Source organism: Aythya marila (assembly GCF_965140915.1).
Source record: "Aythya marila genome assembly, chromosome: 16".
Lineage (NCBI taxonomy): Eukaryota > Metazoa > Chordata > Aves > Anseriformes > Anatidae > Aythya > Aythya marila.
In genome coordinates this window covers 1,796,747-1,865,022 of record NC_139057.1, presented here as the reverse complement: position 1 = coordinate 1,865,022, position 68,276 = coordinate 1,796,747, and the positions used below count along the sequence as shown (strand labels likewise).

General features: G+C 57.3%; 3 protein-coding genes across 6 annotated transcripts in view; 2 read left to right on the top strand and 1 right to left on the bottom strand.

Annotated features, from left to right (window-relative positions):
- Positions 1-18,036: 18,036 nt before the first annotated feature.
- RGS19 (regulator of G protein signaling 19) lies at positions 18,037-33,530 on the top strand. 3 transcript variants are annotated; one of them, XM_082773052.1, is made up of 6 exons: positions 18,037-18,216; positions 28,762-28,907; positions 29,116-29,252; positions 31,050-31,124; positions 31,837-32,071; positions 32,734-33,530. In XM_082773052.1, exons 3-6 carry the CDS (start codon positions 29,152-29,154, stop codon positions 32,920-32,922), a joined length of 600 nt encoding a protein of 199 aa, XP_082629178.1. In that variant the 5' UTR covers positions 18,037-18,216; positions 28,762-28,907; positions 29,116-29,151; the 3' UTR covers positions 32,923-33,530. The 3 variants fall into 3 exon arrangements, with proteins under 3 accessions (XP_082629178.1, XP_082629177.1, XP_082629179.1); XM_082773051.1 differs by lacking the exon at positions 18,037-18,216 and adding an exon at positions 26,237-26,393; XM_082773053.1 differs by lacking the exon at positions 18,037-18,216 and adding an exon at positions 26,477-26,604.
- A 1,586-nt stretch (positions 33,531-35,116) lies between these two features.
- Positions 35,117-52,236, bottom strand: TCEA2 (transcription elongation factor A2). 2 transcript variants are annotated; one of them, XM_082773153.1, is made up of 10 exons: positions 52,063-52,236; positions 50,700-50,762; positions 49,934-50,039; positions 48,575-48,665; positions 42,301-42,434; positions 40,703-40,759; positions 39,791-39,945; positions 39,382-39,528; positions 36,948-37,019; positions 35,117-36,298 (listed from the first exon to the last, which is right to left on the bottom strand). In XM_082773153.1, exons 1-10 carry the CDS (start codon positions 52,129-52,131, stop codon positions 36,290-36,292), a joined length of 903 nt encoding a protein of 300 aa, XP_082629279.1. In that variant the 5' UTR covers positions 52,132-52,236; the 3' UTR covers positions 35,117-36,289. The 2 variants fall into 2 exon arrangements, with proteins under 2 accessions (XP_082629279.1, XP_082629278.1); XM_082773152.1 differs by lacking the exon at positions 35,117-36,298 and having other exon boundaries at positions 36,640-37,019.
- A 14,311-nt stretch (positions 52,237-66,547) lies between these two features.
- The window catches only part of SOX18 (SRY-box transcription factor 18), a 4,490-nt gene continuing 2,761 nt past the window's right edge, over positions 66,548-68,276 (top strand). The window contains exon 1 of the mRNA XM_082773467.1: positions 66,548-67,199. Within this exon, the coding sequence (XP_082629593.1) occupies positions 66,791-67,199 (409 nt within the window). The 5' untranslated portion in view covers positions 66,548-66,790. The remainder of the gene's footprint in view (positions 67,200-68,276) is intronic.

Here is a 68,276-nt window from a genome sequence, read left to right as displayed (position 1 = left end):
TGCAGCTCGAAGCTGTGCACATGGGGAGTGTTAGAAAACAGAGGATTAAAGGATATCTGGGGGACGGCACAGGACCCGGGGGTCAAAACCTGCCCGGGGGCTCATTCAGCCTTAGGCTCACAGCATTACGCTACCCTACAAATGACCCCGCAGCATCCTGTTTCCCTGTGGGGTCCTGTTTTCTTGGATAACTTGAGTGAAGCCCGGCGCAAGAAAATCCCTTCCGCTTCAGAGGCCGTTTCTCACACATGGAACAGCTATAAAGCCCTCGGTGCCGCCTCCTCTTTCTGGAAATGCCATGAATGGGATTAAGCCCAGGGTCTTGCAGCATTTACAGTGCTACTTTCATCATCAGAGCAGCAGAGAAAGTCTTTTGATGGACACGAGTATAAGCCAGCAGCCAAGTCATTAACCTAAAAGTAGGGGAGTTTTTCATCAACCCTATTCAGGAGAAAAGTTAGGAAATGGTAAGAACGCTCTTAAAATCAGCCAAATAAAAGGCAAGACATCCCCCCATATAGACACTTTCTTGCTAAAACTATTAATAAACATTGCACTTTACGTCAATCCCTGAAGGTCAAAGCAATCTTTTTCCCTAGTGGAGGCTCTTATAGAGATTTTTAGAGCTGCATTTTCTGCCTAAATGTACTTCCTTAATGAGTGCAATTTTACATCTGCTCAAGTGAAACAGGTTGTTGTGCATTTGCTTTCTTGCAAGGTTTTATTACACCTACTTGGCTGATGATGGCCAGCCAAAAGAAGTGAAAGATGCTGGGAAATAAAAATGGAGTTACTGAAAGTATTTGTCTTTAAAAAAAAAAAAAAAAAAAAAAAAAAAAGCATATGAAGCAGTGTCCAGTACCTGTTTACAGAGATGTTACTGTACAGCTTTACTATTGAAAAAAATAATAATAATAGATGTTAACTACCATATAAAGCTTAATTCTTCTAGACGAGCCTTTTGCTTGCAACCCTAATATTCGAAGGAAAAAAAAAAAAAAAAAACACAAGATGGCTGTGAACTGCCAAAAAGGGCATAAAAGGGCACAAAGGCTGCTTGCCACAAACCCCTTGCTCTGGAGCTTGCTCATGCGGAGACCCAAGCGCTGGGCCAGGACCATGAAATAAGCTCAGCCATACGTGCAGGAGTCACTCATGGAAAACTCTCTAAAAAACTCCAGCACGCAGTAAATTAAATCACACGGAGCAGCTCCTATCTCTGCTGGCGCTGAGAGGAAAAGATGAGAAAAATTCAAACGCCTGCGAGAACACTGAGGGTTATGAATTATTACTGTGAAGTGCCAAGAGGCCCGTGGGGAGCAGGGCCGCCACGCCGGGGCCAGTGTAGTGCTGAGGGGCAGGCAGGTGATGATTTTGTGATTTTGTGATTCTGTGATTTTGTGATTCTGCTTGTTACTGTTATTGGGCTGTTCGTTGCTGTTATTGGGGTGACGGCAGGGCTCTGGGGGAGCTCAGGGGTAGAACTGGGGTGCTGGGGACAGAGCAGGTTGGGGACAGGGACCGGGATGGGGACAGGGACATCCAAGGCCAGGGCCTACTGCCCACCACCCCTGGCGGCCGCCATTTTCCCCCCGTGCCCCTAGCAACCGCCCCTTAGCAACGCAGAGCCACGCCCCTTTTTTCTCAAGCCACGCCCGCTCTCCGTTTAGCCTCGCCCCCGCAGCGCTCGGCGCCGCGCCCTCTTCCCGGGCTCGGGCCGCTGTCACGTGACCGCGTTGCCTGGCAGCGCCGTTGCCATGGTGACGGCCGTACGCGGGTGGCGGGAACGGGCCTGAGGGAAGGGGAAGGGGGACGGGGAATGGCGACCGCGGGGAGGGCCAAACCCAGAGCTGAGAGGGCGACAGAGCGGCCAGGAGGGGATCCCGGCAGGGGATGGGCTGTGGGTGCTGCTACGGGTCCTGTGCCTCAGCCTCAGCACCCCACGAGTTTCATTTTTGTCTCTCAGGATCCTCACGAGGGCAGGGAAGGGCCTTGAGGCCACGTTGAGGTGCCTCAGCCCAGCTCTGGTGGCAGGGAGAGGTCCCTGAGGTGGCATCCGCAGGACACCGAGCTCGGGGGTGTCAGGGTTTTTTCAAAAAAATTGAAAAAATTTGCAAAAGGAAATTCCCTGCGGATGTATGTGGTGCCAGGCTCCGTTCCTCCGTCTGTGCTGTCTCCTGAGGAAATTGTAATAAAAATACTAATAATATTAATAATAAAACATCTCCTGTGTCCAATAAAAATCAGACTCCTGGTGTTTGAACCCGAATGTGTGGTATTGGGGCACCTCTGACCCAGAGCTGGCACCATCCGAGCCCATAGACAGGCCAGCTCCAGCAATGTGCTGGTTACTGAGGGCTTTGCTGTGATGTGGTGGGTTTTTGTGTTTTTATTTTTTCTTTTGAGAATTGATGAGTTATATCACGTTTTATTTAGACACTTACTCCAAAAGTTTCGTGAGCTGGAAGGGGCTTTTTGCTGTCAAGGGCAACATCACAAAAACTCTGTCTCTGCAGCTCTCTCCTCATGCCCCATTCCCTTTGTTTTATTGGGAATTACGTAACGCCTGAAGAACCTGAAGCAGAAGATGTAGGAAGACACAATCTCTGCCCCCAAAACCTGCCGTTCTGAGTTACAGAAACAACCGTGGCAAATGACAGGCTGGGGAGAAGGATAAAGAGATCTCTAATTCTATCAATTTAATGAGGTCTTTCCTTATCAGCCTTAGCCCTCGTCCATATCTGCTAAGTGGCTTTCCTTAGAGATTGAATGACTACGATTTAGCGTGTGGGAGCTTCTTTTGTTACACAGCTGACCAGATTTTCGCCGGCTCAATCTCCGAAGAGCTGAGCTGTTTCCAAAGCTGAAGCCAGCGTGCAGATGGCAGCTGAGCTCCTCTGAAAATCAAGGTCCGGGCAGGGCTGCCACCCACCCAGGCCTTGCAGGGTGATACCGTGCTGGGGGAAATCAGCCTTTCCTTCAATTAACGAAGCAGTCGTCATCTGGGAGCACAGTGCACTGAAATGATCCCTGCTCTGGACCCTTCTGCCCAGCCCAGGCAGTAGCAGGGGATGGATTTTGCTCAGGAGAGGCACCAGTGGGAATAGCCTTAGCCCGGGGTCTTCCTGCTCCAGGGATGGTGACATTCTCATCCCTGTAATTCCCTAGAAATTGTCTCATTTCTACCATCATGGAAACCGATGCTGTTTTACCCTGGACCACACTACCACCAGGGCTGAGCTCCTCCTGAGAAACTGGCTAAGCTCTAAACCTCAATGCGCGACCGTTTGTAGAGCTTTAACCCACACCAAGGCCACTTCCATCAGCAGAGAGGAACCTTGAAATGAAAAGGCCAGACTGCAGGTGGTCCTTGCTTCTTGGGCAAGGAGGCTTTTTTCTTTTCAGCAGAGCTGAAATTGTTATACAAATTGCAAATTTAAAAGGTGACTACACTTAATCCTGTACGTCTTTTCCATCGTATTTTCTTAATGCACATTTCCCGTGCATGAGGGCAGGTAGGGCAGGGGCTTTTTGAGCCACACACCAGTGGGGTTTCCCCCTCTTCGACTCAGATAACATCCCTCTGGCAATCTGGGGACACTTAGCAAGAAAATACAGCCTTAAAGCAGGAGCTGACAGCACTGGTGCTGCTTTGGGAGAGTTAAGAGACACGAACAGACAGCCACATCTGCACTGCCTCTGATTAGATTAAGGGCTGTGGAGGCAGTCTCCTGAATTGCTGTTTGCTGGGAACAAATAGCACGGAGGTAAAAGCCTGTGCCTTGTTACAAGCTCACAGTGCTATAACCAATGTTGTATTTTAATGAACCATTTCAGAGCGAGCCCTACGAATGGCTATTTTACTCTGAGTTTGGATGTATTTAAGGGCACTGAATTAAGATTTTTTAAGCTATTGACCTGAACATTACCTGCTTAAAAGCTATACAGACTAGCTGAAAATAATCAGAACTCCATTTTCTGTGTAGTAAAAAATCCATGTACACTGAATCCGTGCAGAAATAGGCAGCTTCACTGAAAATATGCTAAGCATATTTATGTATACACAAACACACACAAAACCCGTAGGCGCAACCGCTTGCATTACTGGTGCGTGCAGTTATTTTCGAGCGCCTTCAAAACCGTAGCAAGCGAACAGCTAGAACTGAAACTCTTTTCCTCTGCAGCTAGAGGGGCTGCAGGAGCTATCGCAGCCATCACACGAGGCTGTGCACAGGCAGGCAGCCTTCTCCAAAACTGCCTCGCATAGCACGGAGGTGCCACGCTGACAGGCAGCTCTGGGTGGCTTCACGACTTTCGGTTCCTGGGCAGGTTTTGTAAGAACGACACCCTGAAGCCAGAAAGTACGGTTTGGCTGCATTGAGACACAAGCCCGAGAGGCTTCGAGCAGAGCTAGCCCAGTTTATCGTGACATGCCCGGCTCCTCTGGCAGCAGGAGAGGAGAAAGCAGAAGCAGTCGAGGTGCAGCAGCTGGTGGAAGGACGTGTGCTGCGATATGCCTGACATCCCGCTCGCAGAGTCCAATGTCATCCTTACAACCACTTCCTCCTTCTCGTCAGCAGCATCCTGTGTGATTTCCTGCCTCGTTTTGTAAGAGCAGTACAAATGAAAGGATTCCTCGCTTACAGAAAGCCATTTTCTGTCTTTAGCAGCTCTTTTTTTCAATTCTACTTACAAAATCCCCTTTTAAATCAATTTCCTATCAGGTTTTCCTTTGTTTGTTTTTTTTAATTCACATTATCTCTCTACAGCCCAAATCCTTTTCCCGACTTTCTGTTTTAATACAGTTAAGATTAACACAGAGACCTCCAAACTTGCTATTTCTGTTACAAAATGTGTTTTCTGAGCTACAGCACAGCAAAGTTTTTACTGCATGCACAAGAGCTAATTTTTCACTTAAATCACTTAGCGATCTTAATAGCTACAAATGTCTTGGGCTTTGTTTCGTAAAGAAATTAATTTCCCTTCCATCCCCATCCAAAATCCACTGTGAAGAGCAAATGTATTCAGAGTAATTTGCATGCACCGTGCACCATTCCTACTATTGTTAGGATATCACTCCCTCCCACAGACACTAAAGCTGCTTACTCAGTGCTTAAGGCCAAACTCTAATACTACTTTGATGGATTCTAAATTGAGGTAAGTTGGCATCTTCTGGCAGCTCCCGAAACTGAGCTTTCGCAGAAATTTAACCTCCTTTATACTCAATTAGATGCTTCTAGTCTCACTTAAACTGCCACCCACCTTCCATTGTGTGTTACAAGCCCTCCAAACACCCTAAACTTTCTTCTTTTGTATTAACATGTAAATTAAATCAATTTACCTTCCTGCTAGTCATCTTCATCTGGGTACAAATTAATCTAGGGAGAACCCAGTTGAGGCAAAGGCAGGCTGAAAATACCATTCCCCTCTGCTCTGAGCGTGTTTTTTCCATGCCTTGTTGGCTTGTCTGCTTAAACTCGAGCCAATTTACTTGATCTCTGTTGTTTTTAAGAGCACTCAATGAACTAAACGGATGAAGTCTAAGACTTGTTAGCGTTGTGGGGACCAAACGCCTTCGTCGCTCCTGACCAACAGCGTTTCCTGTGATAAGAATAGTTTCTGGTTACCACAGGCTGTCACATACTTAATGCACAAATTCCAGTTTCTGAGAACTAAACCAGCATGCCTTGGGCTGCCCTTCGTGTGAAACTTGACAGGTTTGGTTCACACAGCTTGGTGAAAGCGATCTCGACTCCCGTAGCTCATCCATGGGCTTGTCCTCGTTCTCCCCAGGCCTTCCAGCTCTGGCCAGCAGCTTGCAGCATTTCACCCATACTATCTCAATCTACCTTTAATATAATTTTCACCTGCAGCCACTAACCACCTTGCGTTGATTGTGCAGTCAGCTATGTTTTACACCGAGGGCTGAAACCAGGAGCTAGACTTCAGGTTTCATTACAGAACACCGGTATGACTCCGAGGAACCTGTTTCGGTAGCAACAAGCTAAATTCAACAGTAGTTTCTGTTTTACGCAGGCTGTTTTCAGACGTTTTTGACCTAACCCTGCCTGCCTGGGCTTCTCTGTCGTGACGACATCCCAGCCGTGAGAGCCCCTTGTTGGTGTGGCCGTCAAAATTGGGATTGAGATGTCCCAGTCACCCAGCTATTTGATATCCAGAGGCTTGCACCTCGTTGCTTTCAGCCAAAAGGAACCAGCAGGGCAGATAAAAGGCAGCATCGAGCATCTTTGCACTTTTTACACTTGGCAAGGCCGCAGGAGCCTTTCACAGCCTTGCCTCATGCCCTCAGCTCCTGCTGCAGCTGCCATGGCCGCTGAGGGCCTCAGTGCTTGGACCGAGCCCCAAAAGCGGTTCCAGGAAGGCCACCAGGCCTCATTCCCCTGCTGATGGGGGCTGGGGGTGCTCCAGCTCCTCGTTGAATCCAATTTTGGTTTGTTCACAGGCTGCCTTAGAGGGCTGAGAGTTTCTCGAAACACACTTGACAGGCTGCCACGGCCTGAGCTACGAACAAAACCACCAGCCATGACAGACTTTTCCCTGCGATCCCCAGATATTTACAACCTTCCTCGTTTACTGTGCAGGTGAAACGATTCCCTGTTGTGTTTCTTCGGCAGCTGTTCTGCTTCCATCCAGAGACATCTTCTCTAAGGGCTTGAAAATATCGTTCTTTAATCAGCTGAATTGGACGTTGGGCCTCGCGAAGTGGCAGGGCTAAGCACGGTGTCTGCAATGCCCCATCTGTCTTCTAAGAAGCCGTACAGAGCGCAGCCAGAAGACCTTTGGGCTCATCTGAAAACACTACAACTCGAATGAAAACAGAACTAAAAATAGGAATTACTGGAAAACAAAGGGGACAACCTGACCCCACAGTTGGCAGACTTCGTGCAGCAGCAGTGATATGCAGTTGTCTGCATATTTCTAAACTATGCTTGAGAACAGCTTCCAGGAGCTTCCAAGCAGAGATGCATACACAGCTCTGACAGATGGTTTATCTTTACAGGAGAGAGAGCTCCTCGGACTAGCCAGGCCCCATCCCAAATACAGACCTGGCTGTTTGGCCTACTGCAGCTCACAGACCTGCAAAAGCTCTCAAATGGCCCAGACCTGAATCTTTGCCTGACAGCAGAAGATTTGAAGAAAACAGTGAAGCTGTAAATAACCATGATAAGTAATCATGATTAAACACTGAGCCAGGGGTCATTTTACAGTAAGAGTGATGCCCTATGCTGTGGTGGTACTTAGAAATCCCAGAACAGTTCAGGATCCTGTATGATAAAGCAACACACACGTGCCCTGGAATCAAGGTGGATAAAATGAGAATTAACAAGGATTTGAGCTTGCTAGGGCTAAAGGACAGGTCAGCATCAAAGCTGCAAGCAAGCTGTGTATCTTGAACCTGAAAGCAATACTCTTTTTCGCTGGCCACACTGAAGAAACCTGTGGTGCCATAAATGAGTACTAATGTCAGCGAGATCTGCTCTAACCACTCCCTTGTCCAGATGGCCTCTATGTTTTTTTCATGTCAAGTATACCAGCTAACACAAGGAACCCCATATATATAAGGAACAAATATAATTCTCCTGCACTCTTCCTCTTTTCCCCCTGTAGGTTGCTTTGCAATTCACAGCTGAAAGAAAGATGACTTCAAGGCAAGAGAGATTCACACACACCAAAGATTATTCCTCAGACCAGAAGCATCCCTCCATTTAATGCAGCCCATGAGAGGACAAAGTGCCTGGTATTCCCTGAGCCAGCCCATTGATAAGAAAATGAAAACCTCACTGGCCTCCTAAGTCTTCGTGATGGATAATAGCTACTTCAAGGAAGCCAAGCCTAGCATAGACAAAGAGCAAAAGAAAGAGGCCGCGGTCTTCAGGCTGATCAGGGCTGCAGAAACCTGCAATCATTTCAAAACCTGAGGCTGCTCTATCAGGAGCCGAGGGTACGTTAACCACCAGCAGATCTCTCAGCAGGGATCAGGCCAGAGCAGCGAGAGGCAGGGCTAATGAATGCAGCGTACCAGCCTTGCTCAGCCTATCCCAAAATGTCACTTTTCAGCTGTTTTCTCTATGATTAGAGCCAGGAAAAGAAGAAAAAAGTGCATTTTTATTTTTTTTCTTCATGTGTTCAGGTTTCTCCTCTGCTTTTCACAGGGCAGCCTCTGATCTGTGCTGGGAAATGGCATTAAGCTGAGGGAAAGCATTCCAGAAATTATCACAGACATCTGCATGTGGCAAACTTCTCCTGCCTTACGTTAGATGTGAAATTTGGACTGGAAGCCTGGACCACAGCTCTGTGGTCATTTATACCAGGTTTGAGCACTACTGGATCATTTAGCATGACAAATTCAATCCAGATCCTGGGCACACAAGCACGTTTCTGTTGAATTAGCCAGAGCACATAACGTGGTGTTATGCTGGCTTTACGCCGGCAGCAGGAAAAAAGACAATATCTAATCTGGCACAAAGCCTGCCGATACAGATTTAATGCCATAACTTTTTTTTGAACGATTTTGTATGGGATCAGTGCTTCGGGTTGCATGGTCAAGTATTTTATATCCAGGAGCCCTAGGGCCAGATTTCCTCTACCAGCAACCTATGGCCATTTTTGCACTGTTGAGTTTCTCCATATTTTTTTTTTCCTTTTATTATGCCTCCACATAAGCCCCTTGTCCCATTTGAGGTTACTGTTGCAGTCCATTACAGTGCCATAAATATAAATAACAAGTATTTAGGATCCATCTCGAAACACAACAGCCTTTTACCCTTGCTCCCAGCATCCTGGGGAATTGGGTGCAAGTTTTCTAATACAAATATCAGTTCTTTGACTGGAGCAGTGGATGCACGCTGTCATTTCCTTGCACAGTTACTCTACCTCTGCCCATGCAGCCATAGGAACTGTCACTGCTGAGCCCTCCATCCGTCTTTCTAATTGTCATTAGCAGCATCTGATTTCTGAAAGGACCTGTGCTGCTGCATGGCTCCACGTTGCTGGACTTGGGCTGGAAAAGACCCCGCTCGCTTTCATTCACAGAAGGTGCTGTTTTCTGAGCAAACCGTCACAAAAACTTGTCACTCGCTGAGAAACTTGGAAGAATTTACCCTCTGTGCTGCTTTACCTGCTGCCGCTTCCCACCCAGCCAGTGTCACCAAAGTAATCCTTCTCACAACTACCGCCTGGAGTTTTCTCTTTGGAAGCAAACCCACTCTGGAAAAGTTGCTTATTTTAGAAGCCACAGCCTCAAGGAAGATATTTTTCCCTAATCCCAAACTAAATGATATCATACTTGGCTAGCGCTGTAACCATGGCACTGAAGTTATTTATGACTGAAATTAATGCTATAGTTAGCAACACTGGAACAGGGTTTCTTCTATGCTACTGTCCAACTGCCTCCCTCCCCCAGCCCCAGGCTACACTGGAAAGCAAGACCGGGTGTCTCCAGAGGGTCTTTAATTTGGGGGTAAACAATGTCAGCCCTCACCGATCCCCAAAACTTGGCAACACACGACGGGATATGCACAAAGACGCATCTCCTAAACAAAAACAAAACACTTGGCTGGGCTTTCATTGATCTTTTTTTTTTTTGTTAGATTTATCTGGTTCTGTTTATTTTAGCTCTTAAAGTAAATGTTAATTTCTACGGAGGGACCTGGGGCTGCCGCGGGCAGAGCCAGGGCTGGCAGCAGCAGGGAGAGCTCGGATGAAGGCAGCTCTGAGCTCGGGGAATCACCGCGAAGGCGAAGAGGGGAGGTCAGCTTTTGTGCCTGGGGACACTGCAAAAATCCCCTTGGAGAAGTGGATGGCCTCTGTATACAAGCTACTGGGAACCAGACCAACATTATTCCAGTTTGGTCGCTCTGCAAAGGTCTCAGAGCAGGTGGGGAAGAGTCCAGCAAAGCTAAGAACAGAAAAAAATGCAGAAAACCACGGAGTGATGAGTCTGTCCTGGTCAAAGATCAGGCAGCTCCCTGCTTCCACAAGGGAAATCATGGAGAGAACAGCTCCCAGCCCCGTCCTGAGCTTCGTATCACAGCACAGACACCAGGGCACCTGTGCTCTTCTGGGGGCATCCACACCAGCTCCTTGCACAGCAAATCACCTCGACTCTGAGGATCATGAAACAGGACCACGATAAAGACACTGCATGCAGAAAAATAAAAGGTGAAACAAAAAAAAGGAGAAACGAGACAAGCGGTATGAGGAAGTGACGGGATGCTGGGAAGCAAGTGTACGAGGATATCAGCCCATCGCTGATCCACAAAGGGCAGCTGGAGGGAATTTAGGCATCCATCTACCTGGAGCAACCTTTCAACACCTTTCTTTGAGCGCCAGTTAGCACAGCAGCCTCTCTTTTCGCCCCAGGATCAACGAAAAGCCAAATCCCTACCCCATGGGTCAGGTTCTCTGACCTGGGCCCGATCCAATTAATAACTGAAGCCGACAGAAAAACTCTTAAGGGCTTTGCTGAGAGGTAGATAAGGCATCCTGAGAATTTTTACTTGGGGCATAGCACAGCATTTATTTGGTGTTTCATTTTTTTACAGCCTAAAGCTCTGATTCCCAGAGCCACGATTCTCCCATTGCCCTCATGGAATTTACACTGGAGTCACTTGACTGGGTTTTGCTATGTCTAACGTGATCGCCGCCTTTATTTTTTGCTCTTTTTTGTTTTGTTTTTAGTTTTTCTTCTTTTGACCACAGGCGAAAGAAATAAATCATCTGATACCCTGCCAGCAAACTGCCATAGGCATTTCGAGACTGGAGGCATTTCTCCTGCCCCAAAAGAGCTTTAAAAAAAAAAAAAAAAAAAAAAAAGCTGATAACTTGGACAGGATTCAGGTATGTTTGTGCGCATACCAGCAGTTAAACTGATTTCTTCCACTATCTTATCTGTCCATTTCTGGTTTTGAAGGAGAGGAAGTTTGGCAGCCAAGTTGCTGCTGGAATGCGCTCAGTAAACCATGGACAGGAGAAGCGAAGAGCATAAATAGAAATAACCATAGGTAGAGCAGCTGGGAGCCTGGCTTCTGGCTTCTATTCCCAGCTTTACCCATGACTCACTTGGTGACCTTGGAAAGCCACTTCACCTCTCCCTGCTCCAGCCTTCTGGAAGGCAAAAAAAAATAAAAAAAAATCACCCACTGCACAGGGCACACCCCAGGTGGAGAGCCCCAGCTGCTCCCAGCTGGGTGGCTTTGGAGGAAAAGCCTCGTCCTGCTCCCTCCATCAGCCCCAGGCCGTCCCCTCCACGCAGGGTCAGGGCACGGAGCCTCTCTCCCCACCCCGGGGGAAGCCGACAGATTTAACCGAGTGCGTTTTGTGAAGCTTTTTGGGACCCGTCAAAGAAAGGAAAAGCGCTATAACAAAACGCTGCTAATTATAGCATGACAGCGTACAACACATTCCTGCCCTGGACGGAGCTCTGCTATCAGCCAATTTAATTATACATTATCTCTGCCCAATTCCCTCCTTATTAATTGTGGCCAAAGCACTGAGCGAAGCCAAATTGCGGCTTGCTCTCCATTTCTCCCTCTTCAAGACCAGTTCCTTGACGGGGACAGCCAGGTTGGGAGGGCTGCGGCTGCTCCCCTGCTCCCTGCCCCCTCTGCCAGCAGTCGTAAACATCTCTCCACTTGATTCCTGCCTGCCCAGAGCAGATTCCTGGGATGTCAGTGCCAGATACAGCCGTGGCCTTGGACGGGCATTCCCGTGGCTGGAGCAGGATGGAGCCACACTCCAGGCACCTGCGAACACCCAGCTGGGGGGCCCTGAAAAAGCAAAACCTATTTCTGAAAACCTCGTAGCAGGGTTTCGCAGCCTCCTGCTCGGCCGGAGGGGTGGCTCCGGGCACGTGGGTGCTTGGTTTGCTGCGGCATCACCCACATGCACCGCTCGCCCCTCCACGCAGCGGGGAGCAGCAGCAGAACGAAGGCATCCCGGATTAATTGCAGCAATTACAGCCGCATAAAAACAGGAAACTGCCCCTCCCTTCACCAAGGCAGAGGAAGAGCTGCTGCATCTGCACCGCTGAGAAACGGGGCAGGAGCAAACAACTCGCCCCAGCTTATCCCAGAGCGCATCTGAGAGAGGACGCCTTGGTGAATCCCTTCTGGAGATGCAGAGCTCGTGCGAGCATTTCACATTTCTGGGGTGCAAGCTTTGCACATGGGGCCTCCGCCTTTTTGTCACTTCTGTGTTGACAAACGTCTTTAGAGTGCAGGGACATCAAGCAGCATCTACCTGCTGTCCCACAACCACTACAAAAAGAAGAGGGGGAAAAAACATCCGTGCTCTACTTGTTGTCTTCATTGCCCTGGACAGAAGTGGCTACCACTGGCACACAACTTGGGATCTGAGCACCTGAGCTAGAGGAACAGGCAGGCTGGCCACACGAGCTAGCCCACGATGCCTTAAAGCAAGTCCTGGGAGCTGTTTGCTCTGGAATTGCACATGCATAAATCAGGCCTTAATCAGAACTTCCCCATTTCGGTATCACCTGATCTGCTAGAAATAGGGATTGTGCAGCGTGAAGCCAGAAATCACGCACAGGAACAGCTGCTCTGCATGTAGGAGTTGTCGGCTGGGCGCATGTGAGAAACCTCAAGGTCATGAGCGCCGCTCCTGACAACGAGCCCTGGACCTGGCTATGTCAGAACAGAAATACCAGAATGATACTTCGAGTCACCAGCCATCATCTGCTTTGTCTGCTGCCTCGTAGCCAGCAGCTCACGCACGCTTGTTTAGATGCGTCCACGTGGGAATCCAACCTACAAATAAAGAACTGCAACAGAAGCTGTGGTTTTGTTATTACTGCTCAAGACCCGGCCTGTATGAGAAAGACACTTTCCAGCTCAGACGGAGGAAATGGAAAGCACAAAGGCTCATTAGTTTGTTGTGCAGCAGGGTAGATTTCTAATGAACTGCATCTACCAAAGCACTTCGAGATGAGGAAGCAACGGGGAGAGGTGCTTTTCTTGCAAGTAGAATAAAAATCAGAGTACTTTTAGCGGGCTTGATTACACAGCCAGGAGTACCTTCACCTTCCCATCTTGTGCTAATTATTTCATTGTAGGCACTTGGCCTTCACCCCAAGGACACCCTTCCCATCGCTGATCATCCAAACCAAAGAGCAGAGAGCTCCCACCAGCTCTCCAACACCTTTGGGAGCTGCTCCAGCCATCTGTGAACTTCCACAGAGACCAGACCAAGCCACGCTCCTGGACACAGATGAAAGATTCCCACAGTGGCTTTCAATTCCTCCCACATGTTAAAAGTTTTTGAACTATCACAGCAGACAGGTTGGAGCAGGCCTGATGTGGTCCAGCTTTTCTGCCTGGTAGTCAAGAGGAGGGCACAGACACCCAGGTGCCTCCTGCCTGCCTTGATTCCAGCCAAAAAGAAGAAGCCCAAGAATACATCTTCCTCAGCTTCATCCCTGCTGTTGCCACTTCCCACTTCTTTCTGACACTGCATTACAACCATGCAGTTATCTCTCACACAGTGATGAGAGCTTGAAAGAAAGCCTATCGTTAGCTGGCACAGGTGGAAATCATAATGCTAATAGGGAATGTTATTCACCAACACTACAACAAGTCGTAAAGTCAATAACTAAATGAGTACTGCTCTGTGAAAAGGCTCGTGCCTGGTTCCCATACCATAGGACCCCCCAGGTCAGGATCAGGTCTGGTGCCTGCTGAGCAGCTCCGTGGTGGCAAGGTAGGGCTGTGGTCATGAAGCCATCCTCCAGATTTGGGTTGTGCCCACCCTGCTGAGCTGGACACCAGCACTGCCGCAGCACAGCACAAGTAAGAGCTGAATGCTTTGGGCTGAGCTTAAATAAAGCTCCTGGCCTGGGAGCAAGGGGTGTGGATGGAGGCCCCAGGTGAGGCTGCTCAGGGCCCTTAAGGATTATTTGTGCCCCTTGTCAGCAGTGCTGATAAATTGCAGCGATTTCTCCAAGGAGGACATCTCTGCAATGCCAAAGCCTTTGGGGCTGCAGCCCCAGCACTGCTTTGATCCCATTACTGAGCAGCAGCACTATCCCCCTGGCTTCTTCTTGAAGCTCAGCACTCAAAAGCAAACAAACAGCCCTGCGAAGCGGCAGAGGCTGGCTCTCAGCGGGCTGGCGTCTCTTGGGGGACCGACCTGGGTGCCTGAGAGGGCACAAGCTCCGACTGAAGCTTTTCCCACGCTTCGGGCATCAATCAAACGTCAGGGCCGTGCGGATTCTCCGCTGTCTAATAGGGGCTGACAGCCTGGCTTGGTCTTTCTCACAGCTGCAGCCCTGGCAGGGTCACTCCTTGCCCGATCGTAAATAGAGGAGCTGAGCTCTGCGCCGCCGCTGGTTTGGGCTCAAGCTGGCCAAAGGGTTAACAAGTTCTTAAGGAGAGGAATTTGGAAGAATACGAATGCACTGATATACGATGTGATTGCATAAGCTCTGTTACATTAAGAAATCAAACTAATCAGCCCCCCCCTTTTTTTTTTCTTCCCCCTAAACATGATAGAATTCATACTTGTGTCACTCTTGGCGGTGCAAAAGCCCCTTTTAAACTTTGCTCTACAACCTGCGGAGAGCCCCAGCCCAGAACTTCACGTTGCTGCTTTATCTTTGAGCTCTGGGGCCTTAAGAGAGCACAGCGGCTGTGAAGGGTGCCCGGGGTATTTCTGAGAAGGGAATAAATTAACTGTGATGACAGTGCACAGCCTGAGCTGGGCGTTCTGCAAAGACAGAGGGGGAACCGAGACACACGGGTGGGTTTTTGCCCTGGGGCAGGGGTGCTGTTGGGGTCAGCTCTGCTTCCTCCTGCCCACAGCACCTTGATCAACTCATTTAATCCCTTGAAACTCCAAAACTCCGGTCCCAAGGTGCCTTTTTTTGGTCCTTCCACTCAAATTTCCCTCTGCTGCCTGCAAAGCCCAGGTGGGGTGGAGAAGGAGGCCTTTCCAACACAAAGCCTCGCCGAGCAGCCTCCGAAAATCCCGTCCCGTTGCCTGCCAGCTTTTTTTTGGGGGTGTGCAGAAGCTGGAAACACCACAGGAGGACTCAGCCCCACTGCTATTGCCCAGTGCTTTGGAGATGGGTGTTGAGCAACCGCTGGCAGGATTGCTCCATCAAATGGGGCTTTGCAAACCCACCGGGGAGCCTTGCAGACCTGACACAGGCCGCCTCCTCTCAGATATTCATCAAAAGAGCTCCCTAGGCTGCCTGGAGGTACCGGAGCTCTGCATTTTGGGGCGGAAAACGGACTTTGCAGGTGTTTGCTTTGTGCCCAATTTCAGTCCACGCTGCCCCCACTCTCTGGGCAGCGATCACCCAACGCTCACCCCACACTACCCAGCAAGAATCCCACGGGCAATGCCAAAAAAAAAACAGAGGCAGCCCCACCAAAAAACCCTGTTCTGTGCTTTGGGGACACTCAATCTCCATCCTCCAGGCTGCGAGAAGGGGACTGTGAGGCGGCTGCCTAAGCACCCCGGGGCTGAGGCGCCTCAACCCCGGGGGTCGAAGCAGCTCAACCCCGGGGTCGAGGCAGCTCAGCCCCACACCGGGACACCTCAGCCCCATGCTGGGACACCACAGCCCCACACCGGGACACCTCAGCCCCATACCGGGACACCTCAGCCCCAGCCCGGCCGCCACCGAGGGCCCAGGCCCGGGCCTCGCCGCCCCTCAGAGCCGCTCCCGGCGGAGTCGGGCGGCACCTGCGGGCGGGCCCCGCTACTGCAGCGGCCCCGGGGAGCCTCGGAGAAGGGAAAAATAAAATAAATCTGCGGGGTTTGGGGGCATTGCTCGGGGCTGAGGCACGGCAGGGGAACGCAGCGGAGCCCCCCGGGGCTGTACCGGGAGCTGGCACCGGGAAGGGCTGGAGGCAGGCCCTGGTGGAGCTCATCGTGGGCTGGCTGGGTTGGAGGGGGACATAAAGGTCTCCCAGTTCCGAACCCTTGTTGTAAAAGGGATGCCACCCGCTACATCAGGTTGATCTGGGCTTCATCCAGCCTGGGCTTGAATGCCTCAAGGGATGGGGCATCCAAAACCTCTCAGGGCAGCCTTCCCCGGGATGGTGGTGGCCTTCCCCTGCTCCCATCCCCACTTCTCAGCCCTGGGGGAAGAAACTCGGACCAGAATCCAAGGAGGGATCCTGGTTGTTTGCTGGAGCTTTTGGCAATTGCTGGAAAAGATGCATTTCCCCTGCCCTGGGTGTGTTTAAAGAGGAGGTGTCTGGCGCTGTGGGCTATTCATTGACCAGGCCACTTCGCTGGTGATTTGGGAGCTCCCCACATCTTCTCCCCGTTCACATTTCCACGAGGTGACCTGGCTTTGTCACCAAAAGGGACACATCTGGCCCAAGAATCACAAAGATCTGCAAGCCCAAATATGCACGGGGATTTCTAAAAATCCCAAACACACACTCTAAAGCAGTTCCTGGAGACGTGGGAGGCTTTACAGGCGCTTGCAAGCTCCCAGCTAAATGAACCGCTGAAGCAAAGCCGGGAGCTGGCAGCCCCACACAGCACGAGGGAGCAGCCACCCGGCTCTGGAGCTGCTCGGAACAAAGATTTGGGAAAGTTACAACTGGAAGGGCCCGTGCCCAGGTCCGCCCTGAGCAAACGCTTTGTAGCGAGTGTGCTGGAGGGGTAAAAACAGGAAAATCCAAAGAGAATGCTGAAATGGCAGAAGATACAGTGGGATCACGCAACCCGCCTGCACAGGGGCAGGGGTCTCGGCTCCGAGATGCTGCTCGCATGGGAAGGGGTCGGGATTGGGGTTTTCAGCTCGGCAGTCAGATGTAAAGGCCTATTTTAAACGCTTTCCCCACGTAGCAGAGTGCACGTCTCAGGGATTGAAATAGACGGTGGTTTGATCATTGTCTCTCCCAGGGAAATGGGTTTTAATGAGGTTTTAAATAATAAAGTGGGATAATTTCCCTGGCTGGCACGATCATGAAATTTTTATGCTTCTTTTCTCTCCCAAAGTTTTATCACACTTTATTTTTAGCGATGCATAATCCCCCTTAAAAAAAATAGAAGAAAAAAAAAAGCAGAGAAACCACTGATTTAGGGAAAGCCGCTCCTTGGCAGGGACTCAGCCAGGGAAGCAGCCTCTGGGGCAGCTCTGCTTCCAGCAGCCCTGTTTACGGGGACCCCACAGGACCCCACAGAGGTGGGGGGACCTCCAGCACCTTCCCATCCCCATGCATTTGGGGGAAAGAGTGCGGAAGGGACACCTCCCTCCTTGTGCCCCCATGGGGAGGCAGAGTGTGGGGCCGGCTGGGTGCTGGGGCAGGGGATGATGCTGGGTCCAGCCTGCAGGGAGCTGGTGCTGGGCACCAATACTGGGTGCTGGGCACCAATACTGGGTGCTGCTGCAGATTGCAGGGTGCTGGGGCAACGCTGGGTACAGCGTGCGAGATGCTGGGTGCTGGTGCAGAGCACTGGGTGCTGGGTGAATGTGGTGGGTGCTGGTGTTGGGATCATGGTGCTGGGTAGGGTGCCAGTTTGGGATTATGGTGCCAGGTAGGGTGCCAGTTTTGGGATTACGGTGCCGAATAGGGTGCTAGTTTGGGGATTACGGTGCCAAACAGGGTGCCAGTTTGGGGATCACGGTGCCGGGTGCTGGTGCAAGTGTGCTGGTGAGGGGTCCCCGCACCATGTCCTGGCACAGGACCCCAGCACCGGGTGAGTGGTGCTGGGTGCTGGCGCCGGGTACTGGGTGCACGGTGCTGCTGCAGGATCCCAGTGCTCGTGCAGCACACCAGTCCGGCTGCACGGCACTGGTGCGTACTGGGAGCTGGCTGCTGGGTGCAGGGAGCTGGCTACAAGCTGCCTGTACCAGCTGCGCACCCAGGACCCCCCCCACCAGCACCTTTCAGGAGCAAAACCCAACCCCCTGGTTCCTCTGCCCGCTGCCCTCTCCATCCCGGCGTGTCCGCGCGGCTGTGTTTTGACGCGAGGAAGTGCCGGAGCTGCAATTGCTTTAGGAAGTCAATCGCAGGGGCCGGGAAACGCGTGCGCAGTGCCTCGGCTCGGCTCGGCTCCGCTCCGCTCCCGCTGCCTCTCCCTCTCCCCCCGGTGCCGAGCCCGGCGGCGGCGGCGGCGGCAGCGGCAGCGCAGCGGCGGCGGGGGCCGGGGGCAGCGGGGCAGCGGCGGCAGCGAACGGCGCTGCTGGGCGGTGGCAGCGCGGATGCCCGGCCCGTGAGTACCCCCCCCCTTCCTCCCCCGGGTTGGGTTTGGGGTGTATTTGTGTGTTTTTTGTTGTTTTTTTTTTGGAGGGGGGGGCTGGAAAAAAAAAAAAATAAAAAGGATGGGGGCGCACGGACGCGCGCGCACGGGCCCCGCCGCGCTCCCCTCCCTCGTGTATTGGCGCGGTGCGTGCCAAAAATCGGTGACCCCCCCCCACCACCACCACCCCTCCGCTTTTCCTGCCCTCCACCCCTCCGTGCGCGCTCCCCCCTTAACGTGCATCCTCCCTTCTCCTCCTCCTCTTCCTCCTCCTCCTCCTCCTCCTCCTCCTCCTTCTCCTCCTCCTCCCAAGCCCCGGCCACATGCACGGCGGGGCGCTGGGGCTGATGGAGAGCTCGGGCTGCTGGCCGTGCGTCCTGCTGGCCGTGTGTCCGGCTGTCCTGCTGTCCATCTGTCCGGCTGTCACCAAGCCCCCCCCCCTACTCCCGGGGGGCCGAGGGGGCTGCTGTCCGTAGCGGGATGCTCCGTGGGGACCGAGCAAAATGAGGAAGGGGAGGGGGGGCTTCCCTCTGCATCGCCCCCAGGGAAGGGCAGGGCCCCTGCGAGGAGGAGGAGGAAGAGGAGGATAGAAGAGGAAGGAGGGGGCCCCCAGCCAGCTGCAGGGCCGGCTGCACCAGGGCTTGCCCAGCCTTGGAGGGGGGGGCGCTTGCTTGCCTTGGGTTTCCCCCCAAATTTAGAGGCCTCCCTGCACCCACAGGTGTGCGCCCGGGCAGCGTTGGAGCATCCTGGGCAGGGCGCCTGGGTCCTTGCGTGCTCCCTGATGCAGAGGGGTGCAGAAGGGGTGCAGGGGGGGTGCAGGGGGGGTCCAAGGGGGGTCCACAGCCCCACCACAGACAGCAGCAGCACCGGGGAGCCCCGACCCCGCTGGCTGGGGCCACGGCTCGGGGAGGTTGGCTGAGGTCAAGGCAACCATGGGTCCCCCCAGCACCACGCAGGAGCTCAGGGCAAGGGGGAACCTGGCTCGGCGGTGCCCAGGACGTGTCCCCATCATGGGGATGTGACATCTCCCCGTCGCCCCCAACACGTGTGTGATGTGGCAGCGGGGTGCTGCCGCTTGGCACCGCGTCCCCGTGGCCGAGGAGGGATGGAGAGGGTCAAGGTGGGGCGCGGAGAGGTTCCCCCCCAACACCCGGGAAGCTCCCTCTCTCTCTCCCCGCCGCTGCCATGAGGCTGCTCTGGCACGGATCCACGGCCTTATTTAAGAAACTAAACACACACACACACACACAAAAAAAAAAAAAGTGTTAAGTGAGTGGGAGGGATTTCCCCCGCCGCGAGGGGAGTTCGCTCCCCTCTGGATGCGTCCCGCTCGTCCCGTGGCGCGCCGGATGCGCCGAGCCCGTGGCGTTGGCTGTCCTGGTGGAGACCGTGCTCGTTGGGAACACGGGTCGCCCCAGTGGGCACATATTTCAGAATGTCTCCCAGGGGAGAGCGCCACATCAGATTTCCCTACAAGGATTTTAGCTCCTCCGCGTCAGCCCTTCCCCACAAATGACTCAAGCCGCTAATCAAAATACAGTCGTGCTCTTCGGCAATTAAACAAACTCCACCTCATAAGATTATCGTGGGGAAGCAGGAATTTAGCGACTCGAATATATTTCAATCAGGGGCTGTGCGCCCGTTTTGATATTGTTATTAAAGGACAACAACCAAAAAAAAAGGAACCGAAGGGAGATAATCTGATAATGCTACTCAAACCCGCAGAGAGCAAGGGAGAAAAATACCTCGGCGGGGCAGTTCATGCTGAGCTGCCCACGGTACAGGAGCAGCACGTCCCTGCCACCTCCCAAAGTGCATCCTCTGCTGTCTTTGCTTCTCTTTGGTTCTAATCTCACTTTTAGGCTCAGCTCGGGCTACGGGATCTTGAGTTTCAACTGGGCCCGTGTGGGCACGGGTTGCGCCGCGCTCCCAGTGCACTCCGGAGCCCCCCAGGTACGGAGCGGCGGAGCAGCGCCGTGCCCCTGGCACTTGCTGGTGCTTTTGGCCCATCCAGGCCAGAAGCTCCTCGACCTCTGCAGGGAACGGGCAGCGTTTGCCACGGCTTTTTCCTCCTTCCCTCCAAGCTTTTATCCTCTGGATAAAACGTTTTGGAAAGGCGGCTCCAGAAGAGGTGGGATCGCCGCGCACGCGCTTCTGTCTCCTATCCCCAACCATCCAGAGGGGACCCTGCCTTCCCCACCAACTCCTGCTGCTCCTCGGGCTGGTTTTTCTCACCGACCCCCCCAGCCAGGAGTCAGCACCCCAAAAACAGAGCAGCCACCACGGACGGGCCGTGCCAGAGGAGGCATCGCCGCGGGGCGCAGCGCTTGGGGCTTGGCCCGGGATCGCAGACGCTTCCGGGTTACCCCGTGCCCGCGGCCTCGCCGAGACTTCCTATTACTCAGTTCCTCGTTCGTCTCTGCACATCTCTCTGCGTTTCCATTACAGAAGCTGTTCGGAGGGGTGGGGGGGAGGATCTAAAGCCGGTTGTTTATGGGCGTTATTTAATCGCCACTTCTTAATTCGGGGGAAGAAAGGAGATTGGATGTTGCCACCGGGTGTTTTTTGCCCTCCAACTTGTTCCAGCAATGATTTTCGGCCGTGTGGGGAGCAGAGGATGGGGGAACGGCGACAAAACCTTGTGTGGTGCAAGAGGGGAAGGTGCTGAGCCCGCCGGCAGCTCCGTGGGGACATCACCACCCTCTGCTCCGCCAGGCTCAGCGCACGGCGTCAGCCCCACGAGCATCTCGCCCCGTGCCCCAGCCGCTGAGCTCTACGTGAGCCTCTTCCAGCTCATTTCCATCACAGCTGGGCTTGCCCAGGCCATTTATTTCCCCGTTTACTTCACCACGTGCCACCCCATGCTGCAGTCCCTCCCGCTCCCCCCCCCATCATCCGGGGACACCCGAGCAGTTTTAATTTCCCTGTTTTCTTCCGTTATCCTTCACTGCAAGCCGGGCCCGGGCAGCGTTGGGGACCCCCATGCTTTTTAGCTGTTGCAGCGAGCCTGTTCGTGGCATCCTACAGGGCCGGGGCTGCTCTCCGTGCCTTTTTGGGACACCCACGACCTCCTGTAGGGATCGGATGCCTCCAATCCAGCTGTGCGTGCGTGCTGGGGGCGAGCGTGCCCGTGCCTTGGGTGCTGTGTGGCACCCGGGGACCCAGCAGGGGTTTGCTTTGGGGTAAAAACACAGAGAAAAACAAAAGCCAGGCTCCAACTGGACCCAGGTGCAGAGGCACACGGGGAGGGGAGAGCCCACGGTGTCGGCTCCGCCGGGTGCACAGCACCGTGGAGCTCAGCATCGAGGCAGGGGTCGCTCTGCTTTCCCCCCATCCCGCACAGCCTCCTGCAGGAGCAGGGCCACAACCCCGGGGAGGGTGGAGCAGCAGCAGCAGCCAGGAGAACTACAAAGTCCTTCGGGGTTCGGCTTGAATATTCATCTCGGGCATGGAAAAAAGGGGGTTTCCTGGCGGCGGGGAAGCGCATGGGAGCGTTTTCGGCACAAGCGGCCCTTCCAGTTCTCTAACCACCCTTGGAAGCAGCCTGGCCTGCTCTCGGCTGGCCTGCTGAGGGCTCCTCGCTCAGGATCTGCTCGCTCTGGGGACGAGGCTTTTCCACGCTCCCACCTCGCTTGTCAGCACTCGCCCAGGCACAAGGCAGGGGAGGCTGCGGCCGGCGGGACGGGCGCAGGAGCCCTCCCCCCCGAGCCAAATTTGCTGCTGGCCCTATAAAGAGGGGACTGGGGGAGCTGGCAAAGCTGTCTGGGGCTGAGGGTTTGAGTTTTTTTCCCATGGCTCCCCCCTCCTGAAGCCGATGGGGGCTTGGGGAGTTTCCTCGAGCGGGAGGAGGAATGCCCGAGCAGCGCGTCAGTGCAAAGGGCAGGAGAAGAGCAAACAGCCCCAGATCGGCATTAGCGGGCAGCAACCCCGGAAAAGGAAGGGAGAGCTTCGTGCCAGCCTTGGAAAACAAAGAAGAAACGAGGAAAGACACCACTCGTGAGCCCGGCGTGGCTTTCTCCACGAGGAGAGAGCTTGTAGAAGGGATTTGGTGCTGGGTATTGCCGTGACAGCGGTGGCAGGCAGCATCCCCTGGGCCTCCCTCGCCTCTAGGGCTCCAAAAAAGGACCAGGGTGGCCTGTCACACCAGGGGACTCGCTGAGGTCCCCAGCGAGGGCCACCCCTCACCATGCCCAGGTTGCCCCGGTGCCGGCGGTGCCTGCGTGGAAAGCAGCGGCCGTGGGCTGTCCCCGTGGCACAGGGTGACAGCGCTTCCTTCCTCCGCCGCTGCCAGCTCCTCCCCGGGGATGGCCGAGCCGAACCCCGCCGCCTTTCTTCCCCTTTGGTTTGGGTTTTTAAATAACCCCCGGGGCTGCAGACAGATGGAGGAGGAGAGCCGCTCGCTGAGCTCCCCGGTGCTCGGCAGGGACAGGGCTGAGCATCACCGCTGTGTGGGGGTCACCTCTGTCCCCTGGGGTGCTCCGGAGCTGGGACAAGGAGCCAGGTCACCAAAATCTCCCCTGCCTGTGGTGTCAGCCCGCAGGACGCTCTCCTGGGGGGTGTCCCGTGGATGGAGGGGAGCAGAGGGGCTGGCAGGAGCCTGCAGGGCAGAGGCCTGCTGGGTTCTAGCAGCCGAACTGAGCTGACACCTCTCGTGTGCAGCATTTGGGAGGTGTTTCCCTGAGCCCCCGGCCACGGGGCTGGCGTGGCCCTGGCCGGTCCCTGTGCCAGGCGAGCGGCCGCTGGGCTCTGCCCTGCCCTGACCACATCAATGGGAGCGGGGCCGGACGCGTCCTCGGTGTGTCCGGAGCCACCTCCTGCCCGTGCCAGCTCAGGAGCCCAAACCACCGGGTGTGGGTCCCCGGATGAGGCTGTCAGGATCCCATCGGGGTTTTGGTCTCATCCTGGGGCTGGGGGGGACGTCACCCATCTCATCCCGGGGCTGGGGGGGACGTTGCCCATCGGTGAGCGCGCGGAGCCGCGGTAAGCGAGCCCTTTGATCCAACGCTCCCCGGCACGCAGGGGTTTTCCCCATCCTTTCACCTCGCTCCCGGGTTTATTCTCCTTTAGTTCCTCATTTCCTCGGAAAGGCCAATTCCTCCTCATCTCCTCCTTGCTTCTGCTGGACTCCCCAAACCCCAAAATGACTCCGAATCCCGGGGGGAGCCGTGCCAGCGCTCCCACCTGCGTGTGGATGGGGTCGGGCGGCGTCCCCTCCACACCTCACCTGAGCTCCTGCAGGACAAAACCAGGCAGGATCAGATCCTCGCCGTGCTCTCCTCTCCCAGGGGGGGTTACCCACAGCTGGATCCCTCCGATGGAGGCGTTTCGGTGCACGGTGCAGGGGCCGGGGACGCTGTGGCACCGGGTGCTGCCAGCCCGGCTCTGCCTGCTCGAGGTGCCCGACCAGTCCTGCCACCTCCCGCTGCAAAACGGGGCTGGAGCTGCGGCCACACCGAGGCTTCTTCCCTCCCTTCCCTCCTTCCCTTTCCTCTCAGCCTCTGGGCTCGGTCCGTGCGTTTTGGCCCCTGCTTGGTATTGATTTTTGGGACCTTTCTCCTCTGGCATGGATCATTCCCGAGCGCTTAATGGGAGCCGGCCTTAACCCCGCCGCGGTGCCTCTCCTAATAGAAGCGGAATTGCCAGGGCTTGCCTTATTAAATCCCCCGGCTGATTGTGCTATTTTTACGCCGCGGAATAATTAACCACCTTTCTGTGCAGGAGCCGGGGCCTGGAGGGGAAGGCCGCCGGCTGCAAGGGTCCCCTCGGGGCGTGTCGGCTGGGGTTGTTTTGGGGAGAATAGCGGCGGCTTTGGGCTCGGAGGATGCTCGCTGCAGAAAGAGCCGGTGCTAAAGACGAGGGAGGTGCCGGGACGAACCAAACGCCGCGTGCAGCATCTCCTCCTTCCTGTCGGCAGGCCCTGCCTCTCCCCCTGCCGTAGCGGGTGGCAGAAAAAATCACAGCCGGGCTCCCCCGGAGGCATCCGCTCGCCGCCGCCTCCGCCACGTGCGCGGGTGCCTCTGCGGGTGCTCGGGGAGCCAGCAGCGGGCAGGGCGGGGTGGAGGTGCAGATGTGGGAGCATCACCTCCGCCCTCATCCCCACGGGGCCAAAGGGGGTCCCCGGATCCGGCCGGTGCCCGGTTGTGGTTGCAGGAGGCGCTGGCACCTCCTGGTAGCACCCCGGGGTCAGCCTTGCCCACAGGGCACCAGGATGGTGAGGGGGGGGGGGGCTCGAGCCCAGCCTTTTTAAGGCCTTTTCTAATTGTTGAAGGGAAAAAAAAAAAAAAGAAAAAAACAAAAAAAGAAAAAACAACAAAAAAGCAGTGTCTAAGAATAGCTCCTAAAACTTCCTGTGCGCCGGCAGGTGGCTGGGGCAGGCAGCGGGGGTGGGAGGCAGCTGCGGGGCTCGGCGGCGCCGTGTGCCCATGGGGTGAGGGGGTCCCGGGGGTCCCGGCCCTGCTGCCACCCGCTGGGGCTGCCCACGGGGGCCAATTCTAGCCCAATTTGGCAAGTTTGGCAGAGGTCGGAGGTGCTGAGGTTGTGCGCCCTGCAGTGTCCCCGCAGCGTCCCGTGGGGACAGTTCCACGGGTGGCAGTGGGGGACACGAGCTCCGGGTGTTTTTGCAGCCCTGCTGGGGCACGGAGAGGCAGCAGAGCTCGTGTGGCTGTGGGCCCGGCTTGGCCTTCTGTTTTTGACCCCTAAAATACGAGGGGATGCTCCCTCCTGTGGCAGAAAGCCAACGCCCGTGGTGGAAAACAAAAACTCCCGCGGTGCCCAGCGAGCTGGGGGTGCTGGGGGCTCCCACGCGGGGCTGGGAGCTGGCAAAGGGAAACCCCAGGGAAAATAAACGAGTTTCGGGTGCCTGGAGAAACAAAACATCCCAAAAGAGCCCCAAAAGCCCCCAGGAGAGCGACGCCGCTCGGCTGCTGCACGGAGAGGCAGGATGAGGCCGGGTGGTGAAGCCCCAGCCGGGCTGGGTGCACCGGGAAATGCAGGTGCCCAGTGGGAGTCCCGGCCCCACAGCATCCCCTCCGTGGGGCCAAGGTGCAGGAAAAGGAGCCGCTAAAACGTGGGGGGGACTTTGCAGGGGGCTCCCCCCCCCGCTGCGGTGCGCACTCAGCCCTTGTTTTTGGGTGCTGGGGTGCACGGCACGGGAGATAACAGCCTGCATCCTCTGGGGAAGGCGAGGTAGCAAAAAGGGCACAGGGCCGGGCTGATAACGGGCACGTGCTGCGGCCGGGGCTCGGAGCTGCCGCGGGGTGGCCACGGTGCCGTCACCACAGCCCCTTGGCTCTGGTGGCAGGAGCGGGGCCGTGCCCGGCGTCTGCACCCGAGGCCAGGGGTGGAGCCCCCTCCACCCACAGCGCTGCCGAGGGCAAATTCAATCAAGGAAGCTGAGGTCGCGCGTCTGATTTTTCTCTCTCGTGTTGTTGTTGGTTTTGTTTTTTTTTTTTTTTTTTCTCTTCAGAAAAAAAAAAAAAAAAAAAAAACAAACAACTTTGTTTGTGAGTCACTCTTGGCCGAGGGAGTTCGGCTCCGCTCTGCATGTCAAGCGGGCTGGCGCATCCCTCTTTCGCACAGATGCTGCTGGAAGGCACCGTGCAGGGAGGGCTCTGACTCAGCCCGCCCGGAGTCACCGGCCCCGCTCGCCCGCTGCCAAATTCCTCGCCCCGCGGGCAGAGCCCTGGGAGGCTCCGGAGACCCGAAAAATCCTGGGGCACGGCACGGTGGAAACCGTGAGCTCTTCAGGGCTCTTCGAAGTGCTCGGGACGCATCCTTGCATCACTTGGGATCACTCGGATCCTCGTGGTGGCTCTTTCCTCGGCTGTGGGGTTGCTCCAGCACCGGCACACCCTGGTCCTGTCCCCATGCCCAAAACGCCCGGCACCGCGGTGGGCACCCGGCACCGCCGGGACAGCCCCGTCCCCACGCTGCTCTCACGCTTACAGCATCGACAGGAGGCAGCCGAGGGGAGGAAGCAGGAAGAAAGCACGGCCCTGCCGCCACCAACCGGGCTCCCCGTAACCCCCGGGCTGCCCGGTGCCCGTGGCACTGCCCTCCCGTGCCACCCGAGCGGGCGCCCTCGGCTCTTGGCCGGCACGGAGCAGCGGCGGGGAGAGCAGCCGGGCCTTGGCGGGGCTTTCCCAAAAAAGGTCTGAACTCTTCGTTTGAGTTTGCCACTTCCCTTACCACTCCCTTTCCTGTGAGAGGATGTGTTCGGCTTCTTTTCTTTTCTCTTACTTTCTTCTTTTCTCTCCCGTCTCCCTGCCCGCCGAGCCGGGCGATGCCGCGCTCCCGCCGCTGAGGCTGCCGGGCCGAGCCCAGCCGGGTGCCGGCGGCGGCGTGGCGATGGCCGGAGCGCAGGTAGGGACGGATGCGCCGCGGTGGTGGCCCCTTTGGGGACGTTGGGGCTGCCCCTGGGACGTCCCAACGGGGGCCGGGTGGGTGCAGGGGGGCTCGGCGAGGCGGGGCCGGGGCGGGCGCGGGGCGCAGCGCTCGGTTGCGCCCCGCTTTGTGGCCGGAGGAGGAGGAAGAGGAGGATGAGGAGGATGCCCCGGCGCTGCCACGGTGGCTCCAGGCACCGTGCCCAGCTCGGGGAGCACGGGGTGCGTGCGGGGACATCACCCCCAGCGCTTGGGTCAGCGCTCGCCGTGGCTTTGCTGCGCGGTGTCGGGGTGCGTGGGGCCTCTTGCAGCCGGAGCGGGGCGATTTTGGTGCCTTAGGCCAGGGCCAGCAGTGCCACATGGTGCCTGGGGGCAGAGCCGACACCACGGCGGCCCCAATAAGGAGGCAGCCGGCCTGGGGAAGGGGACATTTCCCTTCCAAAGCGATTTTGGGGCAGCTTCCGTCGTGCGCAGCCAAAAAAGGGGGCTTGGAGCTGTGAAAAGCACCGGGGTGGCACGGCCACGGCCCCGCTGTTGGTGCGCTCTGCGTTGGGATGGGGAGAGCTGCGGGGCGGCACCGGGCGAAGCCCCCGGGGAGCTCGGGGAGCTGCCTGGGTGGGGACGAGGGTGGCTGTCGGGGCGTCTCTTGCCTCTGCTTGGGAAACGTCCCCTTTTCGGCCGCCTTCCTCTTTTCGCAGCCTCGTGCGCACCCGCGCCTCCCCTCCGGCACCGCGCGGCCCCGCTTCCTGATCCGCCGGCCCCGGTGGCCCCATCCCTGCGGCCCCGTCCCTCTGTTCCCAACCCTCGGCCACCCCACGGCCTCCTGCTCTTTGCCCCGGGGCCGCCTGGATCAGGGTGTTCCCTGCACCCGTTTTTTCCCCCGTGTTTGCCCCGTCCCCGCGGCCCCCTTGCTGTAATTCGCGCCCCGGTCGCTGCCGGTTTGCTGTGGGATTTTGCTGCCTGCGGGCAGGGGGGAGAGCGGCTTGGGGGGAGTGAAAGGGGTGGGTCTGGGAGAAGCAAAGCCAAGGGGGGGAAAAAAAAAAAGAAAAAAAAGAAAAAACATGAAAAAAAAAGGAGGATTTTGAAATGCACCTGACAGCAGCGCTGTCTGAGGGCGCGGAGCCCGCTGCCGAGCCGGGTGACAAGGTCACAGCCGTCCTGCCAGCACTCGGGTCTATAAATAGGGACAATTGGGAGAGAAACACAGCCTCGCTCCTTTTTAGTTCCTGTGGGAGCGAGGGGAGCCAGCGGGAGGGTTCCAAGGGCCGGGGCCAGGAGCTCGCTGAAGGCTCTGCCATGGGGTGGCCGTGCCCGGGGAGGGGACGAGCGCAGCCCCCAGTCCTTGCAGCCTTGGTGCACGGCTCCGAGCTCCTGCCACCAGCATCCCCCTGCTCAGCCTGGCCCCAAAACCCCAGACCCATGGCAGGATATGGACCCAGGGGGATGGGATGAGGGGTAATGGGGTCGGGGCTGCTTCAGGACAGGGCTGCCGAGGGCTGTGGGGTGGGCGAGCAGGGTGAGCCGTGATGGAGAGCTCCGGGCTCGGCCAGTGTTTGGCACCCCTCGGGTCTGGTTTGGTGCCGGGAGCTCAGAGAACTTCCCCCCCTGGTTCCTTCCACTCACATGATGCCGCAGAGCAGCTCTGACTTCCCCATCCCCAAAATGTGGCTCCCTGGGGCCCAGCCATGGCACGGGGCACGGCCGGGGGCGGGCGAGGCTCAGCCCCGCTCCCCGCCTGGCCCCGCTGCTGCGTGCGGAGCTCAGCACCCCCAATCCCCTTGCTGTAAGCCAAACACAGCAGGGCAGAGCCAAAATTTGGGGACATCGAGCCTGAGACCAGCCCAGAGCAGCCCCCAGGAGCCCCGCACCCATGGGTGCCCGGCAGGGCTCAGCCATCACCCTGCCAGCAAAGCACCAGAGGGGTCCCAGCGTGGCGTGGAGCGCACCCGCTGCCTGGCTTTCCCCTCCTCCTTTCCTTTTCACTTCCTTTTCTTGCCCCGTTTCTGCCCGCCGTGCCCCAACCCGCAGCCTGCCAAGGGCCCTTCCCAGCATGGAGCAGCCCTGCCCGAGCTGCTCCCCGCGGGGATGGGTGCTGGCCGCGGGGGTAACGCGGTGCCCCCCGTCTTGCTTCCCGCAGGCTCCATCCAGGAGGCTGCAGGGACGCTAGCGGGGCCGTGCCGGCGCCACGGGTCACGACCCGCAGCCTGGGAGGAGCGGCGAGCAGCAGAAGGGCCCCCGCAGCACGACCCCCCCACGTCCACCGTGTATGAGGCTGGGACGCAGGTGAGACAGAGACCGGGGCCGGGTGGGGGGATGATGGCGAGCGGGACCCCAAAATAAATCACGGTGCTGGGGTCCCGCGTTCGGCTCCGTGCTCGTACCGGCGGTGGCACCCACAGCACGGACCCCAAAACTGCTTTTTTTTGGGGGGAAAACTGGTGGTGGTGTCCTGCCCGCAGCTCACTCACCCTCCTCTCCGTGTGCCCTCCAGTACGCAGGACCCGCGTCCGCAGAGACACCCCTTCCGATGTCCCGGCATGAGACTTCTCCGACAACGGTGCAACCCGCCAGCAACCACCGCCCCAACGCCTGCTGCTTCTGCTGGTGCTGCTGCTGCAGTTGCTCGTGGTACGTGTGTGTCCCCCCCTCCCTCACCTCGGGGGTGTTTCTGTGCGTGTGGGGTTTGTAGGGGGTGTTTGGACCTGGAGGGGACCGGGAAATCAGCAGGGCTGCTGTGGGGAGGGGTGCACACGTTGCTGGAATCTGTGCAGAGCCCGGGGAGCTCGCTCTGTGCAGCCAAGCCTCGGTGCACCACGGCTCCTTCCCTTCAGCCAAGGCTTTTAAAATATCTAGAGCGGAAAGCAGCACCGGGAACCCTCGTCCTGCGCTGCATTAAGGGCGCTGCTGGGGCTGGAAGTCCCCGGCCGGGCTGCGCGTGGGAAGCAGGAGGCAGCAGAGCGAGGAGTTGGGCCCCGCTGCCCTCCGGCTTCATCCCAAATCTTGGCCCCCCCCTCCTGGAGCACCCGGCTGCTCCGGGCAGGAGCAGGAGCTCTGTGCGTGGTGCTGTGCAGAGCTGGGCCCCGGTGCTGCCCGAAACCAAGCCACCACCAGCTGCTCGCCATCGGCTGCGCCTCCCCTCCTCTCTGAGGATTCCCAGCTCCGTTTTCTCGCTGGATGACCGGATTTTGGGGAGCCCGTCTGCTCTTCTCCATCCTCTGCGTCAGCCCGCTGAGATCCCTGATGACTCCTCAGCAGCTCCAGGCTTTGTGGCCACCGACAGCATCAAGCCCAGAGGAGCATCCAGACCTGGAGCTGAGCCCTGTGCACCCCCACGGCACACCCCAGCGCTTTGCAAACCTCGGCAGCACTGCCACACCTCGGCCCTGCAAGCCTCTGCCGTGTCCTTGGGGCCCCAGCTCCTCGCCAGCTCCGTTTCCTCCACCTCCCAACGCGGCGAGGCCCCGGAGCAGCTCCCAGCTCCCCTCGCTGCCAGCCCCAGGCTCGGTGACACTCGGGCACGGGCAGCGTGCCACCTCCTCTGCCTCCCTCCTCGGTGTCCGCGAGAGCTCACGAGCAAGAGACGGGACAGAAAAACCCCACAGAAAGCAAGCGAGGACCGGGACGAGCCATCCCCGGGCTCAGCGGGGCCGGGTGACAAACCCTTTGGGGACAGCGTGGGCAGGGACGTGCCCGCAGCCGCAGCCACCGCGCGACGGCTTCGCCCACCCTCCCGCTGCCGAGGGGGGGGGAGAAGTTTGCAGGGCCGACGTTGTGCGAGCGCCGAGGGGCAGTGTCGCAAGCAGGAAGCTCTGTGGTTGGCGCCGGGCTCCGAAATTCGCGGGGGGAAGTTGGCTGGAGGCCGCTTTCCTCTCGCACCCTGGGGGCGAGGAGCTGGGGACGCAGGGGGGACGCCGGTGCCCCGGTGTCTCCGTCGTGCGTGCGCTCCGGCTGCGGGTTGGGGCATCCCCGGCGCACCGAGGGTGCAGGGTTCAGCCCGTGGCCTTCCCAAATTTATCCCTGCTGCACGCTTCCTGCACAAACCGGGAGCCGCTGGCAGCTGGAGAGGGCGATAACCCAGCCCAGCACCCTGCCCGCAGCGTCCTGCAGCCACTTTTTGGTGGCGTGGTGCACGCCGGCTGCACCTGGCTGCTGATCTCTGCGGGTGCTGCTGCCCTGCCCCGGTTCAGCCCCAGTTCAGCGGTGCCCCGAGCTCAGGAAACCATTGCACGACCGGGGTGGAATTGCACAAGAAGGGAGCCGGGGTGCTGGGGGCGGGCAGGGCGCTGCTGCACCCGGGGACGAGCCGGGGGTGCGGGGTGTGGGTGCCCAGGGAGGAAATTTCTCATCCAGGAGTTATCGGGGACGGGGTGGGGGCAGCAGCCCCGGCCCCTGCCGCCCGTTTCTACCTTTCCGTCTCCCCGTTAGGAACGAGGACCGGGAGCGAGCATGGAGGGCGTCTCGGGAGACCAAACTGGAGACCATCCCAAACTGTGAAGCGTGGTGAGTGCAGGGGCAGCGCCGGGGGCATGGCACGGCACAGTTTGGCACGGCACAGCACAATTTGGCACGGCACAGCACGGGGAGCCGTGCGCCGAGCCTCCTGTGGCACCCACGGGGGTCAGGACGGGGGTGCCAGCACCAAGCCCCTGCTCCCTCGGGCACAGGATGGACCCCCCCGCACACAGCCCACCCGTGGGTGCTCTGCGCAGCACCTGGTGCAGCACCCAGGGGTCAGGTGTGTTAATTAGCCAGCAGTAATTACTGCCCCTGCCTTGCTGTAACGAGGTGGATTTGCATGGAGTAGCTGTGCTCTGGGCCTGGTTTCTCCCCGAGTGGCTCGGACCTGCCAGCAGCGCAGCTCAGCACTGTGCTTCCTCCTGTCTTAGTGCAAAACCAGCAGCAAAATGGGTCTAATTTGGGGAAATTCAGCTTAAACCAAGCCCGGGGTCCAGCCTGGCCAAACAGAGCCCGGACAAACCCCGATAGTGCTTCTGGGGAGCTCTGGGAGCCCCGCAATGAGCGGAGCCTGAGCAGCAGGCACACAGGGGGTGCATTTGGGGTGTTTTGGGGGTCCCCTGGGACCACCCCTGTTGTAGGGGATGCGCACGGAGCCACGGGTGGGGAATCCCCAGCCCTCCAGCCCCATCCCACGTCCCGCTCCAGCGGTAATGCTTTTCCCTTTGCCTCCCCCCAAATCCCGGCGACCCCGCAGCGCCAAACCCACGCCCGAGGAGGTGCGGGGCTGGGCACAGTCCTTCGACAAGCTGATGAAGAGCCCGGCGGGCCGCAACGTCTTCCGGGAGTTCTTGAGGACTGAGTACAGCGAGGAGAACATGCTCTTCTGGCTGGCGTGCGAGGAGCTCAAAACCGAGTGCAACAAACACACCATCGACGAGAAGGCCAGGATGATCTACGAGGACTACATCTCCATCCTCTCGCCCAAGGAGGTACGGGGTAGGGCCCCTCCGGAGCTCGGGAAGGGGTTGTGCGGGGTAAAAGTGAGGTTTTTGGGGTGGTTTTGTTAGGGAAAAAGCACCCGCGGGGCTGTTTGGGGTGTCGGGGATGCGCTGGGGACGCTGGTTCAGCAGGAGGAGAGCAGGGGTGTGGAGGGATCGTGCCAAACCCCTGGGACAGCACAGGGTGAAGGCTTTGCCCCCTGCTCGTGCACAGCAACGTCCCCAATCCCCATCCCAATCCCAATCCCAATCCCAAAGCTCCTCGCAGCGCTGGCCCATGGCTCAGCCGGGCTGTGCTGCGGGGCCGGAGCCTCACGAGGGCACCAGCGGGCCGAGGAGATGCTGCAGCAGCCCCGGGTGGGGACACCCCGAGCCACAACCCAGCACCCAGCCAGGGGACGGGGGGGGGACAGCACCACCCCAAAACCAGCCCCATGCGAGCCCATTTCACACCCCGTCCCCAGTAATTTACCAGGGATGGAGCTGTCCTGCCGGCACGGCACCGGGGTGGTCCCCAAATTCTCGCCACGGGGCCACCGTTTGGCGCTGCCCCACGAGGTTTTCACCCAGGGCTGGGTCTCGGGGTGTCGGGTTTGGGGTTTCGGTGCCGGGCTTCCCCAGTTATAACCCTAATTTCTCTCTGTGGTGCCCAGGTGAGCCTGGACTCGCGGGTGCGGGAGGTGATCAACCGCAAGATGCAGGAGCCGTCCTCGCACACCTTCGACGACGCGCAGCTGCAGATTTACACCCTCATGCACAGAGACTCCTACCCTCGCTTCCTGAACTCTGCCATATACAAATCGCTGCTCCAGAGCGTCTCCCGCTCCTCCTCCGAGTCCTAAAAGGGGGCACCCACGGGGGGGGTGTCCACCCACGGGGTGTGGGGGACACACCGGCGGGGCACGCGGCACCCCCGGGAGGGTTTGGGGACCCGCCAACCTCCCGAATCTTCCCCCCCCCCCCCCACCCTGAGTTTTTAGCTTTTTACCTACGAACCCTCAGGCCGGTTTTTGGGTCCCCCCCCAGGGCCACCCTCTAGGATTATCCTCCATGGTGGGGGGGGGTCGTGGCACCGCAGCCCCCCTCCCCCGGGGTGGCTCCGTACTACTGAACCCTGCCCCGGCCCCGGCGAGCTGGGGAGCACCCGGGGGTCCCCCCCGCGCCCCTCCTCGCCCCCCGTTTTGAAGAGGTCACTTTATCCCCTCTCCGCCACCCCCGGGGACACAGCACATCCCCGTTTCCCACCTGAGACCCGTTTGGGGACTGTTTTTTTGGGGTTTTTCTTTATGGGGGGGGGGGGGCGTTGGGAAGGGAAGGTCAATTGTCTGTTGTTTTTTTTTTTGTTGTGTTTTTTTTTTAAATCTTTTTATTTTTAAATGCTTTTTTTTTTTTTTTTTCCTTGGCTTTTACCAGGAGGGCGGGGGGTTTCGTCTGGAGGGGCGGGAGGGGGGGTTTGACAGACGTCTGTGTACATATAAAAACTTGTCAGGTTTACCTCGCTCCGTCTGTTTGAAGGGTCTGACGGGGGGGGGGAGCAGTCCTGCAGCCCCTTTGCGTCCCCAAAAAGGTCCGGGGGACATCACGGGGCTGGAAAAGGGGACAGGAGAGGACAAAAATCCCACGTCCTGCTGGGGGAGAGCTGCTCCGGGGGGGGCAGAGGGAGGCAGCCCGAGGGGCTCAGCCTCCAGAAGGATCCCAGCGGTAGGGATTTGGCCCCAAAGATGCACTCGGAGAGCGGGGAGGGGGTGTCCCGGAGCTGCCCCCTCTGCCAGCCCCATCCAACACCCCAGGGCTCCACGTTCATCCCCTCCCTTTTCAAAAAAAAAGAAAAAGAAAAAAAGAAAAGAAAAAAAAAGAAAAGAAGCCCTGGTTCTTTTTATTGAAGGTATTTTTTAAGCAAACAAAAAAAAAATCCCAGCTTTTTTTTTTTTTATTTTATTATTATTATTATTTTTTGGTTCTGTTTCCTTCCTTCCTAGTGGTGTGACTGGGTGGAAATTCAGCTCAGTGAACGCGGTGCTGTTTGCCAAGCTGGAAACGCAGCTGAAGCAAAAGGGAGTTTTTTTGAGAGAGCCCAGAGGCGGACGGTTGGCTCAGGAATGTCGGGGGTTTTTGGTGCTCGTTTCTTACCAACACGCGAGCCCCGGCGGGGTGGCAGCTCCCCTCCTGCTCCCAGCAGCCGTATAAAACCCAAGGTAAGGTTTGTGGTGGGCAGGAGAGCAGCAAAGCAGCAGCCTCGCTGCCCGGGGCTTTCCCTGCTCGTGAGCGATGAGGGGCTCAGCCAAGGGAGCGCAGCAGGGCAGAGCTCGGACCCCAAACCGGAGAGATTTTACCTCTGAGTCTGGGTTTGCCTCGTTGCCTTGCTTGCAGAACATCCCCAAAATCTGTTTGGTGCAAGATTTCGATGCTGAGCAGCCCTGAAGCTGTTTTAAAGGCATGGCAGTGGGGCGGACCCTCTCCGCTCACCCCAACAGACCCCAATTCCTCCCCAGCTCCTACTCCTGCTTCTTTTAGGGGACCCTCTCCCGCTGAGACACCTCCCTACCCAACAGCTTCCCCCTCCCAGACTGCCATGAGGAAACAACCCCCCAGCTTTTGAGGATCCCCTCCTGTTTTTGCAGCTCCTTTTGCAACTGGGGGCTGTCAGCAAACTGCACCCGAGCTCAACATCCCCCGTACAGTGAGACGAGAAGAAAAGCAACAGCAACTGGTAACGAGCTGGCTCCCGTTCACAGCGCACGAGCCAGAGCGCCTTGGCCAGCTTTGGGTTTAGATCCTGAAGCTTTTTTTTTTAAAAAAAAAAAAAGAATTACTGTGAGGACACTGTTCCCTCACAAGCCTGGCTCGAATAATCCCATCCGCCGCAAGACTCGTGAGGCTTAACAAGTTGTCAGCATCTTTGAATCTTTTTCCTTCTTGGGAGACTTGGCTGCACCCCGCGAAGTGAAAGCCCTGAGCGAAGGATCCTGTTGGGATCGCTGCCTCCAGAGGAACACAGCCCTCAAAGGGCCTGCGAGCACGTTTTCCGTGGCTTTCATGTGGCTGCTTACTCCCCTCGAAGCATCTCCAAGGTCTCTGGTGAATGTCTGCTGTCTGGCATGCTGAAAAGCCCGTGGAAATTCTTGTTTTTCACTCCGGAACGGGGCAGCGAGGCTGTGAGATGTTGCTGCAAACGCTCCTGTGCTGCTGAAGTGCAGGGGAGAGCTGCGCAGCGCTCAGAGAGCTTCGTGGGGGTCCCCTGAGCGCCGCACCACCCCGGCCAAAAGCGAGGAAAGAAGAGAAGGGAAGAGGAATTAAACCTCAGACCAAAAAGTATTGTGAGGGGAGAGTTTCCCCAGCAGGTTGTGGTTGCCCCCCACCAACAGCCCCACCCTGCAGGTCCCCGCAGAGCTCTTGGCTGTGAGATCTCCCTTCCACGGAGGGATGGAGCTCTAGGAAATACAAACTTTTGCTGGGCTGAGCACACCTTCCTCCCTTCCCTGCTCCTCTAAACTTCCAACGTGGTTTTTTTTTGGCGGCTGCTGTCCGTGCTTTCAGGCTGCTGCGCTGTGGAGAGCGATGTTCCCGACCTCTGTGCAGCAATCCCATGCCGTGGGCGTTGAAAGGGGTGAAATCACAAGGTCTGCATCACCTGGATGCCACCGATACCCAGCAGAGCTCCTCGCTGCCCCAAAAGCTCTGTTCCATCACCTCAGCTGGGTGAGGAAGGCCAGCACTGCCCCCCAGTGCCCCAGGAGCTGGCCCGATGGTTTTATGGGCTGACTGGAAGCACCGAGGGCGCACCCGGGAGCAGCTTCTTGCTTTCTGGTGCTCCGAGCCACGAGCAGCTCCCGGCCCTCCGGCCACCGCCTCCCCGCCACGCTTCCAGGCGCGAAGGCAAAGCGCTGCACCCAGACGGTTGAAATAAAAAAAAGTCAGAAACTGACAAACGTTTAATATTAGTTTTTGAAGAAAACGTGACCGGACTCGCTTAAAGATGAGAAAATAACAGCTAAGTGTGTTTAGTGAGCTGCTCCCGCCACGCCGTCAGCCCACAAGAGCGGCTTTTTTCCAGCACGGCCCGAGCAGAGAGGCGGGCAGGCCTCCCCGCGGCTGCTCGCAGCGCGTGACAATGCAAACTCACTCGGGACACAAAACACAATTGCCGTGGGAGCTGGCGGATGGAGGTTGCGCTCTCGTTTGGCTGCCGCTCGCGGGCCATGGCACATATCAGCAGAACTGCAAGAGAAGGGAGTTTAAACCCTGATTAGAAAGCCTTCACTACCAAGGGGAGGTGCAGGTCATGCTGCCTAGAAGATGGGGATCCGGATGATGGTTCTTGTTTCGGAAGCTGGCAAGGGCTCGGGGGCTGCGCGGAGGCGGCGCTCAGCCCCCTGCAGCAGGGGCTGAACAGAGCTCCCCTTGGAATCTCTCAGCTGCGGCTCTGGCACTTTGTAGCCGTGCCAATTCTGCTCACCATCAACGGGGAGATTTCTGCTCACATCCAAGCTCTGCACACGGTATAAAAGAGCTTTTTTTTTTTTTTTTTTTTTTTTTTTTTTTAAAAAAAAAAATCCCACACGATGTCATCGCCGCCATCTCTTGGGTGGCGGAGGGAGCGAGAAAAGCGCTGTGGAGTTGGTCGTGGCAGCAGCGGGGATGTGAGGAAGGAGATGGGGAAGGTGGACGTGAGACATGGCCCCAGCTGGTCGGCAGAGATGGGATGAACCCAGGAGTTCTTGCCTCTGTGCTGGGAGGAAAGATCGCTCGCTAGAGCCAGGCAGCGTTTGGCAAGCACCTCTGAGGACAGCAGCTAAGCATCTGCAGCATCGCGAGTACGGCTACCCTATCACACCCCTCAGTGCCAGTAATATCCTTGGTGTGCTACCTTCCAGCGATTCCCACACTCGTTGCACACGACGAAGGTGGTCATGGGCTCGTCGGAGCTGCGGGTCTGCACCTGGGGGGGGACACGAGGGAAAGGAGAGCTGAGCACCGCCGGCGGCCTCGGCGCGGGGCTCACAGAGCAGCTCCTCGATGGCCACCGAGGGTTTCTGCCGGCCATCTGGTCGCACCGGCAGAAAGCATTGAGACTCCGAGGCCTGGGAGAGCACAGGGAGCCTCCCTGCAGAACGGATCTGGTTATTGTTTTACACACGAGTTTCCACATGCACACACACGCTCTCCGACCCCTCGGAGGATTCCCAATCCTGCAGCTAAGCCGAGCTCCCCATTCCAGTGGAAACGCCCGGATAAATCACGACCCATTAAGCCAGCGTCAGCCACAGCCGCCTGCCAGCGTGCCCAGGGTACAGCGGGCACAGAGCAGAGCAGTTTCAACGTCTGGTGCTGAAAGGCCACGGGTAGGAACCAGAAAGCTGCCCCACCAGGCACAAAACACACCCACGAAGGGCACCAGCACACACACCTACAGCACACAAACTGCTCCCCTGGCCTGGAGCATCCTCAAGGATTTGCAACTGCTGCCAGAGCCCTGCATCTCCCCGAAGAATCACACAACGGAGCAGCTCGGGCTCTGATCTCCCCTTACAGCCACCTTTTCTTTGTGGTTTTGACCAAGGCAGCAGCAAAAAACGATCCCACCGGCGTTCAGCAGCAGCTGCTTGAGGAGATTCTTGCCTAAAGACCCCTCGCTGTCTCAGCGACTCGTTTGGGGCAGCAGCTTCCCTGCTCAGCCCTGTGCTGCCCATTTTTTGTGGGTGGCTCTGGCAGTACCCACAGCCCCACGCAGGGATGGATGCAGCTGGCTGGGAGGCCGCAAAGCCCTCGGCCCATCAAGCACTCGCTCCACGGGAACACATAAAAAAGCACTCAAAGCCATTCCTCCCGTTTACAGACCCAGTCCCAGGTCCTGGCCTCCCAGAAACAGACTCCGGGTTACCAGGTTCTGCGCATTTCTCGTCTGGTTTGTGTTTGAGCCATTAAGGAACTCTGATATTTAACCCAGATGTGGCGGCTGCCTCTGGCTGGCTCGCGCCAGAAACACATGGTTTGCTAAAAACCCGATTTTCATGGCATTTGAGTACCACAAGACACCAGGTCTGCGCTCAAAATCCTGGCACTCCCTGCGCGAATCAGACAGCAGAGCTATGCCGAGGGTAATTATGGTGATCTACATGTGTAATTACCCAGCGTGCAAGAGCCATAGCATTTGCATGATGCAAACTAAACATGTTTTGCAAGCACGCTGGATGGCTAAATTCTGTAATTCCCACCCGATGTTACTGCCGGGCTCTGGCTGCTTTCACAAATGCCAGTTCACCTACTTGAAATGTAGAACATGTCAGTACCAGCGATTGTTTCTTTGGAAAAAACTAATAAAAAAAAGGCTTTTTGTTTTTTTTTTTCTGATATTTCTGCTGAGAAGATGCTGCCGTGACCTGCCCCAGCTCTGAAAAGTCGGACTCCAGCCCACGACAAGCTGAGCTCGGGGCCCACGAGCTGCTGAGGGGAGCAGAACAGCTCAGGCAGGGAATTCCTGGGGCATGCTGCGGGCTGCAGGACCGCTGCCGAGCGCGGGGCACACCCTGGCTCTCCTCTGTGTTTGCACATCGCATCCAAGCACCTCAAGGGGCTTGCACGCGCGTTTCGGGCGCGCCCACTCGGCAAAGGCAGTAGCAATCGCGTGGTCGCTGGTGCATTTTTGGGTATCTGCACATTCTGCAGCACTGACTCACAGCAGAGGCACATCTATCTCCAGATGCCTGGCACCAACACGGGAACTAAAACGCGCCGGCAACGCACGAGGCTTCCAGCAGCTGTCCATCGAGGGGAAGGAACTGCCGCTGCCTGCTCACACCACTGCATTTATTCCTTATTGATATTTCACCTGCTTCGTGTTTTAGTTTAAAGGAGTTGGGATCTGTCCAGCTGCAGCTTAGCTACGTTCCTGATTTGCGCTTTTAATACCGTCGCCGTGCCTGCCTCGGTTTCTGCAGCCTCTCTCCTCTGCGCTACCCACTCCTTCCTCCTCTGAACCGTCACACCCCCAGCACCTGCTTTCAGCTCTCCCAGGCTGCTCAGCAAGCAGCACATGCTCTTGAAATCTTCTGCACAAATCCCTGCTCTTCCAGATGCAAAACAGCTTTTGTACAAACAAACCAAGAAACTCACACAAGCTCCAACGAAAGGTGTATGCAGAAGCATCAGCGCTGTGTTTTAGAGGGCCCCAAGCATGCAAAAAGCTTCTCTCCACCAGCAGCAAAATTTCTGCCACGCTGCGGGGCCTGTCCAGGAGCTGTACGAGCTCAGGACCGTGACAGATCGTGTGCTGGGGAGGCTGGAGGAGCAGGAGGACTCACCTGGGTGTAGGTGCAGTTCTTCTTCTTGCACTTCCCACAGGTGAAGAGGTCGGTCTGCGTCCCTCCTGTCTTGGCCATCTGATGCTCCCGGATCGCTTCTTTCGTCATGGCTTTCCTGATCTCTTTCAGCTCGTTACTGGCCATTTCCTTTCCAAAAAAAAGAGCAATAAAATCACATCTGCCCAGTTTTACCGCCACACCCACCGCAGGGGAAGGAACCAAGGGGACAGAAGGGGCTTACAGATGGCTGTTAAGCCAGAAAGCCTTTCGGTTTTGGTTACTGGCCCGTGTGTAGACCCCTGTGATGAGCTGACATCCCAACAGACTCTCCACGCTGCAATCCCCACGGCTAGCTTCCTCCCCATGCACTGGGGCAACCCCGAAACCAACCCCGCTCGGGTTTCCTCACCTCCGAGGTCATCACCGCAATCTGCTCGGGGGTAATGGCCCCGCACAGCACGTTCTTTTTCAGCTCGGGATTTTTGGAGTCCTTCAGATTGGAGATGCGGCTCCTCACGCGGTTTTTGTACTTCATGTCAGTGTTCTTGATGTCCTGGTATATGCGTACGCGGCAGTCAAGGACTTTCCAGCCAGCCCTGAAGCCTCCAAGCACATCCTACACCTACAGGGAGCGTTTACTGCTGCCAGGACACAGACCACGGTGCTGGAAGCAAAAGGCAGGCTCCGCTCTGGGAAATTCACACTGTGTTTGAGAACAGCCTTAGGTGATCCCGGAGACCAGGGGCTTTGGCACTGTGCTAGAAACAATCTGTATTTTTAGTCACGCTCTGGTTCTTCAACCTGCTCTCCCCCGCAGCGAGGCAGGCACAAAATGCTCCAGAGAGAGCCCAGCTGCACCCCACAGCCACCACGCCAAGGCGAGCTCCAAAATTATCCCCATCGACACCCAACTCTACGCTTGCTGCTCCGTCTTCCCTGCTTATTTTACCCCCTGTGAGCACACTGCTCTCAAGAGCGAGGCGCAGGACAGATGCTAAGCCTTTGGAAGCAGAGCTGGGAGCAGGAAATAAGGTTTTGACAGGAAGGAGAACTTGGGCCACGCGAGCCCACGATGGTGTGAACAGGAAGGAAATCTCTGTGCCAATCACACCAGCAAGGGCTCTGCCCTGAGCTCCCAGCACTGCTGCTGGCTCCTGCGTGCCCCAGGACACAGCCGAGCTGGAAGCTGACAGCCCCGACAAGCAGAGCTGCGTCAGGACCTTTCCACAAAGCCAGAGCCCCCCGTTTCTCCTCTCAGCTCCTTAAATTCACGGCCTGGAGACACGCAGGCCCTCGAGGAAGCCCAGCACAGCAAGGATATATTCTTCAATCTGGGCTGCTATGTGCTCGCAGTCAGCGCCGATGGCAACGTAGTCGTCTGGAAGGCAAGAAAACAGAAGGTCAGCGCTTTCCAACCAGGCACGGGGTCCCTGGGCTCAGTGTTTGGGAGATACAAAGCCAGATAGCTTGCTGTTCTGATTTACGTGCTCTTTCCATCAAAAGGCATCGTGGCCTTTGCTCTAGGCACTCTCTGACCCTTCTGAAAAGAGCAGGGATGAGAACAAGCAAATCCAGCCAGTTTGTGCCCTCCGCCTCTCCACCAGGACTCCGCAAAGCTAACGAGAACCTGCCCCGCAGAAGTTTTCCCATATCCCATGTGTTTTCTTCCCATATCCCACGTGTTTTTTCCCATATCCCATGTGTTTTTGCCACAGTTGCAATCAACCAGGAAGGAATTGATTCTCACCAGATATCGGTGTCAACCAGAAGTGGCTCTGCTCAGACCAGATCTGACAGAGCCTGAGGACAGGCAGCATCGAAACCAAGCCTTCATTTTTGCTCTCAGCTCAGGGTTCCACCTGTCTTTTTCTTTCCCGTGCTGCTTCTTGCCAATTAAACAGCAGCAGAGTGCAAAAACCTGTTCTGAGCTGGGACACTGGGTATGGCAACCACCACCACAAAGCAGAGGAAAGCGGCGCAGAACCGGGCTGAGCTCAGCAGCAGATTTGAGGGGACTAATTCCCAGGCTTCCTACGGAAAGGGTTTTTCTAGGAGTTGCACAGAGCACTTAATGCAGCACACACACACACACAGACAGAGCAAGGCTAGGAAGAACGACTCTGTGACCTTCTCCATCTGCTGCCTCCGTTCCTTGGCTTCAAATTAATCAAACTCTGCAGTGCTTGGGCAGATCCCCCCTTTTCCAAGAGGACCTGCAACTTGGACTCAAGCACGCGTTCGGCTCGAGGCGCTCAAAATCAGCCTGCCGGAGACGCTGAGCACCTGCAGCTGCCTCTGTTTTAGGTGGCACGGCACGAGTGCAAGCAGAACCCAGATCCGCAGAGGACCCTGGTGTTTAAGCAGCTCCAGCCTGCGTGGGCAGGGGGGATCTGAGTGCAGGAGGGGGCTGGCACGAGCACCGTTACCGACAAATCCCACACAGCGAGTTACGGCTTCGCTCTGTGCCCCTGGGGTGAGCAGAGATGCCAGCTTCGCTCTACAGCAACCAGGCAAGACTGAGACCTGGAAAGGGAAGCAAATACCTGCACACCTGGAGACCAAACTGCTGGCCAGACCCGCCCACCGCAGGCTGCGGAACAGAAGACCAAACGTGACCCCGTGTTCTTAATTACCGTGCTAATTAGTTACCAGGTTCGTATCCGTGTATCTATAGGTGCTGCGGTGCCAGCCAGCCTGACAAAAGGGTGATGAGGGGGGGGCTAAACCGAGCTGATAGCAATAATCCTTCCACAAGGCAGCTCCAGAAGAGCCTAGCTAAGAGGTGCCGAACTTGGCACTGACCCTAAGTGCAGAGGATTCTGGCAGAACGCACCAGGAGCTGTGAAACATTTTAAATATTTTAAATATTTTAAATATTTTGAATATTTGAGGCAACGCGGGGTTTCCCCCAGCACTCACCGTCAGCCTGTAGAGCCGTTGTCAGCATCTCCCTGCATTTGTTGCGGACAGCATCGCAGGTGACGGGCGCCGGAGGGAAGGTGGTGATTTTGGGAGTGGTCGGGGTCTTCGGAGGCTCCTGCCTTTTGTTGGAGCTAAAAGAGAAACTTCAGCGGTCAGAACGCCTCAGCTCGGGTCGCCGAGGGCAGAGGAGGGATCAGCGGGCACGTGGCCAAGCATCCTGTTAATTACAACCCAAAACCAGAGGAAAACAGTGCAGGTGCGTGCCCCAAACCAGCAAGGCGGTGCCATCGAAGCAGATTCCAGCTCTCCTGTGGGATCTGCTGGCTGCAACTGGAGCTTTAATCCACGAAGCAGGCCTGCGAACCAATTCCTGTTACTGAACAGCGAGCACATCTGCCAGAGCACTGGGCATCAAGGGAAAACGTTAAGAAGCCATCGGACACCATCAGGAAATCAATCAAACGTGCTCAGGACTCCTGAGAGCATCGCACACCCTCTGTCAGCCCGCAGCACCCAGCTCACGGTGCTGGATTCCTCTCTTACTTTGCAGGACCCCATCCTTAAATGCTTCCAGCAGAAAGCAAGCAGAAGCCACCCTAAAGTTCATCTCAGCAGGTGCCAGAATTGGTTCCTCGTCTCACACCCTTCGCTGTTGATGTCAGCAGCAGGAAGAGGAGAACAAACCCCCCTTGGTGCTCTCTAACCACCGAGAAGGGCGGCGTGCAGAAATCAGAGAAGCCTCCCCAGCACAAGGGGCTTCTGTGCAAAGGGAAACGAAGCCAATGGCTTTTTCCTTGCAAAAAAGAACTTCATTTTCTGCCTGCAAGCACTCGTAGGCACAGGCAGGGGAACGCAAACATCGCCTGCTGTGACCACATCGCTCGGGTCACCTGCCAGGAGAGACAGAGGGCACGGAGCCACCGCCTGATGCAGCAGGTTGATGAGGCACGGGCCCAGCTCGGGATGCCAGAGGGGTAATTTCACCCCGCAGCTCAGCCTGGTGAATACCCACGATGCTGAAACATCCTGCCCGTAAAAGCCTAACATCTGCACGTCGGGTTAGTCAGCCCTGCAACTGCTGCAGATAAAAAAAAAAAAAAAAATCTGGGCTGTTATGATTCCCAGATGATTTTATAGAGCTTTCCTCCCTCCCCAGCCCTAAATCTAGGCAGTCGAACAGCCAATTTTTCAGCTGAGATTGCTCTGACTTTGGTGTTTGGGCCATAAAATGCAGGTTATTTATTGCCAACGTCTGGGTAACATCAGCGCAGCAAGAGACAAACAGGGGGAAGAAGAAAGAAGCCCTGATATTTCTCTCACCCATGCCACAGGGGCAACATCTCCTTGAGACACAAGTGGCTGTAGAGCTGCTGTGAAGCTGGGGCACTGCCTCCAGCTCTTTGCCATCAAAAATCAATCTCTCGTGAGCAGAGACTTCCAGTGGGGAAGTCCCAGAAGGGATCAGCTAGCCCGCAGCACAGCAGTGCTAAGCTGGAAGCCTTCTGAACGTGCAGGTGGACAAAGTGAGCCAGACAACCTCAGGGACAGCCCCGGAGCTCCTGCTGCTGCCAAGCTCAAATCCAGGCTGGCTCGGGGTGCCTCAAAGCCCTCAGATCATCGTTAGCACTGCTGGATTTTCACAGCTCCAAACCTCGTCGGGCTCTTTGCATAAGCATTAGCAGAGCACCTTCAGCAAATTGCTCGGGTCAGACCACAGCTAGAGGATTAATTTCTTGCTCAGATGAAATAGAAAGGCTCCAAGGGAAGGTAACCCAGCACCTGAAGACTTGTTGCCATCCAGTTTTACTGGCCAGCCCTGCGTGAGGCTATTAAAGATTTACTCAGGTGTCCAAACAGCTAAAAACATTCAGTAGGATTTACATCACGCGCATTACAAGAAAGTAAACTTAGCCTGCAAGTAATCAATTAGATGCTGATCTCATCTGGATCGGACAAATTGCTGCCAGGGATGTTTGTGCCTAGGGAACTACGCACAGCTCAGGGCTGGCACACGGGGTGAACGCAGCAAATCCCACCCAAATCAGGAAGAGTCATCTGAAAACGCTGGCTGATCTCCTACAAAAGAGTTGGGAAAAATGAAACTTCCCGAGGGCAAAGGCAAAAAGCCTAGAAAACACCTACAACAAAAGGAGGCGCTGAAAGGATTGGAGTGGTTTACAGCAGGGAAGACTCGGAGGAGACAAGTGCTGAAATAGTTGAAGGCTTGTTACAAAGGAGGAGTGCAGGGAAAACCCTCTGCATCCGTAAAAAGTTAACAAGCAGCAAAGGTCTTCAGCAAGACAGGTTTTGATCAAGAGGAAGTTTCAAATTGTAAAGGTGAGTTATGAATTAGAAGAGACTGCCAAAGGCAACTCTGGAAACACCTTACCCTGATGGTTTTTTGGGACTGGCAATAAAACAGCTTAGAAAAAGGCCTGCTGGGAGCAGCTTGGGCAGAGAGCGTGTTGTCCTAGCAGGGGGTGAAGAAACTTTCCTGAGAGCTCTTCCAGCTTTAAATTTGTCCCTTTCTCCAGGCAGAGCCACAAAGGTTTCCCGGCGTAAAATACCGGTGTCAACTCTTGGAAGTGTCAGAAGTAATATGGGGTGAAGGTCAATGAATGTTTAAAAAAAGCAGCACTACCCAGCCAGCACTCTGACATGCAGGAAAATACAGCCAGGACTCTAACTTTCAACGCTTAAAGTCAGGTTTTTAAACCACTGTTTCCACACCTGACTTTCAGGAAGGTTCCATCTGCAACTGCTGTTGACTTAAATATCCCTAAAATTGATATCTCTTAAAATTGACATCTCTTAAAATTGACTTAAATCGATTCCATGTTGATTTAAATATTAAATGGTTATTCCCTGGAGGAGGAAAAAGAAAAAAAGCTAGAGCAGTTGTGTGGTTATTCCACTTCTGTTAGCTGATGAGTAAAGGAATTTGTCTCCGTGCCCCTACGTGCCCCGAGATGACAACTGACCACTCATGAATTAGATGAAAGACTCCTGAGACATTCCAACAGCTGTACTGAAAGTTATTTATTAAGTTTCAGAAGTTGGTTTATTATTAGCATCGTTGGGAAATAGACCTCAAACGCACCTAAGGAGACTTATTTCAGGAAATCCTTGTGGTTCACACTGTTCCTGTTCGACAAGAGAAGGAGCTTGTAAATCTATCCAGACAACAAAAGATCACACACACACAAAAAAAAAAAAATAATAAAATAAAAATAAAAATGCTGGAACAAAATGGTGGCAGAGCGAGAGCCACGGGCTACAAACAGAACTCAGGGCTGCGCTGGAAGAAAATCTCACCGAAGAGCCGAATTCAGGCCACGGATCCAAAACCGCCTAATAAAATCTTCAGAGAACATTGGAAAAGGGAAATTTCCTGCTGTCAGGCACGGAGACATCAGACACGGCCCATTAAAACGGGCTGCGCTAATGGTCTAACTACTGGAGCCCCACGGGGCACGCTTTGGATTGCAGTGATGCAGCAGATAACCTCACAGGTGCCAGTTCGGAGCCTTCAGGTCTAGCTCTAGAGGGATTCCTGCATCTGTGCTCCAGAAAGCAAAGAGAAATTTCAGGCCAGGAACTAGTCGAGTTTTAACTCCCTGACAGATTGGGAAGGCTCAGCCAAAATCTCTCAGACTCAGTGGCTGTAGGATCTGGATGCCAACTGATTTCGCTGGTGGCTCGATGGCAGCCTCAGCTGAAGCAGCGAGCATCCCCCGAGCAGCTGCTCAGAGCCTCCCCTTCACAACCCAAAGCCAAAAAGCTTTGCTGCTAATGTATTTTTTTTTTCAAGGCAGATTAGCAGCTCGTTCTGCAGCGCTGGAGGATAACCGCTTCGGGCTGCGAGGAGAGCCTGGCTCAGCCTAGCAGCAGAACGAGCCCCTTCTGCTGGATCCGTCCTGAAGTCACCCCCTTGGCTGCTGTTTATCCTTCACGACCAGGGGGATGCTCTCCAACTCAGAAGATGCTGGAGGGATGAATACGTGGAAAGCATCAAGGGAAAAATCTGTAGTAGCTGCAGCACACCCTCGAGGCACAGAGGAAGGGTAACACAAGCCAGAAAGCTCATTGCTTCCACCCCACAGCCCCCATGCTGCCTGCCTAAAAAAATAGTGGGGTTTTTGCCTCTCTGCCTACAGCCAGGACCCCGTTGAGGAAAATTACTTCACGTCTCCTCGCAGACCCCCCTCGTTCTGCTCGTGATGTGGCTGCTGCCACTGCACCCAGGGGATGCACCACGCTTCCTTCCCTCCCAGCTCCGTGCTCCCCAGGGTCAGTCCTGCAGAGGTTAAATCAGGAGCTTCCCTTTCCCTTTGAAGTGCAGCGCAGCTTCCTGGCTCCAGCACTATCAGCCAGATTTGTAATGCTTGCCCTTTCCTTTCCCCCTCACGAGTGCTTCCACGCCAGCTTCTGGCCTCAGGCTGGAGGGAAAGCTGCTCCTCTTACCAGTAAGGACAGGCTCGGAGGCTCTCACCCCAGCATCTGACTTGGTTTTCACCCTGGTTAGTCACACAACGAATCTTTCCTGCCTGCAGCCTGGGGAAGGGAGCACTAGGCTGCAATTTCATGGGATATAAGGATCATCAAGAGAAGGTATTTGCATCACAAAGCTCAGACTAATTAGCTTACAAAGCATCCCCTTCTCAGCTATCACCGGCTGCTTTGTGGCCTCCAAGCTTTGAGTCCTGGACGAGAGGAAACAACAGGATGAGAGGAAACAGCATCTCAGAAATCCCATCCCACTGCTCTTACATCAGTCCTGCCACTGGATGCATTATCCCACAGATCTATCCTGCTCCCATGCTGCACCACATCATTACAAGGCTCAGCTCTTCCAGCTGTGAAGTCTCCTTCATTAAATCTCTCGTGGCAACACCTCACGATTCCCTTTTCGCATTTTACAGAGGTGAAATAGCTAAAGATGCACCTAAATTTAAATAAAAAGTTGCATAGCTCAGCAGCAGTAGTTTTCTCCGTCACCTGCCCCGTGCAGAGCTGTGAAGGGTGAGAAGGCTCACACCAAAACAAGCCCTGGGAGATGTGAGCAAAAAAGCAAAGGAGAATCGAAGCACAAAGTGGCAAGAAAGCGACCAGCAGGGGACAGGCTGCGGACATGGAAGTCTGCAAACCAGAAAGGAAATCCTTAATACCCGAAATCTTCTGACAAACTCATAAAGCTAGCTAAATATTCAAGTGCCAAACCTCCTAAGGACCCACCCTCCTGGGATCTGAGGCTGAGGGAAGCCTCTTGCCTCTAGAAGAGGTCCGAGACAAAGATTTAAATCACATTTTGCCCTCTCCCCTTTGATCCCACTGCCTCCACTCAAGAGCTTAGCACGTACAGGACGGTGGAAAGAGGATGCAACACTCAAGGCATGGCAAGGAACAAGCATGCAGCAGACCTGCTAGAGGGGTGGACACCAGTCCAGAGTGAAAAGAGGACTTCTGCTGGGACTCGCTGAGGAGAGGACAGAGAAATGGAAGTTTGACACTAGCGATGCATGAGTCAATGCCATCCATCACGCGACATTGCAAAGGCCAAAAATAATCTTCATTCTGAAGGGCTCAAAGTTAGAAACAGGCAAAAAAATATATAAAAATGCAACAAAAAAAATGTTTTATTAATAAAAAGATTAACACAAAACAATAGAAAAACAAAACAAAACAAAACAAAAAGTCATGAATAAAAGCAAAAAAAATCACCAAAGCCACCATCTTTTCTGATGTTTATTTCTGCATTACAGCTCAGTTTATTAAGAACACCATGCAGCTCACCCCTGAAGCAGCCTAGACTCCTGGCGCTTCTGATCAGGAATTTGAGTACACAACCCCCCCCAGCTCAGACACTTAAAAGTTTTTAAATTCACAGAATTCACAGAATTCACAGATTCACAGAATTTCTAGGTTGGAAGAGACCTCAAGGTCATCGAGTCCAACCTCCAACCTAACGCTAACAGCCCTCCACTAAACCATATCCCTAAGCTCTACATCTAAACATCTTTTGAAGACTTCCAGGGATGGTGACTCCACCACTTCCCTGGGCAGCCTGTTCCAGTGCCTCACAACCCTTTCAGTGAAGAAGTTCTTCCTAACATCTAGCCTAAAACTCCCCTGGCTCAACTTAAACCCATTCCCCCTCGTCCTGTCACCAGGCACGTGGGAGAACAGGCCAACCCCCACCTCGCTACAGCAAATGGCAGCAGTAAATTCAGGTTAGGTAACAATATCATCTTTGGCTAAAAGGAAGCTTTACCTTTGGTCTTTTGAATTACCAGTGTCCTTTGAGGAAGAAGTTGGCAAGGACAGGTTTTTCTTTTTCTCCTCACTTTTCTCCTCAGAAGCATCTGCGTTCAAAAGAAAGAGAAAGCAAGCTCAGATCCTGAAGAGTTCAGAACTGTTTTTTTTTTATCCCACAACCCTGCATGCACTAAACAGTGTCTTAAAACCACAGATTTGGCCTAAGGTAAATTATTAATCTACAAAAAGAATCAGGAGAAGGCCTTCAGGGCCTCCCATGCTTTCCGACAGACCTTTTACTTGCCCCTAAGTAGAAACTAAATCAAATAAAAGCTTTCCCCATCAAACCAGAGAGCAGTCAGCAATCACCTTCCCTCCTTAGGAGATAAGCTTCCTCACAAGACAGGCCTCATCAGAAAAGTTCCTTTCAGAGCCCCTGGCTGCCGAGCACAAATTGGATCAAGTTCTGTAAAGCGTCACTAAACGCAGTGCTTCAAGCCAGCACCATCTGAAGGGCCAGTAAGGGCTGCTCCTTCTGGGAATACAATTTCTTGCATGTCTCAAGCTGCTAATAGAAATGGGGAGCCCTGGGTGCAGAAAGATTGTACTCAGCCTCAAACATTTCATCCCGGGTCTTTGTTACACGCAGCTGCCCAAGCAGTCAGCGTGAAGAGCATCCGAATTTCACGTGGGGGCACTTGCCACTGGCACAGACTGGAAGATACGTGTGCAGGACACACGTATGGCTGTGCTTCCAGACTGCCAATGCCTCACTCTTTTATCACAAATGTAACCACGAAGACAAGAATTGTAAGCCCGCTATCGCTAATTTTGACATTTGGTGCTGCATCAGCACAAGATTACTCAGAGACAGTTACAAGCTTCTGTTTACTGGTGTCAATCACCACAAAAGCCTCCTCAGCAGAGAATAGGCAACGTGAATGTGTCTGCAAGTTGTAAAACTAAGGCCCTTCTCCAACTCATCACCCAAAACGCATTCCAGCTTCTCCCTTCCTAAGCTGATGCACACGGTGACAGTGCACGCTGCGTTAATACCACGTAGCACACAAGTGGGGGTGGAGGGTGCAGAGTACAGGTATTGTTTCTACAATTAATGCTGCTAATTATTCTATGATCAGGTACACGTTAAGAGTAGCCCTAAGCTTTCAGTGCTCTGCCCAGGAAAAGCTAGCCATTGGGTTGGCAACAGGAATTCAATCTCGAGGAATCCCTGGTTGTAGCTGAAACTCAAAAGACAGTGCAATTTCACAGGCTGATTTGCTAGAACGTTCTATGCAGATCAATCCCTAAGCTCTCCTGAGAAACCCAGCGCCTCTGCAAGTTGAGTGTGACAGGAACACGATGATTTCCTTACCTAGAAGTTTTTTCCAAGACTTGATGAGCGATTTGGCAAGCGCTATCACTTCTTCATCTGTGCTCTGCTTTCTCAGTGCGTTTACTGACATGCCGATGCGGGTGGACTGCAAGTGAACACTCACATGAATCATTCCAGAACAGATTCGTTACTTGTTACTAACTGGAATCAGAAATAACCACAACACAGGCAAAGCAACGACCGAGATATGCAGCATCTGAGCACTTCCAGAGTGATTAGATCCTTCCAGCTCTGGAAGAAGAAGATGACTGACTCTGGCTTGCTAAAATGATCCCAAACGAGGCATGCCATCACCCACAGACACCTCCTCCACACACCTGGAAGTAACACTCTAGTTTAGAGTGAAAAAATCCCAGATTCCTATCTTAATCTCCGAATTGTTATTCTCCTCACGCCTCCCCAGCGTCCTGGATATCACATCACCATCACAAAGACTTCAGGAACTTCCCCCGACTGCCCTTTGTGTTTGTTACTTTAATCTGGTCTTCCCTTCTGGAGATCCCTGGAAGGATTTGAGCAGATATCCACAAATCTGATCAACTGCACACAAATTTCAGGCAGCACGTTGTGGCCCAAAGCTATTTAACTGCCAGCCCAAAGCGCAGGTTCAGTGCTATTTCTAGATTTAATGCTTATTTTGATGCTTTGAGAGAGGCAAAGAGCCAGGGGACATCTATTAAGCCCACATAAACAGCATGCTGTGCTCATCCAGACTTCAGCTCTGTACCTTAACCATGCAACTCACCTGCAGCAAGTCCAAAGTCATGGGCATGCCTTTCAGCTCTTTCAGTAAATCCATTGCACCATCCTGGAGAGGAAGAGAGATACCGAGAGTGAGTGCCTCAGCCTTTCATTAAGAAATTTAACACGATGAGAATAATTTCAGGAAGGTGAAATCAAAGCAAAACCAGAAAACCTTCCTTAAAATGTCTTCAAGACTACCGAGCATCAGGCCATTACCTCTATGTGACAAGTTTGTTTTCTTTAACACCTGAAAAATACACCCTGAATTGGAGCCTCACCACACGAGGAAGCCTCGCAGCAGCTCTGCCTCCAGGAACCCAGATGCAGAACGTATCCAACTGGGCAACCTGTGGGTCCCTAAAATCGGTACTCAGAGACCAACAGCAGCAAATGGGGGGTCCGCACAAAAACTAGAGCAACAAGCGGGTTCTCCAGGCAACCGTCCTTTCCTATTCCAGTGACAGCACCAAAAACCTGCCGTGGACGGGAGCAGACAGCACAGGCTGCTCCTGAGGGTGATGATCTGGGGGTGGGTGAGACCTGGGGGTGCAACGTGGGGCAGGGGGGATCCCACAGCCCCCTACGGGGGAGCCCAACCCCAGCAGGAGGCAGCAAACAGCACGGTGGCAGAGATGGGGGTGAGGGGGGCACCCCCTGCTGCCAGTTTGGGGAGGGGGAACCCCATGGTAATGGGGTAACAGGGGGAGGTCTGTGCCCCTACGGTACTGGGGTAGCAGGGGGGGGCTCCACCCCTACAGTAATGGGGTAACGGGGGTCTCCTGCAGCCCCACGGTAATGGGGTAACAGGGGAGGGTCTGCATCCCTATGGTAATGGGGTAACAAGGGGGGGGGGGGGCATCCCTATGGTAATGGGTAATGGGGGGGGTCTTGCACCCCCAGGGTACTGGTGTGGGGTCTGTGTCCTACGGTAATGGGGTAATTGGGGGGGATCTGCACCCCTGGGGTAATGGGGGGGGGTCTGTGCCCCCACAGTTATGGGGTAACAGGGTGGGGGGGGGGGGCTGTGTCCCCAGGGTAAAGGGGTAACGGGGGGGGTTCTGTACCCCAACGGTAATGGGGGGGGGGGGGGGGGTCTGTGTCCCCACAGTAATGGGATAATATGGGGGAGGGGGGTGTCTGTGCCCCCACCACCACCATCACCCCAGCGAGGGCCCCCAAAACCCAGCGGGGGCGTGGCCGTTGGGGCCGGGGGGCTGCCCTGAGGCAGACAACGGGGACGGGGACGGCTGCCGGCTCCTCAGGACAGCCGCCCCCCGCCCCAAAACCCGCACAGGCCCCGGGCTGTGTGAGGGGGGGGTAGGCTGAGGCTGAGGCGAGGCTCGGGGCCAGCCGCCGCCACTCACCGCGCTCTTCTTGGCCACCATCTTGTCCAGCCGCCGGGCGATCCTCACGATCTCCTCCTCCCCTCCCATCGCTCCACAGCGGCCGGGACCGGGAGGGGGGGGGGACAGGGACCGGGGATGAGGTGGGGGGGGGGGGAGGCTGGAGGCGGCGGCGGAGCCCCTCTGCCCACCTCAGCCCCGGTACCGCAGTGTGGAGCGGGCGGGCGGCGCGCGGGGCACGCCGGGATTTGTAGTCCCCGAGGCTGCCGCCCCGCCTCTTCGCTCGCTTGCGGCTGTGTGCGTGGGGACTACAGCTCCCAGCATGCCCCTCTCAAAGCAGGGAGGTGGGCGCGGGGCGCGCTGGGAGTTGTAGTCCTCCCCGCTTCCGCGGGCTGAGGAAGGCCCCATGGGGGAGGGAGCCTCGCGGTGTCTCCCCCGCCGCCATTTCAGGGCTGAGCGGGCGAACGGGGACCCAGCGCGTTTGGCTCGGGGCTGTGGCGGCCGCTTGGCCTGGCTCGGGTGTGAGCCCGGCCCTCAGGAGCCCCTTGGGGCTGTGGCAACAGTTCCACCACGTCCTACACCTCCTACACCCCCATCACCCCCATCACCTCCATCACCCCCATCACCTCCATCATCCCCTCCACCACCACACCGACGCCCTCAGGGCCGTGTAACCCCCACCCCGTGGTTAAAAGCAGACATTTTGGGGGCTTCAGGGCACAACACGACCCCGGGGGGGGGTCCGTGGATGGGCTCCGGAGCCCCCCTGTAGGTGGCACTCGCACGCTGCGCAGCGCCCGGGTGTGGAGCCGGCTCCTGGGGCTGGCAGAAAGTTGTCGCTGTCCCCAGGAGGCTCCCGGCAGGAGGAGAAGTTCCTTGGCCTCCTCCACAGCCGGGAAAAAGGGTTTGGAGAAGGGGTGAGGGGAAAGGAAAGAGCCCCAGGCAGCGCTGGGTGCTTCCCGCTGCTGGTCAATGGGTGCTGGGTGCTGCCCCAGCGGGCTGGGATGGGCTGAAAGGAGCAGGTATTTGTTCCCCAGGGGTTGTAAACTGCAGGATTAGCTGCTGGGAACCAGGAATCCCTGAGCTCAGCCCCACAGAATCACAAAATCACAAAATCACAGGTCACAGAATCACAAAATCTCAGAATCGTCTAGGTGGGAAGAGCCCTCCAAGGTCACCCAGCCCAACCTCTGCCCTGACACTAACCAATCCTCCACTAAACCTCTACAGCTCGACATCTAAATGTCTTTTAAAAACCTCCAGGGATGGGGACTCAGCCGCTTCCCTGAGCCCTGCAAGTCCCGGAGTTTAGGGCATTACACCGAGGCAGGGAGCACTGAACAGCCTGGTGCTAAAACTGCTGGGTGGCTGTGCCCCAAATCTGCCTTTTCGGTACCCAAAGCCGCTGCTTACGCTGCTCTTTACAGCAGCTCCCGCTGAGTTGGACAAATGTCTGGGATCCCCTGGAGCAAGAGCTGCTCCCCAGATGTGCGAGACAAACGTTCAGCTTCATCCACAAAGCAGCAGTGGTGGCCCCGGACCAAACCTGAGCTACTCAGGGCCCTCTCCCTGGCGTGACGCTTGGCGCTACCTTGAAACTTCTTGGCTTGGCCCCATGTTTGCAGACGCGCTCCAACCCACAGTCTGGAGCCTTCGCAGCGTCTGGAAAGCCTCCATCCCTTGGCAGGGTCTGGCCAGGGAGCGAGGGGATGCCATTTTGGAGAGGCCCAGCTCTGCTCGGGAGGAGGAGGAGGCGAGGGGACCTTTTTGGAGGTCCCTGGGAGCGGGCGGCCGCCTGTCCCCTGTGTGGGGTCGGGTCACGCCGGTCCTTGGCGTCAGCGGAGCGTTGGAGAGGCACTGCTGCCACTGTAAATGTGGTTTGTATCACTGCGAGGCGAACATGGTTCCCGACCACAAGTATGGCCCGGGACGTGTCTCGGATTCCAGAGCGCTCAGTCACGCCGAGCGCCATCGCCCTGGCGCTTCTCGCCTCGGAGCGAGAAGCCCGTCACCCTGCTGGAGCCCACCGCCGGCAAACACCGGCCTCCCACCAGCCTCCCAGCACGGTGGCCATCCTCAGCGAGCCTCCACAGCTTCCCGATGGCAATGGGACCCGGAGGGATGTGACTGCACGAAATGCTCGCACACGGGTGGCCCCGTCCGCTGCCCGCCGAGCTGGAGAGCAAAACGCACGCGTGGAGGGCACGGATCAGCTCCACAGCCGAGCCTTGACCCTTCCACCCTCTTCTTTTTCTCTCCCCAAGGGTTAACAGGACAGGCGTTAGCGGCGCGGGGAGGGTTTCTGGCTGACCTTGGCTGGGAAGCAGCGCGGCGTCGCTCAGCCCAGCCCTCCCTGAGCGCGAGCCGGTGGCCGGAGCGCTCCCCGAGCCTGGGTGGAGGTAGATGCAGAGGAAACTCCACCTCCGCGGGAGCCAACCTGCTATTGCAGGAATTCCCAGAGAAATTCCCGCTTCGGGCCGATCTGTCAGCGGAGCCGTGAACTTTCCTTTACCCCTTGTGAAAGCAGCGACTTCAATGCGCTAAAAACGGAGCAGGGGCGAGCCCCGCGCTGGAGCCCGGCTCGGGGGAAAAAGGCTGGGAGGGGGCTCGAGCTGACCCCTGCACGCCTGGGGGGCCCCCGGAGAGTCTCCACGTGTGGTTCCTTGCTTGCAGGCTCCCGGAGGAAGAATTTGCTGTGAAAAATAAAGCAAACCCTGCGATACCTCGCCTGGTTTTGCCACCGGGTTACAGCATTTCCCCGAGTGGCTCTCAGCAGATTTGGGACCTGGCGGGTGGCTCGGGTGGCTCGGGTCACTCGTTTGGAGGTCAGCTGCCCCAAAATCGCCTTTTCTCTTGCTCCCGACCACGGTGGCCCCATCTGGTTAAAGCCCACAGAGGCTCAGCCCGGTGCATTTTTGGAGGTGCAGATGAGCCCCTCCTGGGCCCAGCCTTGCCCCCCTGCCCCTACAAACCCCACAGGGAAGCTCTGACCCCAAACACCCCTTCTTTCAGGTGTGCCCGGCTCTGTGGGATCTCGGCCTTGGGGTTACAGCCACCCGGCAAGGAGCTGTTAGACCCCAAATCCTCACCCAGCACCGTGAGCACCAGCAGGGAGATGGAAACAGCTGCTGGAGGCTTTACCAACACAGCAGCAATTTGGGGAATGCGCCCTGCAGAGAGCAGCTCTGTGATTCCTCCCCGAGCCCAGGGCAGCTCACGTTTGGGAGAGGAAGAGGAGAGAGGTGGAGGAAGCAGTCCCTTAGAGATGAGATCATTGCAACCCCAAACTAGAGGCAGGGATCCTGCCTTTTGCCCCCCTCCTTGCTGCTGATGTCTAGCCCTGATGCTAGGGACATCTGACCCTGGAGACCGAAATTCTCCATCCAAACACTTCAGAAAACCGGAGAATTTGGCCCAACTTCCATTTCTGCCATGCAGAATCTCCTGATTTCTCCTCTGGGGAGCCAAGGGATTTCTCCACACCTCGTCTGGTGGCACAGGCCCTCCATCAGCACAGCCCCACCAGAGGCTCCGTGCCCTCGTCTCCCACCCACATCTCTCCTGGGGCTGCCGGTGAGCAGCCCATGCCCTGTGGCACTGCCATCGGCACCTCCTGGCATGCACGAGGGCTTGCTGCAGGATTTGGGCAGCAGCCGAGGAGGGGACACACGGCCAGGACCACCCCGCGTGGCAGCCCAGCCTCTGCCCCGCCGTGAAACGGGGAGCGTGGAAGGGGGGACACGGAGGAGCTGAGGGCTCCCCCGGGCCCTACTCATGGCCGGTGTGCAAGCGTGCGAGCGTTTGCAAGCCCTCGGGGGCTCCCTTCTCTCCCCGTCTCTCTGTCTGCTTGCAGTCGCCTCCATAAAACATCGGAAGTTGGAGCCATTCATTGGGCTATTTGTGGCTCGCTCCCCACGCCCCGGCTCCCTCCCCTGCCCCCTGCAGCCTCTCCGGCTCGCTGCTCGCCCAGCATCCTTGACCCCGAGGAGTCTGGTGTGTTTGCACTTCCCTTTTGGCCCACGGAAAGCACCACTCTGAACGGGCGCCTTGATAAGTCCGCTGTGGGAAGGCAGGGGCTCCTGGGCTCTCACACAGGGCTTTCCCATGCCGCGTTTCCTATATTGTCCCCGCTCGCCAGTGCGAGCTCCGGACCGGGGCGGTGGGGAAGCTCTCCGGGTGGCGGTGCCCCTCCGCAGCACCAGGTCTGCCCTTCCTCAGGCTCTCGTGGCTCGCTCTGCACCAAAAAAACGTGGTGCGTGGAGGAAGGCCTTCTCCCGAGGAGGAGGAGGAGGAGGAGGGTTGGCTTCGCATCTCCGAGCTGGTGGGTGACGGTGGCGTCCCTCGGCTCACCCACGGCTTTGACCCCACGGCCCCTTCGTCACCCTGGTTTGCAAACGGGGCTCTGGGGTTGCCTCCACAAAATTTGGGGTAGGACTGGGGCCACCGAGGGGCTGGAGTCAGGGACGGGCTGGCAGAGAGGGAGGGCGGCTCGGTGGATTTGAAGCTCAGCGAGGAGGTCCAGGGCGGCACAGAGGGAAAGAGCAGAAATAGCTCCCAAATGTCTTCTCCTGAGCTGCCCTGCCAAAGCGTAACATCCTCAGGGTTTTGGCCATGGGCTGGGGACCACCACCATGGATGGGGACACGGGGACGGTGCCTGCGCAGGGCTGCACAGCCACAAACCTCCCAGCAGCAGCAGCAGGAGGCAGAGATGCAACCCCGGCAGCGTTTGGCCTCCTCCAGCCACAGCAGGAGCAAAATCCCCTTTTGGCATGGCAGGTTCCCCCCACGGAGACCTGAAAGCCATCGGGGCTGGGCTGGGGCTGCATTTGTGGGGCTGATGGATGAACTGGGGGTCAGTGGGAAGAAAAAACTTTATGTCCCCACGGGAAGACCACGACCAGGGCGCAGCAGAGCCCTGGGGTGAAGCAGCACCCTCCCCACCTTGCCGTTTGCTCCCTTTCTCTGAAAAAAAAACAACAATTCTCCTCCTGCCTCATTTTAACCACGCCACGAGGCTGAAGAGAGCGGGGTCACCAGGATTTCTCCACGTCCCCTTGCCCTCCAGCTCTCCCCGCAGCGATGGCCCCGCGGATAAGCCCATCTCCCTGCTCATCGCCCCGTCGGGCAGCCGGCTCGGCTGCTGCCCCTCCGCCGAGCAGCGAGCCCTGATCTCATCAGCGCGCCGCACACTTGCAGCTCGAACAATAACCTCCTTCCCTGCCCGACACAATTCCCAGAAATGCACAGCCTCCTGCTAGAGCCTCCCTGGGGGGAAAGCATGCCAGCCGGCCTGTCGGCACCAGCGCGAGCGGCGCTGCCAGCCGCTGGCAAACGCAGCCGGGTGCCTCCCCGGCGCGGGGGGCACCTCGCGCCGCTGCCCGCTGCGAAAACAAGGGCGTGCAGGGCAGGGCGGAGGAGAGGAGAGGGAGAGGCCGAGCCCTCGGGGCCATCCTTCAGCCGCCGTGCTCAGGAAATCCCTCTCCCGACGGGCGCCGTGCCCCCGGCACCGCCGGCCCTCCGGGAGCGCACATCGGTCGCCTTCGCCCTGCCGGCTCCGAGCATCTGCTGGGGTCTGGGGGGCTGCGAGGGGCTGGGAGGCAAAGCCCAGCCCTAACTGGGAGGGCTGGGAGGGCAGAGATGGGGTTCTCGCCCCCCGCGCCCCAGCAGAGCCCCAGCAGCAGCAGTTCTGTGCCTCGTGGCATCCCGAAGTGTCTGGGAGCGCCGGAGCTTTCCCTCTGCACCCTTGGGTGCTCGCTGCTGCCTCGCCCCATGTGAAAGGCAGCAGCAGGCGAGGCTGGGTGCTCAGGGTGGCTGTTTGCACTGCCACAGCCGAGCCGGGAAGGCGAAACCCCCAGGCCAGCAGCCAGCACGGCTCTCCTTTCTCCAAGGTTTTTTTTTGGGGGAGCCTCGCCAGCCCGTTTTGGGGCTCACCAACCTGTTCGGGGCTCACCAACCTGTTTGGGGGCACTCCAACCTTTCTCCCCCACACACGTGCCCTCTGCCCCACTGCACCACAGCAGCCCCATGCGCATGCCAACACCACGGTGCCAGCTGCAGCCCCCCGGGGGCTCCTCCCCGCCTCCCCCCCGACCCCGCGGCGAGGCAGCAGACCCCGCGCAGAGGGCACGGGGCCAACCCCGTCCCGTAGCCCACCCCGCTGGGCTCCCGGCTGGCGCGGGAGGGCCAGGCTGGCGGGGAGCATTGTTCACTAAACCACATGGGGAGGCCGAGGAGGACAGACTCGCTGGCTGCGGGGAGCTTCCTGCCTCGCGGCGCGGCCGCCGCCTGACATCATTGCGCCCGGTGGGAACGGCGGCCCCGGCCCCGCTGATGGCAGAGATAAGCTCCTGACCTCCTGCCCCGCTTTCCAGCCCCCCGCAGCCCCGTGGAGGGGGGTTTGCCACGCCTGTTGTCCCCCTGTCACCGTGGCAGAGCCGCCTGAGCCTCCTCGGTGGCACGGGCACGGCCGAGGCGATGCGCCCCCACACCACGCCACCCACCTCTGAGGGTGCAGGATGGCACCGGGACATTTTTTGGATGCCAAAGTGGAGTCCGAGCAAGGTTCCACGTCCCTCTGCCTCAGTTTGCAACCCAGGGTGAGATTTTTTTGTCCTGGTGGGGACCGTGACCCGTTTGGCATCTCTGGTAGCATCCAGAGAGGGGCACCTGAAGGGCTGCCCGTCCTCACGCTGAGTTTATGGGAGTAAAACCCTTCTCCTCCTTCACCTGGAGAGAGCGTTTCCAAGCCAGCAGCAGGCAAAACCTACCAAAACCAGACCCTAAAGCATCCGTGCGGGCTGCAAAATCCCTGAGGACAGAGGGTGGCCCCATCACCACCAGCCCGGCGCACCCCAAAGGGGACCCCCGGCCTCAGCAGGAGCGCAGGACGGGCTCCTGACCCCATGGGCAGCCCCCCGGGAGACGTGGGGCTTGAATTTCACCCCGCCTTGGATCCCCAGCCAAGCCTACTTTGATTTTGTGCCCTTCTTCACGGCGGTGCAAAGGCAACAGGTTATGGGATGCGGAGCCCAGGACACAGAGCGCAGCCTCTGGCTTCTGTCTGTCACCGTGGGGGTCTCCCCCCGTGCCCCCCGTGTCCCCCCAGCCCCAGCCAGGCTTTTCCCTGGGTAATTTCTCCTGATCCAGGGGCTGACACGCTGCGGAGCTGCCTCCTGCCCTCGTCCAAACCCGCTGCAGTCAGCATTTCGCTGCGGCTGCTGCCAGGGCTGCTCGGAGGGGTTTTCCTTGCAGCCTGACCCCCCCTGCCCTGGGCTCCATCCTCCTGGCTCCAGCCCACGTGGGATGGAAGCTTTCTCCTCCCTGAATAAAAATATAATCTGCTCAGCCCTGCTGTTGATCCCGACTGCATCCTCTCGTCCTGAGCTTTCATACCGCGTGCCTTTTATACCGGTAATAGCACCAGGCTCCTTCTCCCATCATTGTTGACTCGACAATGAAAACTGTTTGTATTATTGTGTCCCCGAAGCTTTGCCAATAGCACATGTGTCCTGAGCTGATAGCAACAGGCTTTGGCAAGGCTGAGGCTCCATCAGATAAGAGCCTTTACCCTTATTTCTCCAGCCCGAGCACGCCTCGAAGGCTGCCCTGGCTCGGATTGTTGCCGATCCGTCCCCGGTGCTCGCAGGCAGGGGCGAGGTGGCCGGGCAGGGGGCGAGGATTTGGGGACGAGCAGGGCAGGGACGCGGACACCGGGGTCGGGTGGCCTGGGAAAGGGCGTCGGGCAGGGCGACGGAGGAGCCCTGGAGGGAGATGCCAAGATAGAGCGACTTTTCCCAGGCAAGCAGAGGGCTCGATGCGTGGCCGTCCCCCGCCGTGCCGTCCTCGGGGACCTGCCCCACCTCCCCGAGCTGGCCGGGCTCCCGACACAGCAGGGTTGGAGCGGAGGAGAAGCGCTCGGACCCGGCGGCCCTCGGGCGCGCTGCCGGCTGGCGCGGGAACAAAGCCGTGCGCTTCCCCGCGCCTTGCCCCGTGGGGAGCCCCGCTTCGTCCAGCCACCATCACCCGTACGGCCTTCATCCTGCTGCTCCCCGGGGGCTGCGCCCTCCTCCTCCTCCCACCCCGCAGCCCTGCGCCCAAAACCCCGTGGCCGAGGCAGCTCGCGGCAGCGCCGAGCCCCAGCTCCGCCACCGCGGCCACCCCCGCTGGCGTTTTCCCCGAGCTGCAGCATGAGGCTGTGAAATCAGAGAGGGGAGAAAAAGCTTTAAAATCTCACTTTTAAGACATTTTATGGGGTGTAAAAGAGGTTCTTGGGGTTTTGAGGTGCCGGCGTGGTGTGTTTGTGCTCTGATTTCCCTTCCCTTTGTGTCCCTGGTGCAGCACCGAAAAGGAAAATTTGCTCCCCTGCTCAGAACGTGCAAGGATAGAAAGCTCCCAGGCCCTTTTTTTTTTAATATATATAATTTATTATTATTATTTATCTCCCTGCAAGCTCTGAGCAGAGAGGCAGCCACGAGGCCGTGATGGGCGAGGAGGTGGCTCCGAGCGCCGGGTGGGCTTGCTGCAAAGCTGCTGCCAGGCGCTAGAAATTCCCCAGCCGGGCTGGTGCGGTGCTCCCAACCCGGGCGCACGCTTCCCCGCTGATCAAATCGGGCAGGGGATGGAAAATCCGAGCGGAAAGTGCTCGGTCCAGGGGCTGCAGACGGAGCGGGGAGAGGGGAGAGGAGCGCGGCGCAGCCAGCAGCCATCTGCGCCGGGCGGTGAGGTAATGCCTGCGCTAAGTTAAACCATGTCGGGAGCCCTGCACAGCGGCAAACCTTTCCCAGATGCAGGCTCTGCTGGCTCCTGGGGACGAGGCCGTCAGCTGGGGGGGCTCGGTGGGTGCCCCGGGAGCTGGCCCCGGTGGAGCTGTGGGGTCAGGGGGCGCCCTGCTCCCCCCCCAGCCGCTCACCTGCTGCCTGGTTTTAGGGAGCGGAGGGGCAGTGGTGGGATAAGGAGCTCCCGAGGGTGAAGAGCTGAAGGTGTGATCGCTGTTTTCTTGCTTAATTCCCCTCCTGTCCCCTGATTGAAGGTGGCACCCTGAGCCGTGGGGTGGCACAACCCCATTTCTCTGTGATGCTTTCACTCGAGTGATGCTCGAGGAGCAGGGGATGAGCAAACACCCGGAGAGGAGAGCAGGGACCCACAGAGCAGAGCCCCAGAGGGTTTCTGCTACAGCGTGGCTGCACTTCTGGCCCAGACCCACCCCCCCTCCCCAAAAAAGCAGGCTCACAAGTCCTCCAAATCACAATTTTCCCCTCATTTCCTTTCCTCCAGCACCCAAGAAGGGGCCAGGCAGCCCGGAGCAGCGCGCTCAGGCTCTCGGAGAGCGGGATCCAGGTTCTTGGATGCGCCTCCAGCCCGTGCGCTGTGCGTTCTGCCAGCTCGGGTGATGGGAGCAGAGAAAAACCCCCACGTGCCCGGGTTTCGCAGAGCCCAACTGTCGGCCAGCTGCTTGTTCCTGGGAGGAGGACGCGGTGCCACAGGCAGGGCGAGCGTTTGCTGGCTATAATCAAGAAAAGAAATTGCGCCGATCGGAGCAGCTGAATGGCAGCCAAATCTGCTTCTCGGCGGCTTTTCCACACTCTGCGTTCATGTATTTGGCATGAGCAAGCTCCGCATTGAGGTAATTCATTAATGCTGAACCAAAAATGTGTTTATGGGAGGCTTGGAATAGTTGGTAGAAGTGTAAGACTTTCCTTCCTAAAAGCCTGCTCGCTCTCCGGGATGGGAACCCGGCACCGAGGCCGCCGGCACGGTCGGCTGCCGGGGAAGCCCACGTGTGCCCAGCGCCCTGAACACGCAGGGGGGGATTTTTTTGCAGCGTTTTCCCTCGTTTTGGAGCATGGGAGCCGCATTTGGATGTCCTGGGGAGCGGGTCCGGGAGCACAGATGTGGCCGTGGCTCGGCGCGATGGGAAAGAGCCCCTCCAGGAGGTGGTCCCCGGACAGGGATGCCCCCAGCCACCCCCCGTGTGCCTGCTGCATCCTTTGCTGCCCCCAGGAGCGGGGCTGCCCTGCTAGGGGTGCACTGATGGGGTCTCCTCTGCTTTTCTGCCCCAAAAGCACCACCTCCCACCCCGCACACGGGCACATCCTCATGTGTGCACACCCCGAGGCGCACACAGGACCCGGTGGCTCTCTCATCCCCTCGGGGACATCCCTACGAGGGAACAAGGGCTGAGCAAGAAGGGGCCGTGCCGGAGCAAAGACCAGGAGCCAGGGGTGCAGGACCAAGGGGCTGCGGCCGGGACTGCGCCCGTGCAGAGCGACAGCTTTTTTGGGTTAGCCGCGGGTTTCGCTCCCCAGACAATGGGCACTGCTGTTGTCGTTCTGGTCGTGATCCTGCGTAAACAAGGCTGACCTCTGTTTATTGAAACGAGCTGAAGGAGAAAGACGACTTTCTCTGCTTCCTCGGACACGGGGCCCAGATGCTGGCTCGGCCGGCACAGCCCGTGCTCGCCCCCGGCTCCGTCCCCTCGTGCCAGCGTGGCCAGGATAAGGGATCCTGCTTGATGGGGGGCTGGCGGCCTCCCCACAAAGCCTGGACCCCCATTAGGGCTGTGGCAGTGGGGACAGAGTGCCCTGGTGGCAGGGAGAGAGGGAACAGAAGCAAAGTCCCAGCCCAGCTGAGCCTGTTCCATTTTTCCAGCTTAGCTCCATTGTCGGTGCCTCGGGCAAGTGGGAAAGCTCCTGCCAAGGGATTGGGGACTTGCACATGTGGGTGGGTGGCAGCAGGGACAATGCAGGGTACCCAGTCCCGGGGCAGAAAGCCCCTGTGGCCCAGGACGCATCTCCCCAGCATCATCCGTGCTCGTCTCCGGTCAGATTGACCTGGAAGAGAAGAAAAGGAGCAAATGAGCCAAAAGCAGCAGGCCAAAACAGCAGCTTTCCCCATGGGGAGACCTTCCTGGGCTCATCCTTCCCCATCCATCTCCCCTTTAGGGGCGGGAAGGGGTCCAGCCCTTTGCCTTGGGGACTTCTCTGGGGTTTCTCGGGGCACAGACACAGCGGGGTCAGGACGCACGGCGGTGCCACGGGCTCCTGGGGCCAAGCAGCCGCAGGGAGCTTGGTGCTTGCAACCCCGAAGCAGGGCTCAACCGGGCTCTGCGTGACTCAGGGGAGCGTTCATCTGCGAGGAAATCTGGCCCTTGAAAAGGGAATCTCCACTGAAACCCAAAGCGTTTCCCAGCAGCCGCCTCCAGCGCCCTGCCAGGGCTCTCACGCAGCCCCGGCCGCGCGTCCTTTGCCCCGCAGGAAGCGTCTTTGTTCCACGCTGGCTGCAGCAGCCACGGCCCCAGGGGAGCCCACGGGACCTGCGGGCACAGGGGGCAGCTCTGGGGGTGCCGGGGGTGGCACGGAGTGGCCCTGATCCCGTGGTGGCCCCGCACTCCTTGGGCATCTTCATCCCTGCCCGGTGGCACAGCTCCGTGCACAGTGCGCCTCGGATCCCGTAGGGCACCGAGGTGTGGCCTGATGCTAATTAATAGCTATAATTGATCATCAATATCTTATCGTGAAATATTCTGAGCCCTGTCCACAAAAAAATGAGAACAAAAATCCATTTGCTGGGCACGGTTCAGTTCCTTGCTCTGGCTGCACCCAGGAGTGGGGCCCTGCCAGCACCCACCTGCCTCCTCCAGAACCTGGGCGCAAATTTTGGGGACAAATCCTTTGCATTTGCTCGCACAGCACCAGTTTTCCAGGATCCTGCATGCACCCCTAGCCACAAGCAGCAGAAATAACGCTGGGCTCATCCAGCAATGCTTGTTCCTACCTGCTCACACCCTCCCCAGAGCCCCCCCCGAGCCCCCTGTGCATGGACCCGGTGGTGCCCCGTCTATTTTTAGGCGGGTGGGAGCTCGGGGCAGCCCTGGCGAGGAGGAATAAGCAGCAGCAGGAGGCGCAGGCTGGGGGCGGGGAGGGAAAACGCTTTTGTGCCACGGGGGGAGCGGAGGCTGCCGGCCCCCGCCACGCTTCCTCTGCGAGGTGTGGGACGCTAGGAAGGGAAACGGGGGGCTGGGGTGGGGGCCGTGAGCCGCCAGCCCAATAAAAGTGGGAAAAAACAAAAAAAAAGGGAAAAGGGATAAAAAAGCAACCCCCAGCCCGGGCGCCAGGCTGGGGTCCGGCTCGTCCGACGCCAGGGGTGGAGAGGAGGGCGCGGGGAGAGGTCACCCGGCTGGGTGCGCCGATCTCCTCGATGTTATCGCTGCCCCGGGGACATCCAATCCTCCTCCCCGTGCTGCCGTGATGATTTGGAGCCGGGGTGGGAGGGGTGGCAGCGCCCTGCGCCCCCCAAAACTCCCCGTGGAGACGCTGGGCTGGGGACAGGCACTTTGCCCCCGGTCTGGGATTTCGCTCCAGGGCAGATGCTGGCTGTGGGCACTGGTTTGGAGCAGTGACCCTGACCCCATAACCAGGCCAGCGGGTGCCCTCACACCCTCATGGACATCCCCAAGCCTCTCTGTCCCCTTTTTGGGCTGGATCAGGTGGTTTTGGGTGTCCTGCCCACTGCTGTATCCCCCTTTGCAGCTCTCTGTCCCTTCCCAAGGACACGGGGGTGGCTTTGTCCTTCTCAGCAGCAGAAGGTGGGACAGGGGGGGGTCTTCGCTTGCATCGTGAGCCCACGGCTTTCACCCACGGAGGTGCCCACACTTTGCGGCTGTGCTGGTGCCAGGCTCTGCGTCCTTCTCCCCCTGGGGGGCTCAACTTTGATTCTGGAGGCAGGGGACAGCCAAGCTGCTCCTGCTACCACCCACCAGCTCCCAAATGCCATCGGTGGCACCAGGTCCAGCCCCAGCACCAGGGGCGCTTGGCCAAACCCAGGAGGGTGGCCAAAGACCCAAAAGGAAGGGTCCTGGCACAGCCCCGCACACGTCCTGCCCTTCACCCCACCAGCAGCCACAGGGCACGAGCTGGGGGTCCCCAACACCCCGCAGCACCTCCTGGGGCAGAAACAAAAGGGCAAAAACCCTTTTTTTCGGGAGTTTGGCAGTACCTGGCTGCTGCTCCAGCACGGTGCTGCTCCGGGAGCCTGCTGGCTGTGCTGCTGGAGCAGGACGGGGCAGAGCAGAGAGGAGGCTCCGTGCGGCCGCCCGGCTCTCCTGCGCACTGGTGCTGATCCGCTCTTGCAAAACATGAAGAAGAGCCTCCAGGAATGTGAAGGAAATCTAGCCTGAAACCTCTGTTCACTCCTGGCTAGCGACTGAAGAATAAGCGAGATGAGATTTTTTTATTTTTTATTTTTTAATTTTTTTTTTTTTTTAAGGCCTTTGTTTTGTTTAGGGTTAAACGGCAGATTGGCTTTTCCAAATCACTTCCAGACGCGCTGAAACCGTGGCATGCAACACCCCGCTGCCGGCAGCCTGGCAGCTGGGCTCTTGCGCAAGCCGGTGCCCCACATCTCCCTCACCCCACGTCCCACATTTCGGGCTGGGGGCTCGGCCACGTCCCCTCGGAGAGGGGCTCGGAGCCGGGTACCCGTGGCCGTGGGCACCTTTCGCACCCAGCCTGGGGGTGCCGGGGAGCACGGAGAGGTCCCCGTGCTCACAAGCTGCTCCCGCAGAGCTCACAGCTCTGTGCCAAGGGCAGGAGGAAACTTCAGACCACCTAGCCTGGCTCTTGGCACATCTCTGACAAAATATCCGTGGGCTGGAAGGGGGGGGAACAAGCAGCCGGGAGGCAGCGTGCCACGGGCACGGCGCGTGCGGCCGCAGCGTGGCCGTGCCAGCCCCAAGCAGAGCAGCTCAGGGCAGTTTTTGGCTGCTGTCGTCCTGCCGGTGATGCCACCGTTCCTCAAAAGTGCCTAAGCCACCAGGGCTGCGTTTCTTTGGATGTGAAGGGATCTGAAAATCAAGGGGAAATTTCTCCGGCCATCCCCGAGAGCCCCACCGGGGTATTGCCGGGGGAAGAGGGCTCGCCCCTGCCTCCAGCCCAAGGCTGCTCCTGACCCCGAGCGGCGAAGGCTGGCCAAAACACACACACGAAAGGAGTCGTAAGAAAAATAAACGCCAAGCCCCAGGCATCCCCGTCCCCCTGCAAACACGCAGCAAATCTAAACACTTCCCCGGGGCTGCGGGAGGCTCTGGCAGACTTCAAGTAGCCAGAAAAGGGGCTTGAAAGAAAAAAATAAAAAAAAAGAAGGAAAAAAAAAATAAAAAAAAAAAAGAAGGAAAAAAAAATAAAGAAAGAAAAAGAAGGAAAAGGAGGGAGACAAAAAAAATGAATAGCCCTCCTCCTTGGGAGGAAGGGAACCGGGTAGCGGCGTCCACACCGGTCCCAACCCAGCCCTCCCCAGGCGGCTTCTTCCTGCCTGTGCCTGGGGACGCCCCCCTTCCTCTTCCTCCTCCTCCTCCTCCTCCCCCTCATCGCCTCCTCCTCCTCCTCCTCTTCTCCCTCTCCCTCTCCTCCTCCTCCTCCTCCTCCTCCTCCTCCCCTTCGCCCCGCTGATTGGTCCACCCCGGCTATATTTTGCCCCTTCCAGCCCAGCATCATCCCAAAAGTTTTTTTTTGGGGGGAAAGGGGGAAAAAAAAAAAAAAAAAAAAAAAAAGAACAAGAAACAAAACAAAAAAAGGGCAAAAGAAAAGAAACCAAAACAAAACAAGCCGACCCCCAGATCCCCCCCTGAAGGCGAGGGAAGCGAGCGGCGGCGCTCCTTGCTCGGCGGCTGCTGGAGCCGGTGGGACGCAGCGGGGACTCGATTCTCTCTCCGGCACCCGCTCGGGTCGGACACAAAGTGCTGTCCAGCTGGAATGAATATATCTGAGTCAAACTACTGCCGAGAGGAGATATCGCAACCCCGGGGCGACTGTTCATGGGTCACCGCCGCCGTGCCGGCCGCTGAGCCCGGGCTCGCCTTCGCGCGCCCCCCGGGAGCTGCATCACCCTCCAGCCGCACGCCCAGCCCCGAGCCAAACTTCGCCTTTGGCCCCGGTGCTACGGCTCCCGGTGCGGCCCCCGGCGCGGCCCCCAGCCGTACGCCCAGTCCCGAACCGGGCTATGGATACAGCCCCCCGGCGGGTCGCACCGAAGGCAAGGCCGGCGAGGATTCCCGTATCCGCCGGCCCATGAACGCCTTCATGGTCTGGGCGAAGGATGAGCGCAAGCGGCTGGCGCAGCAGAACCCCGACCTGCACAACGCCGTGCTCAGCAAGATGCTGGGTGAGCGGGCTGGGGCGGCACGGAGAGGGGGAGACGGGGATGGGGGATGAGGGATCGCGGGGTTGGGGTTGGTGGGGTGCGGGGTTGGGGGTGTGGGTTGCCGGTTTGGGGTGGCGGGATAGCTGTGATGTAGGGATGGGGGTGTGGGGTGCCAGGGAACGGGGCTGGGGATGTGGGTTGGAGAGGTACGGGGTGTGGGGATGTAGGATTTGAGGCTGTGGGACTCATAGATACGGGGCTGGGGGTGTGGGGTGCCAGGGAATGGGGCTGGGGATGTGAGCTGGGGAGGTACGGGGTAAGGGGATGTAGGATTTGAGGCTGTGGGAGTCACAGATACGGGGCTGGGGGTGTGGGATGCCAAGGTATGAGGCTGGGGATGTGGGCTGCAAAGGTATTAGGGAATGGGGATGTAGGATGTGGGGCTGCAGGACTCACAGATAAAGGGCTGGGGGTGTGGGGTGCCAGGGTACAGGGCTGAGGATGTGGGCTGTGAGGGTACGGGGTATCAGAATGTAGGATTTGAGGCTGTGGGACGCACAGATACAGGTCTGGGGTTGTAGGATGCCAGGGTACAGGGCTGAGAATGTGGGCTGCAGAGGTACGGGGTATGGGGATGTAGGATGTGGGGCTGTGGGACGCACAGATATAGGGCTGGGCATGGGGACTACATGGGTATGGGGCTGGGGATGAAGCAGTGCAGGGCTGGGGACACGGGCTCCAGGGGTGTGGGGCAGTGGGATGCAAAGATACAGGGCTGGGGATGTAGGTTGCTGGGGTATGGGGCTGAGGATGTGGGCTGCAAAGGTTTAGGGCTGCAGGATGCAGGGATACGGGGCTGGGAATGTGCATTACAAGATATGGGGCTGGGATGCACAGATACAGGGGTATAGGGCAGTGGGATGCAAAGATACGGGGCTGGGGATGTAGTTTGCTGGGGTAAAGGGCTAAGAACGTGGGCTGCAAATATATAGGGCTGCAGGATGCAGGGATATGGGGCTGGGGACGTGGGGTACACAGCTATGGGGCTGAGGACGTGAGCTGCAAGAGTGCGGGGCTGCAGGATACAGGGACACGGAG

Excerpts from the sequence above, each read along its gene's own strand:
- RGS19 (XM_082773052.1), top strand. The coding sequence starts at position 29,152 with ATGTCCCGGCATGAGACTTCTCCGACAACGGTGCAACCCGCCAGCAAC. Across the intron at positions 29,253-31,049 it reads TGCTGCTGCAGTTGCTCGTG|GAACGAGGACCGGGAGCGAG; the intron begins GTACGTGTGTGT and ends TCTCCCCGTTAG. Across the intron at positions 32,072-32,733 it reads CCATCCTCTCGCCCAAGGAG|GTGAGCCTGGACTCGCGGGT; the intron begins GTACGGGGTAGG and ends TGTGGTGCCCAG.
- TCEA2 (XM_082773152.1), bottom strand. The coding sequence starts at position 52,131 with ATGGGAGGGGAGGAGGAGATCGTGAGGATCGCCCGGCGGCTGGACAAG. Across the intron at positions 48,666-49,933 it reads GTCTTGGAAAAAACTTCTAG|ATGCTTCTGAGGAGAAAAGT; the intron begins GTAAGGAAATCA and ends TTTTGAACGCAG. Across the intron at positions 42,435-48,574 it reads GGTAATTCAAAAGACCAAAG|CTCCAACAAAAGGCAGGAGC; the intron begins GTAAAGCTTCCT and ends TTTCTCTTTTAG.